Source organism: Molothrus ater, chromosome 5, assembly GCF_012460135.2.
Source record: "Molothrus ater isolate BHLD 08-10-18 breed brown headed cowbird chromosome 5, BPBGC_Mater_1.1, whole genome shotgun sequence".
Classification (NCBI taxonomy): domain Eukaryota; kingdom Metazoa; phylum Chordata; class Aves; order Passeriformes; family Icteridae; genus Molothrus; species Molothrus ater.
Genome location: NC_050482.2, coordinates 11,332,987 through 11,405,075, shown reverse-complemented (window position 1 = coordinate 11,405,075; position 72,089 = coordinate 11,332,987). Strand labels below are relative to the sequence as shown.

General features: G+C 38.2%; 1 protein-coding gene across 1 annotated transcript; it reads left to right on the top strand.

Annotated features, from left to right (window-relative positions):
- Window positions 1-27,739: 27,739 nt before the first annotated feature.
- On the top strand, window positions 27,740-59,815 carry GNAI1 (G protein subunit alpha i1). The gene is made up of 8 exons (XM_036400754.2): window positions 27,740-28,188; window positions 47,421-47,463; window positions 47,543-47,684; window positions 51,842-51,999; window positions 53,489-53,617; window positions 56,612-56,741; window positions 57,954-58,107; window positions 59,004-59,815. Exons 1-8 carry the CDS (start codon window positions 28,071-28,073, stop codon window positions 59,192-59,194), a joined length of 1,065 nt encoding a protein of 354 aa, XP_036256647.1. The 5' UTR covers window positions 27,740-28,070; the 3' UTR covers window positions 59,195-59,815.
- Window positions 59,816-72,089: the final 12,274 nt, after the last annotated feature.

Below are 72,089 nucleotides of genomic sequence, written 5' to 3'. Positions count from 1 at the left end.
TGGAAAAACAGTCCTTGGGAAACAGCACTGAACTGGGTGGAAGGCAAAGGGGGAGGGTGACAGGGACAAGAGATGCCTCAGAATTAATTGGAAAGGTAAAGAGACATCAACGTTAAGAGTAAATAAAGACCTGCAATCTGTGGAGGAAGCAGAGCTCTGCATGGAGTCACTAAAATATTGGAATAACTGAGACAGGGTGGAACAGCTTGCAGAGCTGGAGGGAGCAACAAGATGGAGCAAGCCCTTCAGAAAAGGTGGGCTGGGAAGACAAGGAGAAGGGGTTGCCCACTGTGTGAAGGTGCAGCTTGGATTTATGGAGGTCTTCTAAGGGGTGAATGCCCAGCTGGTGGAGAGGCTGCGGGTCAGGAGGAGCAGGGAAGAGGCTGGGAAGGCAGACACTGTGATGGGTTATGGTGAAGAAATGCACAGAGATTTCTTTAAACTTAGGGGTATTTCTGGTCACATCCCCTAGTGCTCATGGGGAACTCAGCCCAAGATCTGCTGGATGGGAGGCTGTGGAACACAACCAGTCAGTGGTTTCTGAGCATTCTCTGAGCATAACTTCTCAATACAGGTAGTGGATGAGACTGACCACATCTCCCAGGCATCTGCTCTTGGTCAAAGTGTTCAGGGAAGACCACTAAGCAGCAGCAGAGCTTTCACTGGGAGATGGAATCAATTATGAATTAATCGATGTCCATTCTGGGAGGGTTCCAAGACCTGACTGGACTAAACCCTGAGCAACCTGGTCTGACCCTACAGTTAACCCTGCTTGGAGTAGGAGGTTACACTAGGGACTTCCTGAGGTCTCTTCCCACCTGAATTGTCCTATGATCCTATAATTTGCCGAAAAACAACTTGCACAGATGGATCATTAAAGCCAGTTCACAAATACCCCAGTTCACTCAGCCAAACCAAATACTGTCTGTTTACCAAAGAGGTAAAGCTGGCAGAAATAAGGGTCATAGTTTCAGGTTTCTACACCATGACAACCTGGGTCAAATGCACAGTAAAACAGTGAGTTATATCAGTCAATTGGCACATGATGACATACGTACAAGGAAGAAACCATTGTTTAACAGTTTACAGATGTCATGAAATAATTCATTTGAAGAAATATAGAGTAAACACCCTTACTGGGTATGACTAAAAATCTGTATTAGTTTTATCAAGGTTAAAACATCAATGTAATAAGCATTTTTGTGTGAGGTCTGCTAGAAGTAAAGTCGGATGTGACTTTGACTTTATTTATAAATGTAATTCTTTTATTTTTGGGAGAGATTATATATAATAGAAGTTGAACAATAAATCCATTTAGGATTCATATTTGCCAGCATGATTTAAAATAATTTTCTGATAATCTTTTTTGATATTTGACTTTGAAATGCATTGAGAAATTGAAAAAAATTAGTTCTGCTTGAGCCAATTCACATCCAGTTCTGAGCATTTTCTTCTTGCCCTCTGAATTTTGTCTTAACTCTTTGAATAAAGCTTTTCCACTTTAGATGGATTTTTTATGGCAATTCATAAGCAGTCATTTGCTTTCTCTTGGAAACCCTCATCAGTCTGTCTGTAAAGGAATATTCATAAGGACTCCACAATGTGAATGAGCAACGAGGCAAACAGAAATGAGGACTGAATGTCTGTGTGTAGTAGATGTAGTAGATGGTGGTCACTCTCCTGATGGCTCTGACACACTGAGTCCCCCTTTGCTGAGCTGCCCTCAGTCCCTCCAGCCAATGCAGTGCACAGGCTGAGACTGTCACAGTGCTACAACCTCTACACAATTCTGATTTCTCATCTGCTCATACAGAGGTGCCAATGACTGAGAAAATCTAGAAACAGGCCATTTTCTTGGGAACAAGTGTACGTGATTTCCTTAGCATTTTAGGTCTTGGATAGTTTTCCTCTCTATAAGGTGCTTTGTTTTAGCCAACACTACACTGTTCTCATGAAGGTGTAATTTCACCAGCAATAATGAGCTAGCCCTCTCCAGCAAGACAAGAGCCTTTATAGTAAAAAAAAAAAAAAAAAGTCATTGGAATTTTGGCCTATATTCAGAATTTTAAATGAAAAAATTTGGCAAAACACTCAGGAAGTGAGTTCCATGCAACCTCCCAAGAAGAAAACATCAAAATCAAACCACGTTAACTAATATAATGCACCATAATATACCTTCATTTTTGTTCTCTGGCTTATAGACAAACACAGCTGTTTCTGTGATGCTAAACAAAAGACAGCTTTGTTATAACTAAATACATCCCAGATGGGAGTGTCTCCTTGCAGTAAATCACACACTTAGTGCATGGTTTTGAAGAGACTTCTTTCAGAGATCCTGCTCATTCAGAATGGTTTCTCTCTGGGCTGTAGAGCGGCAATCTGCCTCCCTCAAAATACCAGTGCACCTACAGCCTTGTTCCTGCAGCTCAAGAGTTAAAACACTGTGTTTGGTAGAGAATGCTGCTCAGCTATATTACAGAGTGAAGTCCTCTATCTGCTCTGAAAATCATAGCAGACAGAAATTATGAAAAATTCCATTTAATGAAAACCTTGAGTAGAGCTAAAAGAATAATTATTTTAGTCTTTAACAAAGTAATGCAAATTTGGAACATAAATAAACTTTCCAAGCCAGGTAATACTTAAAATAAAGAAGTTGGCTAATTCATCCTGACAAACTTTCATTTTCTACTGAACATGTGGCTATTTTTTCTGGAAAATTACTATGTGCCTTCTTGGAAGAATCACCTGCCTGAACAATATACAGCTCACAGCACTGTAAGAAAATGCAAGTTGGAGAAGCAAAAACATATTTAAGACATAAAGAGATAAACCACCACTAGGTGGCAAAATGGTGTTTTTCAAAGCATCCAGGTTCATTGATGCGGTTTTTAGAAACTTGCGCCCAAACAGGGGTGGTTAGATATAAATAGTGCATTGTAATGACGCAGTGTGTTTCACTTTGCTGGAAAGCAACCGTGGGTTTGTATCCCGACTCCACACTGCTGCTAGTGGGATTTCTCCTAGCCAGTCTTTGGCAGAAGTCAGTAGTCAGTACCTGCTCCCATGCAAGCCCAGTTTCCAGTTTCATTTCCATCTGACATACCCAGTTTGATGAGACAACTAATCACTCACAGAATAGCATTACAGAATGAAGGATTTTCTTACATTTCATCTTGTCTGGCACACAATAGGATAGGAGCCACCCTGACCTCATTAGAATTGTGCAAGTATTAAACAGGTGAGATGGAGAGAAGAATCAGTTCCCATGTAAAGGCAAAGCCTAGGCAACATTTTAAAGATGCCGTGAAATTAAATATAAAAAAAGTTTTGGTGCTGCCAGATAGATAAAACAGATTTCCCCTGCCAGCTGGGATGGGATATGGTGCTGTGTGCTGCTGACCTGACCTCCTTGGGCTCTGAGCATCCATCAGCCCCCGGAAACAGGCCTGTAATGTGCAAACTGTGCAAACACTGCACTGCAGGAAAGGGATAAAACCGCTGCAGTTAATATCTAACCTCAAATGAAAATAGGCATTGTGAGACATCCTTGAGTAAGGCCACAGGACTCACCACTGCCTCTTACTCTTTTCTTTTGGCTTTTAGTTGCCATGGTGATGGAATAACTTTTCGTCTGCAGCCTGTTGTCCAGCCAACACTAAATCTGTTCCCACTTCCTCCTTTACAGCATCCACTGTCCACTTCACCCTTGTCTGTTCTCTTCTTCTCAGTCTGTATTAGTCTTGAACCACTCCTTTCTCTCTTCCACAAAATAAATTTGCCATTATAAACCTGCCTTGGCTGAAGAGCACCTAGCTCCCCAAAGAAATACAGGATTTAACAGACCCCAATCTGCAGAGTATCCACAAAGGGAAAAGTCTACTACAACTGCTGCAAATCAAACAGGGGCTAAGCACAGCTTGCTTTGCCTCTGAGCCTTTATTCATTCCCCAAGAAGTTAATATTTAAAGTAAACAGCCTGATTTGAGTGTGCTCCAGGACGGGACATTCCCTGGCTGTTGGTGAGCCAGCGATGCGCAGCAGCTGGGACCAACCCGGCCCAGTCTCAAAGGCAACTTCAGTCTCAGACAGCAAAACCTCAACATCTTGTCTAAATTATTTCCATCCTGCTGTGCCCTGACAAATCAACACAGTGTGCTCAAGTGAGGAAATAAAATGAAGAGTGTGGTCCCCAAGGGCATCTCACAATAACACCCTCAGCTCTGCGCTGCAGCCTTCACAGGGACTGCTGGTCAGCCTTGTGTACACTCACCCAGGGTCACATCCAACATGTAGTTCATGAAGTCATGAAATTAGGTTATTAATGGATGAACAGATGTAAATGCAAAAAAAAAAAAAAAAAACCCAGAAAAAAGAAAAAACAGGAATATGAAATCAACATGAACTGGAAGGAAAATGGAAAAAAAAAATCAAACCTCTAAATATTTCCTATACTTTTCACAAAGGTATCATAGTTACATGTTGGCTGACTTTTGTGCCTTTGGTTTATACTATAAGTCTCTTGCAATGAACTTTTTAATGAATATTTGATTCTATAATTATAGGCTTCACAGGAGAATTCACTTTCTATTTACAACAGAAAATAAATGCTGTTTGGGAGGAGGAAATGTCTGTTGGGCTGAGGCTCTATGTTCTCTTACTGACTAGCAGGTACAATATGTGATATGTGTCCGTCTTAATTTGAGCTAAAGCCTCATTCAGGGACCATTTTCCTAGAATCAGAATGGTTTCAGTTAAAATGGACCATAAAGACCATCTAATTCCAAACATCCTGTCACGGGCAGGGATGCCTTCCACTAGACCAGGCTGCTCACAGCTCCATCCAACCTGGCCTTGAACACTTCCAAGGATGGGGCAGCTGCAGCTTTTCTGGGCAAAACATTCTGAACAAAATATAAACAGATCTAAAAGTAACACACAACAAGTTTTTTCTGGGTTTTTTTTTTTTTTCTTTTCTTATAATTCCTATATTTTGTAACTCCAAAGCTTAAACATACATTTGCACAGAGAGAAACAAGAACCATGTTTGGTCCTTTGAAAAAACATCAGAAGACAGGACCCAGATCAGTAACAATCAGTTTCTGGCTTGATAAATGCACATTATTTCTGCAGAAATACAATCATTATTGTAGGGCTCAGAGTTCAATATACACCCAAAAGCCTTTCCAAGTAGATGAAGAGAGGTTCCATGATTGTGTAGGGTGGGTAAATAATTTTCATCAGATTTGCCACACTTGCCAGTATGTTCAGGCCAGTATGTTTCTGGAAAAACAACCCAAACATTGATAAACCCAACAAGCCCCAGGCAGGTCTGTTCCCTCCTAGGAACAAAGGGACTGCTGTTATTTGCAGAGTACTCACATTACAGAAAATCAAGGGAATGAGAGTGCAATAAAGACTTGCACTGGCAGATGCAGAGCTGAATCAGTCAATATTATTGTACATAATTCAGCTAAAAAGTCCCATTTGTAATCTACTGGAAAACCTTCTTAATTAGGACATGCTAATGGAAAGTCTGTTCTCTCTTGAGTGGGCACACTAAATAAAAATCTGTTTTCTAAAAATGCTTGGAACATAAAAATTTGAATGAAATAAAATACTGACCTCCCTAAAAAACATACTCACCACCTTACAGTTTGGTCTAATATTTTCTTGATTCCTGTAATCCAAATCAGGCCATATATTTACAGAGGCTGAAAATTCAGGTTTCATTCATCTGACCTGACATGGCCTGACCTCTTGTTGCCAGAAGAACATATGTGTGTTATTCTGAAATTATGTTAATAACAAAGAACAGTGTCTGTGGTGCATTCTGGGCCCTTTAGTGTCTCATGTAATGCATCATGATTATCACTAGGTGATTTTAGAAGTTGTCTGAGTTTTAGCCCTCTGTCTGAGCAGGTTTACAGGACCTAGGTCTGATTTAGCTGCCAGTGGTCACCACAGCCTCAGAGGTGAAAAGGTTCCAACTCTTGCTGCCAAAACTGGAGCTGTCAGGATGAGAGCAACCGTAGGCAGGTTTTGTGAAAAAACAGAGCTGGTCAAAGAGTAAGAAAGAATCCTGAAATCACAAATCCAGTATGTGGTGGAGCTGAAGCCAGAAGTAACTAGCTAACTGCAGCTTAAAAGCTTCCCCTTTAGGCTATGCTGCATTTTGTATGTGCCACAAAGCATCCTGCTTCAGCACAGTAATGGACAACTTGGTTGCCCTTCAAACAGCATATCAGTTAGTACAGACTTCCCATGTGTCTGAAAGTGACTCATAGTCTGAATTATCACAACAAATCATTTTAATAGATATACTTGTGTTAATAACTAAATGTATACAGCTAATGTAACATTGAACGTTACTTAAAATATTGCTCCTTAGTGTTTTATTAAACAGTTGAATGCTTTCAAAAATTGGAATGTCAGACTGTCTCATATTGCACCATTTCACAGTTATTTTTAATTAAGCGCTCTGACAGGAGTGAGTATTTACTTATTTAAAATAAGTCAAATTTATACTTAGACATATCCCAGGCTCAGCATTTCTTACAAAACTGATGGGAAACACAAGCTCTGGCAGCTGTTGGTCTGTCCAAGGTCAGGAGCAGAGCCTGCTGTTGATCCTGTCAGTTTACTGTAAACCCAACACACCTTCCAGGCCACACCTTGCTCATGTGGTTTCTGTGAAGATGACTGATCTGCAGCCTTTTTCAATGCAATGTTTGGATTCCTTGTCCCTGTGACTGAAGGGGAACATTACCAAGAGAATTAATGTTAAATCTGATGAATTTGGGATGAAAACTGTCAGAAGAATTTGGTCTGTTCACACGCTTCTGTACTAATTAGAATTGCTTTGAGCAAATGTTGTTTTAATAGAGCTTGACAAATGTGATTTGTTTGACAAAATTATTTAACATTTCACAGAATCACAGAATCACAGAAATTACTAGGTTGTAAAAGACCTTTGAGATCATCAAGTCCAACCTAACACCACCTTATCAACTAAACCATGGCACTGAGTGCCACATCCAGTCTTTTTTTAAATACCTCCAGAGACAACAACTCCACCACCTCTCTGGACAGCAGAGGAAGTCAGTGAGCTGTAAGTATAAGAAAGGGAAGTCCAGCAGTCCTTAATATTTCACTCTACTGTCAGTAACATTCCCAAACTAGGTGTCTGTCACACATTTGGTACAAACACATAAATACGATAGAAACTTTAAAATATCCAGCCTGATACAATCAGGCTTCTTGAATGTATTTTATTGCCATAGTTTTCTTTTGGAGTTGATACACCCTGAACTCACAGACACATGTGCTCACATGCGTTCATGCCAAACCCCAGAGCCTGGTTTGCGGTCACCCGCAGCTGCAGTCTGCACATTGCCACCGTGCTGGTGCACACCCAGAGGGCTCACACAGCCTCACGTGGGGACGCTGGGGGCTGGGTCATGCCTCCTGCTCTCAGCCCTGGCAGCTGATGCTGTTCTTGGAGATGAAAACACGGCCCTGAGTCAGCCACTCCAGCTGTATGAACAGTTTTCATGCTATTTCAGATGAGCAGTGAGGTTCAACCAGCACTCCACTCATTTCTCTGAGATCTCCTTGTCCTTCCTGTAGGACCACGAGCTTGAAAAATGCACCCACAATGAAATAAACACTGTGTTCCTAATTTAAAAGATGTATCTATATGAGCACCTAGTTCACAGAAAAAACACATTTTTTAGGCTCTAAAGCTGAAAAATTTCTTTGGGCATGCTGTCAAGATCATCTCTTTGAAGTAGTGTCAGCCACTATTCAAAGCTACACAATATGCTGTTTGTTTACTGTGTGCTATAAATAAGAATGCACAAAAGAAGAAAAGATGCAATTGTGTTTCATCTTGGACAGTTAAATGGAGCAATTATTTCTGTTTTCAGATTTCTCTTTACACGTTCTTAATAATGGAATTATTTTTTTCAAAGCTATCCATCAAAACACATAGTTTCAAAATCACAGTCGGCATAAATCAGTTTTGCTGTGCTTAGTAGAATTCTGTTTATTTGTAAAATTGATAATTTGCTCACAGAACTGTTTTGCCTAGACATATCCATAGCTCAACTCCATTAAAATATTGCCAAACATTGCCAGTGCATATAAAAAATACAAAATATATTTACACATTAATTAATTAAAATTGTAATGATAAACAATATTTAAAGTTGTTGATAAATACTAATTAACAATAAAATTAACTTTGAGGATCTTTTTTTTCAGTGGAAACATGAAAGTTTTAACATACCACATGATGTGGATCTATTCTTTTAGTACTTCTACTGTTTTTCTTCTTACCATCTATGCTGCCCTTTATTTCAGCTTCCTTCACTGAAATACTTCTTCAACCAATTTCCCTGCCATTCAGGTTAGGTGGAATTCCTGTGTTCAAGCTTTAACATCTGAAAAGTGTCACAATCTAGGTTAGTCATACAGGTTTCCTTTGTAATCACTGTAAAGGGTCTGTTAAATCCAAGGAGTGATTCATCTAATACCCAAATGACTGAACACAATAGGAGACAAAATGTCTTTCAGAAGTGTCTCTTTCACATTGCTTATATCCAGGTAACACTGCCCTAGACAAATAGCTTGGATTAGATACCTCATTTCTGGACAGTTAAAATGAGAAGAAAAAAAAAAATGCCTTGACCCATTAGTCATGGGAAGGAAGTTTGGAGACACCTTTAACCACTATGGCAGCACAGATGTCAGCTTGCACTGTGAACCCACCTGAGCCAAAAACAAAGTAAACCTGTGGCCAGCCCCAGGGTGCTCTCTCTGTGCTCCTACAGGTACCAAGCACAGGGCAAATAACAGGCCATGTGCTGCTGCAGTGTCTGTAGTGTCAGCCAAGTGCAGAGGTGAGAGAGATGGAAAGTGTAGGCTGAGATAGGTCAGAGAACAGTAGGAGTACTACTGCACATCAGTGTTCACTGAACTGAGCACATCTAGCTTTCATTGTCCTGGAAGAATTTGAGGATTCTTTTTATTTCTCTGTGTAGAAAATACTACAATGCATGTTCACATCCACTACATACCAACACATTGTAAAAGACATTTTGAGTAATATAGCTCCTCCTGATACCTTTTGCATTAAAATGAAGATGAGTTAGCACTATGAGTCCAGACTCCCTCCTATTTCCTCCTTCAACCCCACACACCCACTGCCTCACTTCCACCAATTATGACAGCAAATGAAGCAAAGGGCTCACGACTTTCCCTGGTTAGTAGCACTCATTGGATCCAGTCATCTCAGCCTGTTTCTGCCCTCAGCAGTCAGTACACTTCCTTTGCAGCAGGTTATTGCATCTGCAATAGGAGGAGCAAAAGTCAATGTAGTTCAGCTTCTCAACTGCTACAGGTCACTGCCAGCCACATTTGATTAGAAGGATACTGGGTGATGACAGGGAGAAAAATGAGCTGAACACAATCTTCTAACCATAGTTATATCAGATGTATTTGCAAATTATTAAGATTTGTATTATTTTACATAGGAATAATGAGAAACTCAAATGAACTCTGAGAACTCCGTCTTTGTGCTAATAAAAAGCGCAAAGTTAATTTCTTACAAATAACACCAAAATTAACCAAGTTGTCATCCTGATTAGTTACAGTTTGGATGAATAACTGGGACAGAAGAGCTGTGGGGAATTGGAAGCTATAGGAAAAAAACTTCAACAACTCTTCAACCTTTCCATCCTTCTCTTCCTGCCTACCAAAATGACCTTTCTCCTGTCCCGAGGCATGAGATGTGGCCAGTGAAAGACCCAGAACCAGGCTGTGAATCTGAGGAAAGGCAACATAAAACTGCACAAGATAATGATTAAAAAACATCTGATTGAGAGAAGGAAAAGTCATTGAAGGAAAAATATTTATGATCTGGCTGTGCAATGAAAGATGTGAAGCCAGACCAGGTACCCAGAAAGTCAACTGGAAGATTGAGTCTGCAGTCAGAGCTTTCCTTTCCCACCATTAAAATATTTCTGTTGATCAACAGTAAATAATATACTGTGGGCAGGAGCGCTATACAGGGCAGAAATACAGACACAAAAAACAGATTAAGCTTTTGTCATATTTAATTCTAATTGACGGAAGAACAATGACAGGCATTTCTCCAGTATTTCATAATTAATTGAGAAGCAGAACTAATGAGGTTTTCTGGAATCAATAGTGGCAGTCAACAGCACCAGCCCCTTTTGGGCATGTTTTTCACACTAACCATGGTAACAGTGTAAAGTGTTTCCATTAATGTGACTCTATGTCACCTGCCATACTATGCATTATTTAATGACCTTTCTCTGACATATAATTGCTTTTTAAGATTAGCAGGTGATTTGTAAGATTGTATCCCTGGGCTGTCATACCAGCCCAGCTTTATGCTGGTTTTAAGAGCACAGGAAGAAATGAACTGGCTAAATAGAGAGAGCAAGTGTTCACACAATGCCCCGACTGAAAACCCAAAGGGATTTCATAGTAATCTGATGTTCAGAGAATGTAATAATATAAATGACCCATTCAAAGGCATAGAAACAGCTGTAGAGTTTAGCAAAAGGTCCTATGATTCTCTGCTAGTTTCTCATTTTGAACACTGGATCAATCCCTGATGTTTTTCCCAGGTTGATTCAATGGCTTTATCAGCTTTTAGTGACAACATTTGATTTCTACATCCTTTTCAAATTTTCAATACAAAATCAGAAGCTTTTTGTCAGACTTGGTTGTCATCCCTCGTTCCTTCTTTTCAGCTGTGACTGTTTATTTATTGAATTTATTCCACCTACCCTCCAGCTATTAGCTATATATTGTCTCCATAGCAATCCCTCTCTTCTCCTCAGCACAAAAGCAAAAGAAGAGGCCTGGTAATTGTGATTTGAGATGCAAGGTGTTAATTTAATGCTTTCAGCAGTGCAAACAGCAGGGAATACAGCGCTTCTGACACTTTTGGACATCATCACTGTGTGCATTATTTTTTTCCATATTCATGTTTCATCAACCATTTGCAAATTCTCATTTATCTTGACTGACTTTAACATTGACTTTGCTCACATTTTATAATCAATATAAATTTCATGATACTGTGTTCTCATCAGGCTGCTTTCCTCATGCAATTTTACATTTACACTATATGTCTTAAGAGGCCTTTACAGATTTTCCTTCCCATGGTATGGGGGGGTATCACTTTGTTAAATTTTCTAGATAACAGGTGAATAAGGACACTTTCTCCCACAAGCCTTTACTATATATTTTCTAATTTTTGTGTGTTTTTTTTTACAACAAACCCCTATTGTGAATATCAAGAAAGTTTACTTTCTCTCCACAGCTGAAAACAGTTAGTATATATCTCTTTCCTTCCAGTTACTATATATCTACTTCCTTCTACATCCTATACGTGTGAGAAAAAAAACTACATTTTTGTATGGGTATGTGAAGAACATCATCCAAGGAATTGGATGTTCTGTTTCTGCTTCATCCAAGGTTCTGCTTCCATGTTGAAACAATCTTTGTGTATTAAGAGAAATGGCAACCTATGTTTAGAGAGTACTACAAAGAACTGAGCATTGTACAAAACTACCATTGATTGCAATGTTGCTAGACAGGAGCTGGAACAGAAAAATGACATCTCTGTCACCAGGTGTTTTGTATTTTGTATTATTACTTATAGATTGAATTAAGTGTGGATGGTTCTTTGGAACACAGTGGGCTTTAGGCTCTGCCTTGGTTAGTTTCCTGTCTAGCATGAGCCTTGACTAAACTTTATGTAACAACACTACACTAGGGGTGGACAGTTTCACATGTAATAATATGGAGTGGAGCAGCAAAGTCAAAAAGGGCTGGCAGAAAACTGATTAAAAAGTTAGCTACATTTAATATGGAAAAATCAAGCTGAGCCCCCAAAGAGGTTAGTGAAGTATAACATTTTCAACTGTGAAGGACCACAGGGAAAATTTAAATGGAGTTTAATGACCCAAAGTGAGTTCAGGCAGCATTTTAATATCTGCTTTTGAGAAATACAGCAAAGGGTACTGTGTTATTAAACACTTTACTTATACAGATTAATTCATACAAGTGAAATGAAAAGGATTAAATATTTATAAGTCTGTACTTTTTCTTTGACTTGAAGTAGATGACGGCCACTATTAAATACTCTGTGCAGCAAGAGCATTATCAGAAGTTATCTGCAATTCTCTTACTTATAAGTTCATTGGGATCAAGATAAAAGTCTAAATAAGATTTTCATATCCTTTCTGTTGTAAAAGCACTATAGACCCCTTAATCTTGTTCCCATGCCCTTTGTAAATACCTCTTTTAGGCTTTTTTGTAGCTCCCTTTAGCAACTGAAAGACTGCAAAAAGTTCTCCCCAGAGACCCCTCTTCTCCAGTCTGAATGACCCCAACTCTCTCATCCCGCCTCCACAGGAAAGGTGCTCCAGCCCTCTGAACACCTTTGTGTTCACTCCAGGCTTGCTCCAGCAGGTCCATGTCCTTTATATATGGAGAGCCCAGACCAGGACACAGAACTCCAGTGGGGTCTCACAAGAACAGAGCAGAGGGGCAGAATCCCTCCCCCTCTCCCTGCTGCCCACACTGCTTTGGATGCAGCCCAGGGCACAACTGGAATTCTGGGCTCCAAAAGCACATTGCTGGGTCATGTCAGGCATGTCATGACCTAATCAACACCTCCTCCTCAGGACTGCTCTCAATCCATTTTTCGCTCAGCCTGAATTTGTGCTTGATATTGCCCTGACTCCAGTGAAATGCAGGGATGATGCACTGCTTCAAAACAAAAACAGCCTCAAGACATTAATTTGTACCAAATTCAGGACAATCCTATTGGTAAGAAGCACTGATTGACAACTCAAGCTACAAAGACATTTCGTTCTAAACAAAACTTCTTCAGTGTTCAGTGTTGTTTTGAACCAAATTTAATTTTCACTTTCCTTACATTCAGCCTTTTTATACTTGTTCCAGATTGACAGCACACATCTTTCCAAAAAGCAGTAGCAATCCAAACTAGCTAGCCTTGAAGCAGAAGACTGCATGACAAGGAGTAAAGGCCTTTTTTATGATTTACCATAAAAAGCCCACTTCTTGATAAAATTCATCACCCTAATTCAGTTAATACATATTAAAATCAGAAACCTAAAGGCAGATATGGAAATCTTGTTTTCACTGCAACTTTTAATTCACGTCTTCACTACTATAAAGTAGTTTTGTGACTAAAAGGTTTAAAGAGGGGGAAAATAGGCAAGAGTAAATAATAAAATATTTTCTTAAGTCACACAAAATCAAGATTCTAATACTTGCAGCACCAGTTTGTATAAAAAAAAACATTTAGTAGTCTCAGCTACAAAAAGGTTGGCATGTTGATATGTTCTTACCTGATTGTCCATTACAGTATTTTGGAATACTTAATGGGATACATTAATAGCCAGCTATTCTCAAGGAAGGAATGCCACAAAAGTATAATTAATTTGAGATAATACAATTGCTGCATGTAAGTAACTAACAGTTTCATCCTGGAAGAGAAAGAGAGAATGCAAAGGAAGACCATAAATTATCCTTCAGCATCAATAGATTTCTCTTCAGGCTACAGGGAAAAAATATTAGCAGAAATATCAAAGAAGCTTGTGCTATAATATCCCTGCAGAAAATGCATAAATATACCTATAAAACTTTTTACTGCAGTAATTTTATTTATATATTCATATCTAAATATCTATATATCTATATCTCTATGTAAAGCCTTTGGCTTATACAGTACAAATTGCATACACAGAAACACCACAATTCTATGTAGTCTAAGACCTTTTTTTCTCCACTGGGAGAAAACTGACACTGCTGCTATGTGGTGTTTACTGATGCAAGTGCAGTTTTTCAGATATTTTGTTGATTTTTTTTGTAAAATAACTGTTTTGGCATAAGAAAGAGCAAACAAGCATTAACTCAAAGTCCTAAGCATAATTTTTTTCAGTGGAGAAAGCAGGAAGAAAAGCAGGGGTGGCAAGAAGATTTAGCAGTGAACTAAATTATTTGGATATGTGAATTCTGGAATTCAGTTCTGTAACTAAATCAGTCTATGGCTATTTTAGAGCCAGAGTACAATCTCTCTAAATCAAGAAATATGTGATTCATAGAGATCAGTAGCAGATATGATCGCTCATCTGTAGCTTCACGAGCCATTTACAAAATTTTGCAGATGTTTTTGCAAACAGGAGTGTTGAAGGTTGAAGACCTCCCAGATTTTATATTTTGAGCCTTTCTACCAGTATTTAGATGTCAAACAACAAACAAATAAAATTTCAAAAGTTGGTCTCAATGATCTTGGGAGTCTTTTCTGTCTTAATGACTCTATGATTCTAAATATTTCTAAATTTGGATATTATAAATTAGAAAATTGATCAGCATACTGAAAATGAAAGGTTTTTTGTCCTTTTTTTTTGCTTCAACTTCGTCAAATGTGATTCTCATTTTGCACAATGCTGAACATTTCTGAGTTGGCTGATCATGACCCATCTGCATTATGTAACTGTCAAAAGGCTGTCTTGGCTTTGGATAATGTTGAAAGCAAGTATTGTACACAGGGTCACTAGCCATTTTTATGTAATTTTCCAGAGAATGTCCTAGTTCACATTTAAATGACTCTACGATACAAAATTTCTCCCAGCATTCAATCAGCCTTTTGTCTTGCTCTGAATAGATCCTATTAAAAAGCAGAAATGTATGAATAGAGATACCACACTGCCTGCTTCAACCCACTGGAAGCTGTGACATGCTTGTGAATAAACAATATATACACATACATAAAGAGGAAGTTAAAATTAAAAACTTTGGTGTGAAAAATAGCATTTGTGTTTGGGCTAGGCTGCTGTGGCAAAGGCAGTACTGAAGAACACCTATTCCTAAGAAAAAGGCCATGGTTCTATGACGCCTTTGTAGTTCCTCGTCCCTGAAATCTGCCTTGTTTGCTGTCTTATGGCCTTAAATAGGGCACACCATGAGCATTCATTACTGTTTGTACTGTGCACAGTAGCAGAGGGTGGCCAGGTCACACAGACACCTTCAAACTGTGCTGAGAGGCCAGAGGGGCCAGGGACCCAGTTCTGCAGTGCAGCCAGGTATGGCAGCACTGCCTGGCCCTGAGAGCCCTCCTTGGACAACAATACTCCAGTGTTATCCTTTCACAGCCCCATTAGCTCAGAACCTGCCCTGCTCCTGCACTGCCCAGTGTGGGGACTCCTGGGCAAAGCCAGCTCCCTGGCAGGGCTGGTGCCATCTGTGCCTGCAACCACCACAGGCAAGTCACACACTCACATCACAGGTTCTCCCATGATGGCATAACAGGAAAGCACTATCTCTGCTTTCCCCATTGTCACATGTATTCAGTTACATACACTATCCTGTTTAGATATCAGATGAGAGGCTGAGGAGTTGGACCACTCTGCACAATAACATCACTACCAAAGTGGGTTTTTCGTGCCAATACCAATTTCTTTTTCCTGCCACTTACCAAGATCTGAAACTAGTAAGTAAGAATCAAAACTCAGCAGCCAGATCCAGAAAACAGCTCAGTAAAGCTGGTGAATAGCCCTGTACTGCATTATTATGTGCCCAGACTTCCTTTATTCCAGAGGCTTTTACATTATTTTTAATCAGTAACATAAATCAGGCTTTGAACTATATCTGCAAGGCCCAGCAGCCATTTGGCTAGTAATGAGCTAAAAGGGAGTTCAAAGGAACATCAAAGTTGCCAGGTATCTCCACCATGTTTCAGAATGAACTAAAAGGTTCCTTTTATTCAAATTACAGAATTCTGTATCACAGCTCTCTGTGGCAAGTCACACAACTTTATTTTAACTAGGGGACAATCATGCTGCTTTGAGAATCTGCTTCACTTGGAGGATTCTTCTTTTGCAAGATCATATTCAAGCAATTTCTAATCAGAGATTTGTTACAGTTTATTCCTAAATTATTTCACTTATTATTTATAGGCATGCTGGCATTAAGGAAGTATAAAAAGTGTATTAGCTATTTTAATATTCCATCTCTCACTGACCATTAAACTGTGTACTTGTCATTGAGAAAGAAAGTTTCAGTGGTCTCCTCTGTGCCCTGCCTGGCATGAGGCAGCCACTTCTCATCCATCCCTGCCTGTTCCCTGGTACCACTTGGATGTGTGGCACCTTCTGAGAGCCTGTCCAAGCTGCTGCCAGATACAGGGCAACCAGTTTCTTCTGCTGCTGCTGCTCACATTGCTCACCCTTTTTATTAGAGAATTCTCCTTGGACATTTGAATGATGATTTATACTGCAGACTTTCAATTTCCTTTTTTTTTTTTTTTGTGCATCCACATTAGTTCTCCATGTAGTACTTCAATATTGGTCTCATTAAAACCTCAAGGAGAGATAAAACTGCCTCTTCATACACTTACTCTTTGTTAGCTATATAAACAACTTTTACCCCCCCTTCCCTGCAGAACAAGAATTTTAGGATCCTGCAAAAAACTTCTTTACCCTCATCATTACTTAATGTTTTGTTGGCTTGTGTGTCATGTGCACATTTTATCAGATATGGTATGAGAACTAATTTGAAGTTATTGTACACTACATTGAACAGAACAGAAATGAGTCCTGCTTTCTGCAGAACCCTTCTACAAATTCCAACCATCTATGAAAATCTGGACAAACTATTTACATATATGTCACAAACAACAAAAATACATACCTATATAAAGACACAAAATTTCATATGCATTTTAAAAATCTGCCAGCTCACTTCTCTGCAATCCCTCTAAGGTCTGAATCATGGGAAAAGCATTTTGCTGCATTTGAAGTCTGAATGTCATGGAATATTTAGTCAAAACCTTAGACATCACAAAAGCAAAAAGATTCATTTTTGGAAAACAAAATTCAGTAAAATATTGGTTGGAATTGATTTTGTTCCTACCTTTTACTTCATAAAGAAGTTAATTGTGCATCTGTTTTCTGTTATTTTTGGTCAGACTGACCAGCCTACTGTAGCAGGGGATATCTTAGCAGCACTATTGCAATGTTATTACCATATTTTTTTAAAAAAATAATTTTTCTATATGTATAATCTCATTGCTGCTTTTATAATTGATAATACAATAACATCAGATCTGGTTTTGTAGGAACAGATGCTTGTAGAGATCTATTCTTTATACATTAATTGAAAATACTTCAGAAATGGAAAAGAAATGGAATAGCACAGACTCATGCCAACTTTGCCTAGCAAAACTAAGAGTTGAGCTGGGACTTACTCTTATTTTGCTCCAATATACAAAGGATGCATAGATCAGTGAGTGAGAAGGCATATTTAATATGAAGGAAACCTACCAAATAAGTCAGCTTAGAACTTCTGAGAATGATTTGAGGGCTGGGGGGGAGATTGCAAGGTGGAGGATGAGAGTTGTTTGTGGTTTGATTTTTTGTTTGGTTGTTTGGGATTTTTTTGTAAAAATGCAGTTTTATGGATTCCAAATTCTTTTGCTCGCTTCCTACAGCACTGATTTGCTTTCACTCTAAGACTGTTCTGGGGGAAAGCTACCCATGGCTTTCAGGTCTGTTGGGAAACCAGAGCTCTGCCCCAGCCCTTTGCTCCCGGAAGGCTGCTGTGAGCTGTGGGAACTGAAACCTGAGAATTGCAGCTATTCCTTGACAGAACCATCCTCATCCATCATTAGAGGAACCACTGAGACCTGCACAGCTGTCTCAGCCAGCCAGTTTCAGAGCCCACAAGGGATGAGTGGGCTTGTGAGCCCTTGGTCCAGGTGGGCCTGTCCGTAGCCCACCCGTGACAGCCTCGGGCAGCTCTGCACTCCCACCACCGAGCACCTGCCATGGTGGCACTGAGCTCTCCTCCTTCTCTCCAAGGCTCTCTGTCCTGCAGAGGACAAACCATTCTGAGTGCTAGCACTGTACCTGCTTGTATCTGCATTTGTGACCAGCTCTGGATTGCTCTCTCCTACTCAAACACTCAGCTCCAGCTGGAGCACACTGCTTGTCTGGTTCCCTCAGTTTGCCTCTGACTCCTCTGACCTCCTCTGACTGCAATACTGTGCTTTTTTTAACATGCCCAAGATCTTTCTTCTGGTCATAATTCTTGTTTGCAGCTTGAACCTGCTAATTTAGGGGATAGTTGGATGCCTGACTCCCTTGACTCTAATTCCATTTTAAGCTATGTAACCAGTGAAGCACCTTATGAGCAACTTTGCACTGCTGATCTGGACTGCCTATCCTTGGACAGAGTGTCTGTCAAAGCTCTCATAGTCAGGGCAATGGTCATTATGCACACAGCATCAGCATTCTCCAGTAACAAACAGTACTCAGCCTTTCCTGTTTAAATTCCTGATAGTTCTTTCTCATCTAAAAACATTTCCTGTTTTTGTTCCCTTTGACAGTTTTATCAATACATAATTTTCTTAATCTGGGTTCTCCAAATTCTTGCAGCAGAGGCTCACGACTCAGTTTTATAGTTCTGCTCAGCCAGGGAAATATCTGGATCTTCCAAATATCCCTCGTGAGAGAAGCCTGCAAACAGCATCTATTTTTTTGGGAACAAATCCTAAATGTACTAGTAGCCAGAACTCAACATGATGGAGTAAACTGTGTAGAGTAGTTTGCCAGATTATTCAATCAGGTGATCTTGTGACAGACAAGGAAGAATTATTTTTGCACACTGGAGAGAAGAATCTATTTTGTTACACAGGGTTTTTATTTCTAGCTTCTTTTACCACTGTCTCCAACATAGTGTAATGCAAAGCTACAAGCAAGTCTTACAGATATTGTTGATAGTGGTCATCTTTCCTTACAGTAGACGTGGGATTTGGTATTAATAATGTTGACAGTGCTTAGCTAATGCTTTTTATTTTTATTTGTAATAATAATATTTTTAAGACAAAAAAATTCTGAACATATTTTCATGGTTTTTTACAAATAGATGGCATGACTGTTTCACCTTTGCATTTTTATAAAAAAAAACCTCTGCTTGTGTTCTTGATTTTATTTTGTTCACACAATTGATTCTACAAACTTTACTCAAGAAAAGAAAACCTTCTTTCAGGATCCTCCTCTGGCACATGTAGATTTTTTGGGGGGGTGGAAGGGTGAGATTTAAACAGATAAACAGAGTACTCCAAGGCAAAACTGCTTAGCTTTCAAAGTAAATATTATGCTCAAAATGTAATTTATAATACCAGGCACCATTAGACATAATGTATTATTCAGCTGAACACCATAATAGTATCCAATTCACAATAAAAATTAAAAATTAATAACTTTGCAACCATTGATTTTCTGTATTGTGCATAGATATGAGAAAAGTGAACTACAGTCTACATGAGAAATAAAAGTCTTTAACAAGCTTTAAGAACACTGCACATGTAAACAAACAATAGAATGAAAAACACTACCCAGGCAACTTCTACTAATTTATATAAAAGTGAAGCAAATGGCAAAACAAACAAAGGGGCACTGGAATATAACCAAATATGTGCTGGGTTTATGTGTTCCCGTTTGCAAGACAAAGGAAATAACATTCAAAACCTCTATTTCCTGCAATGAGGCTCATACCTGCTTTGCTCTGAGAAATTATTACCTTCAGATAAATAAACAAGATATAACCAGTCTTGTCACTGCATTAGAAAATACCCTGAATATTTATCTGGGTTTTTCTGATGACATGAAGTGCTCTGCCTTTTTTAGGCCATTTAAGGAGAATTAAATGAGAAAATTACTCAGTCAACAAAACCACAACATTTTGAATGGAAATAAACTTAGATGCTCCTATTTCAAGTTCTAAACTTGAATTGTATCTTTCCTACCAAAAAACTTAGGATCAGATTTTAGATGAAAAGTATAGTAACCTTTCTCATTCACCCAGTAAAAACAATGTTTTTGCAACACAGTGTCAGCATAATTTTTTTAACTACAAAACAATTTCAAAAGATGCTGAGGAGTCTGGCTGTGGATCAGGAATGCACTTAAACACATGTGTCACTTGAAGCACTTGAGCAGCTCCAAAAGAGAAATTCTGGCTCTATTTACATACAGTAATTTACATAAAGTAATAGTAATAGTCACATTTTCATCGACTCCAGTGTACCCAGAACTTCATTACTTCTAACAAAGTGCCTAAAACTAAGGCTTGTTGGCTTATTTAGATTAATTGGTGTAGCTAAGGAAAAAAAGAAAATATTTGGGGTACACAAGCCCTTCTTCAAAAGCTGCAGAATTCAGAGCTAATTACAAGCTGAGAGTAGAAGAATGTATAGGTGTAAGTATAACTCTGGATTGAATCTGGGACCTGAGAATGAAGAGGAACATTTTGAAGATTCAGCAAATAAGCAAGCACAAAACCACAGCAAAGGCCTTCCTTCAGACCTGCTTCGTGCCTCTGCTTCACAACAATCACGGAAGAAGGCAAGCGGTTTTAGCACTTTGTTTCTTCTTCATCTTTTGTAATCTGGAGAATCTTTTAGAGTTATAAAACAAAAATCCCAAGGTCTAGTATTAGGGTCTCTGTCATTGTACCTAGGGAGAAGGACAAACCCACTTTGATAAATATTTCAAAGTTGTTTTACTTGGTGTTTATAATCAGCACTCACAGTTGTTCAGCATTCTAAAATGGAAAGACTACTGCCATAGCCCACACATAAAGAGTTGCAAAAATAAAAAGGACTATGTATTAAGAAAGTACTTCTCATTTCCATGTAAATATTGTTCAACTTTCATTTGAAACAAAACAAATAACATTTATTTGATAACATGGTCCAAATCTACTCCTTTTATAGAATACACTTTACCTACAAATTATTTTAAATTGAAATTATTGAAAAACTCTCTGAATTTCTGTAAGTAATCAGTCCTATTCTTTGATTTGTTGATATGTTTTGTCAGCAAAATCATCACTGGATTTATACTATATTTATAACTGGAATTAAATGCTTGTATTAATACATTAGAGAATTAATTTATCATAAGTAATATCTTCATATGCAGTAAAAGAAAACTGACTATTTAAGGTATCTACTAATATGAATTACCTTTCAGAGCATGTGTGAAGACACTTAGATATGACAGTCAAAAAGTTGCTGTATTGTCTTATAGTTATATTGTGCTTATGTGAGATAAAAATTGACCATTCCTGCAGCAATTTTCCTGAATTTCTCATTTAGTGTAACATCTTATGCAGTTGTTTCATTTACTGTACTTTTATGAATTTGAATAAATATACATTATTGTAAAGTAATTTAAAAAGACACCAATTTGTGAAGACCTAGCATCGTAACAGGAAATATTATACTGGTTGGTAGCTTTGCTTATATATGCTAATGTTTACTTCCTACAATTCAAAACTGATACAGGCACTATAAAAGAGATTTTACAGGAGTTAAATGATTTCCACTTTATAATTTTAGTTTTTGCTGGTGTGACAATTGCACATGAATGCACCTATTTATGTATCTAATTTTTATTAACATGCAATAACATTTACAAATACAACATTTAGTGTTTCAGTGCTGTTTCACACTAACTGGAAAATAATTTCAATTTACTGATACATACAAAGGAACAAAACACAATGTAACTACCCGGATCACATCCCAAAAAGCCCTATATTTCATAATATTACAGGTTTACATGATTTTTTGTGGTTTAATTTATGTATAATCCATTTCTGCTACAGATATACTAAAGATATTATGTCCTGAAATTTTAATTCTGGATTTTTTGCTGGACTTTTAACACTATGGAAACAAATGTCTATCAGTGTGTGGTGTGTGTGTGTGTGTGTGTGTCTTTCTCTTATAGATTAATACAATCTTCATTAATAAAGTGCTCATTTTTTCAATGAGTTTTTCCTTTGTTTATTTATACTATGAAGTCTGTACCATGATTAGTTAATTCGCAGGTCAGGGTAGAACAGACAGTAGATTATGTAGTTTCTTCTGCTATAACTACTCAGAATTAAATCTAACATGGCAATATTTCAAAAACATGGCAACTGTAAAAAAAGAAATATCCTTTGCTGAGCATTTACCCTTGGTTCTATCATATTCTGGAGAGGACCTATCTGCAGTGTTTTGAACACTGAAATCATCAACAGATATTTGCACAATTCATTAGGAACCTGGTCTCTTGGAAAGATTAACATAAAATGAATGAAGAGTCAAATTCCCCTCTTCCCCATTCTCAGCCTTCTCCTAGCAAAATACATGCAGTTCACCTCCAAGGACCTCTGGATTACACAGTGTGCATACACAAAGCCGATTTTCTTCCCACATCATTGTAATTACACTGCCTTCATTAAAATTAACAGAATTCTCACTGTGTATTTCAAGGCAACAGTGAGCACTAGGATGTGCACAGCACTCACTGGCATACACAGCACACGTCTCCTCTCTCTGCCAGCAGCACCTCCTGCACTCAATATACACCTTGGAATCTTCCAAGGTGCTGACAATAATTATTTGCATCCATATTAACAAGCACTTTAGGTGTTAGCATGCTACTGAGCTACAGCTTAATCAATTCAGTATTGCTCATCTGCAGCGTCGGGAAATTTTAAAGCCAAACTTGTTTTGTGGTTCCAAGAAAAATTTCATTTTGAATTAAGCGTATAAAATCTCTTAGTCAGAAAGGCCCTTCACAGAGGTGTTGCATGAGCTCTGGCCCTGTCATTAGTGACATTGCTGAACAGGGACATTATCCTAGCTAATTAATATCTAAAGTATCCACTATCCATTAATTAATCACAGTAACGTGAGAGAAGAATCAGCGTTGTGTATGCATACAGTGTAATCCAGAGGTTCTAGAAGGTGGACTGCAAGCACTTTGCCAGAAGACTCAGCAATGGGGCAGAGGGGCCTTTGACATTTAATTCACGTGGAGGATTTGTATTTGCTCTGTTTAATTATTTTTTCATCTGTTCAAGTTTCAAATGGTGTACTAGAGCTGCTGTTTCAGATTCAGAAAGCCAGCCATGTCCTGGCAGCATCTGGAGCACTGTGGGCAGCAGGTCAGGAGGGGATTCTGACCTGAGAATCTGCATCCAGGTCTGGGGTCCCCAGCACAGGAAAACCAATGGACCTGTTGGAGCAATTTCAAAGGGATACCAAGTTGATTGGATAGATGGAGCCCTGCTCCTACGAGGAAAGGTTGAGAACTGGGTGTGTTCAGCCTGGAAAAGACAAGGCTTTGGGGTGAGCTCATTGTGCCCTTGCAGTACCTGAAGGGAGCCTACGAGGAAGACAGAGAGGGACTTTCCTCAAGAGCATGCAGTGACAGGACAAGGGTGAATGGATTCCAACTGACAGACAGTAGGTTTAGATTAGATGTTAGGAAGAAATTCTTTACTCTGAGGGTGGTGAAGCACTGGAACAACCTGCCCAGGGAAGTTGTGGATGCCCCATCCCTGGAAGTGTTCAAGGTCAGGCTGAATGGGGCTTTGAGCAGCCTGGCCTAGTGGGAGGTGTCCCTGCCCATGGCAGAAGGGTTGGAATGAGCAGTATGGAAGAAGATACCTTGAATTATACTTTGGGAACATTTTAGTTTCTCAGCACAAAAGGAAATAAAATAACTTCAGTAAAAAATATTGTAGTTCAGGTATTGAGATATAATTATGCATATAGTTACATGCTTTATTCAGAAAGTATTTTACCTTGCTCTATTTACTTTTTCAAAGGCAGAAATTCAAATTCTTACCCACTTTCCTCTATTTCCTTTGTAACAATTGTCTTCAATTTCTCATATATGTGTTTGTGTACTGTGTCTGGTTAAAGACAAGAGCAAAGGACTATTAAATCAGATAATTTAAATTAAAATCTGAAAAACAGCAAAATAGAAGGCTGAAGGCTGATCATTATCCCCATAAAACACTGTGCATTCCATAGCAAACACAAGAAATTTATCTATTAAGCCCATGCAGCAAGCAGCTAAAGATAATCTTACAGAAAAATGAGCCCAGGAGCTGGTGATGCAGTCTCAAAAGGAGGTCATATCAAACAACAGCTATTTGTTGTTAAACCAAGCAAAACAACAAAATCTCTTGAAATAATCGCCTCTCAGGAATGAGGCCATGAAACACACAGCTCCTGAGCAATCTCCCAACTCGTCAGAAGAAGGTAAAAGCTGTACAGTTCTAACTGCAGGGATGAAATACATTGTCTCACATAACCATACTGCTGTGAGGCAATGCTAATCCCTGAGTTAGAGCTTACACATTCCCTATGTTCTGGATAACACATAGGGATCATTGGTGTACTGATCAAATACAGACTACATTTATCTACTTAACTATAGTTTCTTTCACTATCTAGTAAATTATTTTATCTTAGAAGAAAATACTTTCAGACATCAGGTACAGCTCTGTGGTAGCTCCAGGTGGTGATTCAGAGCTACACTGCTCCACAGCACCATGTAAGACATTATTTGTTACAAAGCACTGCACTGACAACATTTGTTCTGAATATTGGGAGTTTCCTGGCCACAACAGAGTTAGCACAATCATTCCTCAGCCCTCTTGGGCACTGTGAAAAGAGTTTCTGCTATTCCATGCTCCTGAGAGCTGCCATGTGTGTGAAGTAACACTAGAATACAATAATTTATCCCCTGCACCATTATTGCATAAGTGGGACTAAACAACTGACATTGCTGAACACTGTTGAAAAGATCTCTTATTGTTTCAAAGAAGACTGCATAAGGAAATAATATTGGTGAACCTGTGCCATGTAGTACTTCCACTTCTGAAAAATTAAAAATTGATACCAATTGGCTTCAAATTTTAAAGGAATGCACATTAGAATGCTCAGGAGTTGCCCTGTTTTTTGTAATATTGTCCATGTACAACCAGGTACAATTTAGGAAAATTTCCTAAATTACAATTTAGGAAAAGGTAGTAGAAAAGTCCTAATTTTGAAATAAAGTAGGCTTGGGTTAAATAGAACTAAGAAGTCAATCTTTAAGACTAAGCTATATGTTTAAAAGAGAAGATACTATCCAGTTCTGTTTTCCAAATACAGGGTCATAAAAAGAAAAGGAACTTGGGTCTGTTTCATGTGTTTTGCCAATGAATGTAGTGACAGTGCTAAAGGGGAAAAAGGACAGAGAACACCCTAATAAATACTCCTGGTCAAAAGCATAGAAATGTGTGCTTTGTGCACATGATTAAATGAAACAAAATCCATGCAAAGTTGAGGTGTCCTTCTTGTAGTATCTCCATTTCTGTCACATCTGCCACTCTTATTATCACATTATTTCCACCTACCATAATCTCTGTTTACTACTTTCTTATCTCTTAATCTGTACTTTCACTTACAAATACCCTAACCACGTGTTGTTTATCTCAGAAATCATTCTTTATCCTTGATTTCCAAATCAGAAAAGTATCCCTAAGCTTATTAATTTTCATCTCCACTAACTGTTCTTTCATGAGCAGCAGTTGATATTGCACCCTCTACCACAGGGGAGGCCAGGAACCCTAAAACAAGACTAGGTTTCCATATGTGAGATGAGATGTTTTGTAAAAGCTTTTATCCCACACAGTACCAGGGTGGAAGTCTGCCCAAGAGAACACAGAATAGACTAAGCACCTGAACAACCTAGGAGAGCAGAGAAGCAACAAACACCTTTCAGGTGCCCTGGCATTCTCCATAGCAGTAGGACAATGAAGATGGCCAAATAAAATGTCAGAGGTCTTATAAAGTCTTGAGAACTGATGAACTTTGGGGTTTCTTTAAGAAAGAATTCTGTACCATCCTTTGCTAGGGCTGAGAGCATGCCTACCAATCAGAAGATGTGAAAAATATTTAACTTATAGTTTGAGTGTTATCTACTTCATTGTTTATACCATTACTTATGGTTTATTCATTGTCAGCATCCAAGGACCCCTGCAAAGAAGAAAGACCAAGACATCCAATAAAAATAGAACATTTGATACACTTTTCCATTGAGTATTACAGGAAAAAAATCTTTTTAATTTGCTAATTATAGTAATAGCTGAGTCTGACTTAAAGTCTTTGCATTCTAATACTAAAACACCTTCTGTGCTGTAAAATGCTGCTCTTTTTGAGCTCGTTCTGGGGGCAGAAGTTCTTGAAATTCTATAGAAACAAAAAAATCCTAAGGACTCACGGGAATGATGAATCTTAATTTAACAGATTTGCCTTGTAGGCTTTTGCGCCTTATGTTTTGACTGAAGTTTTTCCTGAGATTCACAAAGTTTTATCAGTTGTGCACAGTTCTATCTACAAATTTCAGTGAAATCAGTGTTTCACCCTATCAGTGCTGACCAGATGGGGTTGTGGGTCCCAGTGACACCGCAGCTCAGCTGGATTATCCCGAGGTCCCTTCAACCCCATTTGTTCTGTGATACTATTATCGGGTAACGGGATCTTTCTTTTGCAATCCAAGTGCAACATGTGCGTGCTGGGGAAAGACTTTGTAAACATTGCATAGTTTCCTTAGGGCTTTTATAATAAACAGCAAAACAAGTCATAAAACAACCTCTGACAGGTCACAGATGTGCGGATGCCAGGGCTCTGAGATAGGGCAGAGAATCACAGAGTGGGTCAGGTTAGAGGGGACCACAGCGGGGCATCTGTGCCAACCTCCCTGCTCCAGCAGGGTCGTCCCAGAGCACATTGCCAGGGACTGCATCCAATTTACTGGAGTATTTCCAGTGGGAAAGGCTCCACAGCCTCCCTGGGCAACCTGTACCAGTGCTCGGCCACCGCACAGTGAAGCTCTCTCATGTTCAGGTAGAACTATGTGTGCACCAATTTCCCTGCAACCTCTCGTCCTAGTGCTTGGTACCACCGGGAACAGCCCTGCTCTATTCTCCTGGCACCCCCTCCCCTATCTAAATTCTTATATACACGGATGAAGGAAGGTCCATCAGAAAAGAGAGCGGGATGAGAAGTTCTGAGCCGCGAGGGGGGGCGGTTCGTTTGGCTTTGGGCTCGTGAGGTAAAGTACGGCTGACCGATCAGCCCACGTAAGAGCCAGCCCTGCTACTGCCCCTCCTGAGGGCCGACTGCCAGCACCCAGCGCCGGCGGGGCTGCACCCCGAGGTGCTTCCCTGGATCCCAGCAGCGGAAACAGCAGGACAGGGGGACAGGGCGGGACAGGGGGACGAGGAGCTCGGCTCCAGCATCCCCCCGGGGTACCCCATTGGCACAGCCCAGCCCGGTGCTCCCCCGCCCCGCCGAGCAATGGAACCTCCCGCGCGCGAGCAGTTTAAATTCGAGCCCCTCCCCGGCAAGTGTGCGGGGGCATCACGGGCTGCGCTGCTTCCAGCCCCGTTCGCGGTCCTGCTCCCGCTGTGCCCCCGCTTCCAGCCCCGTTCGCGGTCCGCTCCCGCTGTGTCCCCGCTTCCAGCCCCGTTCGCGGTCCGCTCCCGCTGTGCCCCCACTTCCAGCCCCGTTCGCGTTCCGCTCCCGCTGTGCCCCCGCTTCCAGCCCCGTTCCGCTCCCGCTGTGCCCCCGCTTCCAGCCCCGTTCCGCTCCCGCTGCGCTCCCCCCATCCCGCCCCCCGCCCCAAAACGCCTGGCCGCCGCCGTGCGCACGCGCGGCCGCGCCCGCCGCTCTTCCCGCCGTGCACGCGCTCCCCTCCTCTCTCTCTCCCCTCCCGGCGTGGGCGGTGCGCGCGCGGTCGCGCGCCTCCGTCGGGGCGGGGGCGGTGCCGCGCGCGCAGCAGCCTCAGGGCCGGCGGCGGGAGCGGCGGCCCCGGTGCGAGGCCTCGGTCCGCCCGTCCGCAGCCCCGCTGTCCCCGCTCCGCGCTCCCCCGGCCGAGCCTCCCCACGCCCTTCCCGGTCGCTGCCTCCCCTCTTGGCCGTGAGCCGAGCCCGGCGCGCGGTACTCGCGACGCCGCTGCGCCCCAGGTGAGGGAGCGGGGGAAGGAAGGAGAGAGCGAGCGGGGAGCACTCGCTCCCCCTCCCTCCTCAGCGCCTCCCCGCCGCCGAACCCCGCCGCTCCCTGCTTCACTTCTCGCGGCGGAGCCAAACAGCCCCTTCCCAAGATGGGCTGCACGCTGAGCGCCGAGGACAAGGCGGCGGTGGAGAGGAGCAAGATGATCGACAGGAACCTGCGGGAGGACGGCGAGAAGGCGGCCAGGGAAGTGAAGCTGCTCCTCTTAGGTAAGGGATGCCGTCAGGGGAGGCTCCTCTTGAGGCAGCCGCTCCCCGAAGCTCCCTCGCCTACCGAGGGGGTAGAGTTTTATAGGAACCCTCCGGGCTGGGCGGGGGGCGGTGCTGCCCTCGGAGACCGGGGTACGTGCTCGGGGCCCCTCAGAAGTTCTGGGGTCGCGGGAGGCACTGCAGCCTCTTGGAGCAGGTGGGCGCCTCGGCTGCCTGAAGGATTAGAGGCAGCGCCCCGGGGAAGCGGCGCGGCGTGGGCTGTCCGGGCCCTGACTTCCATAGCAAAGGGATAACGCCTGAAACTTTTGACCTGGACTCTCTGTTCCTCTGTTGAAAGGAAGGAAACGTTACGTAGGGGGAATATTTACTCTTAATGTTTCTTGTAGACCTGAGCAACATCTAAACTGTTGCTGCAAGAGTAAAGTATAGAAAAGTGTCAGAAGAAAAAAAAAGGCAAAGCACCATTTAACTTCTGAGGTTTTTTGTTTGTTTTGTTTTTTTTTTTTTTGTTTTGTTTTTTTAATTTTGTGGACCTTGCTTGTGTTTCTGGGATCTTACAACGGGAAGTACCGCCTTGATGGAGCTACTACATGTGTAATATAATGACTTATAGCGTGCCATCGTGTGTTCTTCAGTTTTGCTCACAAGTACTTGAAGCTTGCCTTTTTGTGTGTTTTACGATATGCTTTGTGTGTAAAGGTAAGGTTATTTTTAAAATTGCAAGAAAAAAGGAAGTGAAAATTTAAGTAGAGTACATTTGTTCAGGACTAAAACTACTGTAGGCTGGGGACAGTTGAATGCTGCAAGATTTGCATTGAATTAATGTTGTGGGAAGTTTCACAGTATATTCTGTGTAGCTAAACCAGACTGGGTCTAATAGCGACTTAAAATAGCTGTTGAGTTGCAGCTTCCCTCTCAGAGGTGACGTTTCAGGCAAACTTTTTAAATGATGCACAATATCTCACTCCCCTCGACATTGATTTTGCTCTCCTGTAGTGCTCTATTCACTACAAACGTAGTAGACTGCTTAAATAACTTTCTGTTGCTAAATTCTAAGGTGGCTCCAGGAAGGGACAAAAGACTGAGCAAATTTTTTTCTAGATGAAGAAATGAAACAAACCTAGAATGGGAAAAACAAAGATCCTAAAATGATTTTCTAGGTTTAAAATTTAACTTGTGAAATAAGCCAGAAACAAAAGCTGAAATTGTTCTCCAGGAAATGGAAGTGGAAGCCTCTCGGGTCGGCTGAGAGGTGGAAACCTAAATCTGTTAAGTTTTGGGCTGGTTCTGTGCCTAGTCCTGAACACCTTTGGAATCCTCAGCTTGTTGTATGGAAATGTTTTCCTGTATGTGATAATAGCAATACTGCAGATGTTACTGCCTTTTTAAAAAGTGGGAAGATAACACTTTGTGTCATCTGGCATTTGAAATTAATTTTCAGTTTTTTGGTGCTCTGTATGGAACTTGTAGTGCCTGTAGTTTGGTACTTGTTTTCCTATTTTTCATCTTAATTCTTGGGTACAGATGACGTCTGTTTAAAGATGCTTTAAAATTAAGAATGGATTTTGTCACTATTTTAATGCTCTTATGTACTAAGTCCTATGTTATTAGCTTAAATTTGATAAATTCTCTGTTTCTAAGGCTGGGAAGGCTTTCTGCTGGGCTCTCATGAGATCTGAGGACATGAACAAATGGTCAAATACATGTGGGTTCTCAGGGTGTTCTGAGCAGCAGCTCAGCTTGGGTTAGCATTTCCCTCTCCCCTGCTAAAAAGAGGTGTGAAGGCTGACAGCCTGGCTTCTCCTGGGACCAGTGCTGGCATGATTGTTTAAACAATGATTACCTAAATGTTTAGTGGACTCTGGATGAGGTTTTGTGCTTACACCCATGGATGCACGTATGTATTTCACGTGTTTTGGAAATAAAGCTTTTTCCCTTCTCTTCCTTGTAAGTCTGTCAGGTGTCTTGAATGTGATGTGGATGCTTTATCTGGTGGCAAAAGTATTTAAAGTTATTTCCACTAGAGTCACTTTCTTCTCACCACTCACTTTCCCAGTTGCTTGTTCAGCCTACATGTCAGAGTTTATCATCTACTCGGTTGTACTCCTGCATCTATTTGTGGGTTTGTTCTGCTAAGAAGATACTGAAGTGAAAGGAAAAGTAGAAATTGTGGTCTGCTGCCAGGAAAATGCAGTGTGCGAGTGGCATCTGAAACACCTTGTTTATGTAGAAAAAGGCCATGTAGCTGTACACCTATTATTATTATAATTGACCCATTAAATTGGATTTATTCCAGCATATATGAAAATTCTGGTTTTGCATGGTGATTAGAGAATCCTCCTGAAGTTTAAGCTAGAATGCTCAGTTGAGGGAAGATGTTTTCCTAAAATCAATCGATTTCTAGATTGGAAATTTAATTTATTCCATCATATGCTTTTCTAATTTTTTTTTCTAAAACAGGAAATTGCAGGGATTTAATTGGGAGAGATGTGACATTGCTGTACCTGAACCATCACTGTGAACAATGTCACTGATGCATGTTAGATATATATTTTGTTTTCCTGTCTCTAGGAATAAGCAGATATATTTAATGTGCACAAAATACTATTGAACTGGATTGTCTAAGTTCTTTTGTCCTATCTGTAAATTGGTTCATCACTTCATAAAATTTTCAATGCCGCTATTAGGAATAAAAATGCTGGATTCTAAGCATTATCCATTTATAGCTATTTTAACTTTAATTCTCTGCACTTCCATGTGCTATCCCAACAGCAGGAGAGCCTTTCCTGGAAAATTTCTGAGAACCATCGTTCTTAGAAGCTGAACTTGATCTTGTAGTTGGTAAGCCAGATGGAAAATGCTTGTTTATACATGGGATTTGATGATTTTATCTTTTAAAACTATTACATAAACAAGCTTATTTACTTTAATATTATTTTCAATCAGTGTGTAACTTAAGTTTCATGAGAACTGAACAAAAAATATAAGTGCAATATATTATATGACCAACACTAAAAGTTCAACATACAAAAGTATATACTTTTTGTTAAGCAGTTTATTTGTGACAAGTTGACAGTTCCTAAACTTCTGTGTCGTATTTGAAGTAATATTTTCTCTTTTTCTATTTTTTTTAACAGATAAACTCCTATACTTAGTGTAAGATTTCTGAAAAGCAGTTTATATTTTGGCTAGCTTCCAGACAGAGAAAGTAGTAGATCCAAGTTGGTTTTTTCTTCCGTGGTTCCTCATCTTAACTTTTAATTTTTAACAAATAAAAATTCTAGTGATGCTTGCAGAATGAATGTAATTCTTTTGTTGGGAGGTGGTGATTCTGAGTGACCAGTCTGTGGGCTGCATTAGTAGGCATGTGATCCTGGTCAGGTGTGCATCCCCAAGCACATTTCTGTTGAATTAGCAAGAGCACATAAGGCTGAATTTATGCCAACTGCAGGAGAACAGGCAGTACCTCATTTAGTAGGATGCCTTCTGGTATGAGGTTAAACTCATCAGGTTTTATGAATACATTCAAATTGGCACCATGACTTTATAGGATTAGCACTTTGTCTTTTGAATTATCACATCCTTCACCAAGCTTAGCAAATTGGTGTTAAGGCTCTTTGTATCTTGGATGAAAAAGGCAATAAATGTGTCCTAAACATTCTTTAGGAGCAGGTCCTGGGATCCAGGAAGTCACAGGCCATGTGTTTGACAGCTGTCATTGTGTGTCTCCTTTCTGGATAATCACAGTTGTAGATGTGAGTTCAGTGGATACCTTTGTGCTCATGGTTAGCAGAGCCACTTTTCTGTTCCTGAATAGATCCTTGTGATTCATACTGGAATGTGTGCATGTCGTTCTTAAAGATAAGTGACATTTAGCAGGCAGTGCTGCATTTAATCTTTTCCATTGCAGCTTCCTGTTCCTTAAGATGGTAGCTAGAACAATTCTATTTCATTGTTTTTCTAGTTCTTCACATCTCAGGCATCTTTTTCTGTCTGCTTTTCTTTTGTTCCAGACCTTTGTCTTTCTGTCTGCTCAGCCAAACTGTGTATCCTGCTGCATACTCATCTTTTCAGCAGCATCATCTTCACAGTGCTTGGCAGTACCTGGCTTCTTCCAGACCCTGTTGCAACTGGTCTAAAAAAATACATTTATGCTGCTTGTATCATTACTTCTCTTGCCTTTCCTCTAGAATATTCTTTTTCTCCGCACTTGCAGACAAGAAAGACTTTAGGAGTCTGAACTTAAGAGACCTCTCAGAAAAGCTTTTTTTCTCACAAGTATGGCAAATTTCAGAGATGTTGACCTTATCTTCATAAATTATGCCAGCCTAGTCCAAAACATTTGTACGAAACTATTTCCTGTCTTGCCTTCAGAGACAACCATCTACAGATGCTTACCAAGTTCACCTCTTATTTAAAAGCTGCTTTCTGATACCTAAAAGAAGTGTTTAATGTTTGGGTTTGGTTTTTCCTTGTTGGTCTTGTCTGTGTTAGTGTAAACACCCCTGCCCCCCATTCCTGCCTGTCTCCTTAGATTTAGCAGGAGTTCTGAACTAGGAGCTCTCTTGCGTTTTATTGTGGTGCAGTTGGACTCTGCCAATCAGGATGTTACTGATGTGGAGTGACTTGATTGTCATAGTGTAATAATCCCCTTGCTTTTGTGAGAGGAGACTCAGGGATGTGCAGTAAGCAGACCCATTTAGTTATGGTTGTGCTTGTACTACTGCAGTGTGAGTTCTTTTATGCTTGTCTCCATCTGTTTGAATGTTGGTGTAAAACTTCACAACATCATAATATTGGTCTTTAATGTGTGTATAGACTTCAGTATAAATTATCTTTAGTGGTTTCAGGTCTTCTGTTGCATTACTATATTTCCTCTTTTTGGAAGTTACTTTATAAAGTCACTATTTATGATTATATCATGATGTTAGTTCTTTAGCATTCTTAAGACAAAATTTACCTTAGTGCCTATTGTTTTAGGAAGGGTTTAAGAGAAACTGTGCATTATGTGCTTTGCTGTGTTACCAGTAACAGTGACTTTGCTTTTATAAAATTTTGATTAAAAAGTCTAGTCATGTATACATAAAATTAGTTGTCTTATACCAGGTATTAAGGGTTTTTTTTTTAGTATTTTAAGAGTTAGAAAACATTTTAAGCTTGAGAAGTGGTTTTTTTTTTTTTTAACTTTTCATTCAAAAACAGTGTAAAGCTGCTGCTGTGTTCCTTCTGAATTAGAGGCTCTAGTAAGGTACTTTTTGATAAGCTGTCCACTCCCAGCAGCAGCGGTACCTCAAGACCCCTCATAACTTTTGTAAGAAACTATGATGTAATTAGTGTCTTCCTACTTTTATCTGCAGCACAGTTTATTGTATCATCATTTGATATATTTATATCCTTGTTATATATGACAGTTTATTTTGTCCTATGGATTGTAGAACCAAAGTTGTTGTGGATTTCAGCTAGCCTCCTCTTGTGAAGTTGTTTTTAACTCACATCAGAGCTAGACTTTACAGTGCAGCTCCCTGCATAGTTGTGTTGGCACGACTTGAACTTGGGGCTCTGTGCTCTAGTTAGGCTGTAGTGATTTAAATACTCATATTGCCAGAGTGGGTTGTTCTTGTGCTGCCACATTTTACCTTTTAGTTGTTTTGGTCCTCTGAGAAGGAATAATTGAGTAGCCAGCATATAAGTCTGGCTAAATGATTTGAAACCGAACCATGGGTCTGGCTCAGAGGGCATAGAATTCTGAAGTCAGTTTTGCTGTCTAGCTAATGGATGTCTGCAGTGTTTCCTGTAACATGCTACCTGGCAAATGTTGTGGTACAGCAAAACTGGATGTAGAAAGTAGGTATTTAAGATGTTCTTGTTAAGTGTGAGGGTGTGTTTTTTGGTTGGTTTTTTTTTTTTTTTCCTTGGAAACACTGAAATAAAGATCTTAACTGACTTGATAATTAGCTATTAAAAGTTTGTGTTTTTTTCCCCAAGACATGTATAGGAGAACCTGTATGAATAAGAACTTCCAATTGTGAATCTTAGTCATTGTCCAGCTTTTACCTAGGTTTGCTGTTCTATTCATTCCCCTTGTTTGCTCGGTGCCCTACTGTTACCTCAGGCTTTGTGTAAGTTACACAATTATTCTGTGAATGGAACTCAGTTGATATTACCTGAGAGATTCTGTATCCACAAAGTATTGAAGTTGGTAAGGTGTATATAGAGTAGTTGGAAAAATCTGAACTGGATTTTTCTCACTCAAAACTTTTCACTCTTAGAAGTCCAATTTTTTTTAGTGGCTTAACTTAGTGACATTTGAGTGGAAGGATAACTGAGATTTTAACTGAAATTAGACTATTAGGATGAATATAAACTGGTTTTGCTGGCACGCTTGTGTACCAGGACGACTGTATGCTTCTGCAAGAAGAGATTTGACCTCATCTTTTCTTAATGCTATATATTTTGTTCTCCTTGAGCATTAAGTAGGAACAGGCAAGACAAAATAAGATTTCTTAGCAAGGATGGGAAGTAAAGGAGTGATTTTGTAGACTAATTACCCAAATTTGTGAGTGCTTATAGTCCTTATACAGTACAGGTGTATGAAGTATTAGAGTTGGGGATTTGGAAGATGCTTCCCATCATCATCATGGTTTTGCCTTTAGAATTTGCCAAGTTGTGGAGCCAGCTTCAAGGTCTCTAGAGTTATCTATAGCTTAAAACTCACAGGTAGCTGCTATCTGCACCAGTCCTTGATTTGAAAGTGTGTTACCTGTTGAGGTTAGATTTTGACTTTGTTTCATTTTTGTTCAATTGCTGACTACCCCTTCCTTTGAAACGTATTTCTGTTATTTTTTAAAGTTACTTTTGGTATAATTCACTCAGGATCTCCGCTGATGGGGCTAATTGACGTAAAGCAGTTAAGAACCAATTCTTTTAATTAGAGACTTGTTAAAGAAGTTATAATGCAGTAAATTCTTAAATATGTGATAAGTTAGTTAAATGTGCGATAAGTAAGTGAATTGGTTTTCTGGCTTGGAAATTTAAGAGTCATTGATGCTTTAAATAAGACCACCCCTGATATGCTTTGTTAACTTGATCATCAAGTTGCTGTGTTGATTCACAGGTGTATGCTTACATGGGTACTTGGTGTTTATATTTACCAATACATGTAAACTTCAATATTGTATGTCCCTATAAAGTTGGTACTGAAATTAGAAAATACTTTTTGTGAAGCAACTTATTTAAAGGAATCAACACATTCATATATACTGTGCTTCAACTTCTGAAATAGACCAGACCTCATTACTTTTTCAAATATTCTGGTTAGAAATGTAGTGTTGCCTTTGTAGTGAGTAATATACTTAGCAAAGGTACCTGATTAAATCTTAAGTGAAATATAACAATATCTGGGCAACCAGAATGGACAGGAAGGCTTTACAATCGTTGCTCTAAGCAGATTGTTTTTATCGAAGTAATCAATGTATTGTAATAAAAATTCCTGTTGAAACTGTGAAGTGGGTTTATAATTAATAGTCTAGAATTTATTATGACCTGTTTCTTGACTTGAAAGTACTGGTGCTATCAAATGGCTACCTGTAATCCTATCTTCCTTTTGCAAAGTTGATGAAATATTTTTTTGCATACGACTTTGGGGTTTTTACATGGACAGAGCTGTTGTAGTTGTTTGAATCATGCTGCAAGTTTTTTATTGGTCACTGTGTAAGGACATTCTGAATCTCTGGGGGTTTTTAATAGTTTCCAATAAAACTAAAGAGGTTCTTGCCTACTTTCTAAATCTGTATTGGAATGCTGGAAATAAGCAGTGGATGTTGTCTTACAAGCAGCAGAGCTATTCTAGAAGCTCTCTGTTGCTAAAAAGGGAAGTGCTCTTGCAGCATCTGGCTGAATAGCTTTGCCCTGTCCCTGTCACTTTTAAATGTTTAATTCAGGGTTTTTTTGCTGGTTGAGTAGTCAAACTGGCTGTCCTGATTAGACTTAGTTTGCTGCTGGAGTAGTCAATTCAACTGGTATTTGATAATGGTCTGATGAGGACCTGACTAAAAGCATAATGAGGAACAGAGATATGTGCTGGAAATGCAGAGTAGCAGGTGGAGGGGAAAATGGATGCAGAATAGGATACTTTCAATTTCTGTATTTCTGTGTCACAGTTCACTGTAGAATTGGATTAGGAATAATGTGAAATTTGCAGGACCTGCAAGGTCCACTTGGTAGACATGTTAAACTCTATTCAAAACCCTCTTTTTTAAGATTTCTTTGCTATAATAGGAGACAGAGATAGCCCACGTTAAGGAATGTGCTGATTGCCAGTTAGAGGTAGGAGCTTCTTTTTGTTCCAAATACAGGGAGCATCAGATTTGTGCTTCTTCATGCTCTTGTGTTTTGTAGGTTGTAGGCTTGACTAGGAAGAATCCTCTTCTACCTAGCACTTCTTGGTGAAGAATGCAAGATGCTAGTGGGCAAGAAGTGCAACTGCCAGCCCAGTGTCCAAACAGTAGAGAAGAGAATGGAGGCAACAGTAAAGTTATAGTAATATTAAAATAGAACACAGTGTGAATGCAGTATTGAAACTTGCTATTACTGGAGATATTGGCCTTGCAATAAACAAATTGGGAGTAAACCAGACAATTGTTCTGCGTATTTATAGGTTTTATTTAAAGAAATGTTATTTTGAATCCTGTTGATTTCATGTCTGCTAATAATGTTTTATACAGTGATGAACTGAAAATAAGTAGTGAAGTCTCATTGAAGTGCTGACTGTATTCTTGATGCATTAAATATCTCTTGAAGCATTTTGAAAGTGGATTTCTCAGCTGTGTGCAGATCCTTAATAAATCTGGTAAACTCTTGGCAAAAGTGTTATATTCTTTCTAAAGCATATAAATGCTTAAGCATAAAGCTCTTGAATCATTGACATGGATCCCTTCTAATATGCTTTAGGGCTGCAGTGTTAGCTAGCAAAAGCTGTCATCTAATTCCTAGATGAGAGTCTATTTATATTATTTTCTCTACCTGCTGTTCTGGAAGATAGCAGCATTTGGGGTTAGGTTAGATCAGCCTTTGATGACATACTTGCTTGAAGCCCAACACCTGCTTCTGTAGGTGTCTGTTTTACTCCTTGCTTCTGGGATTATTGGGTGTCTTGGAGGGGGTTGACATTTTCATAAACTTCAAAGCTGTCTCAGTTTAATATGAGACTGGTTAAATACAAATGCTGTTTAAACAACAACAAAACCCAAAAAAAGCTGTATTTTTTAAGTACTGTTCACCCTACTTCAGGGCAGTTTTGTGTGTAAAATGCATGTGCATGGTACAAAAAAATAAGGTGGACTATGCTCATGAATTTTCTTTCTTGCTTCAAGTACAAATAGGAGTTATGAAAATGTTTGTATTTGAAAGAAATTGTTCACTGCTATCTAGGAACTTTTTACATTTTAATCTCTGTCACTTTAAATCCATCTGAGTTCTGGTGGAGTTGGTGACATTGAAGTGAATTTAGGTCAACTATCAATATGGTTATTTTCCTTATTTTTGTAGATCTTAGTCCTTGAGCTACAGGATGAAAAACTCTTAAGTTAGATGTGGATGAATATTGAAAATTAACATGAACTGAAGTTTATTGCTTTGTTTCTACAATAATGGGACAGCTTTTAGTGTAATTTCATTTTCCCTGAAATGAACTTTGACAGTACCCATTTATCACATTTGCAACAAATACCTTGTTGTTATGTACCAAGTAGAGCTTTGAATAAAATCAGTTGAGATTTACGTGAGAGATCTTTTTCCTGTTTTGCTAGAAATGCACACTCAGTTTTCTGATTGTCCAACTCTGCAGTTACATAGTTATATGAGATAGCTGGGACAGTAGGTTCTGTCAAAATCGTAGATAGAGCAACAGTAGTGTTGTTCTGAATTGGAAGTGGGGCTTGCAATGAAAATACATTGTTATTCCAAGTTGTTTTGTTGTATCTCTCTGCCAGAACAACCTCCCTAAAGTATGCCTTTGTTGCAGAGGAGGATTTTTTATAAAGCATTTTTGTTGTGATTAATGATAGGCTGCTTAGTAAGTTTGCCCTGGTGTCTCTGAACCTGCCATCTTTGCACACCGTATTTATAGCATGGTGCATTGTTAAAGGCCATGAAGGCCAACCACACTGTGGAGAGCAATGTCAAGGCACTGTGGTTTTTTGGAAGGTTTATTAGATACACATTTGAAAGACTGGATGAGGCTTGCTGTACTCCGTTGACAGAAATTGATGGTAACTCTCTTGATAGAGATTGTAAGAGTAAAGGACTTGGTTCTTTCTGTTGGAGCAGTCAGCATTTATCTCCTAGATTGGGCTCACATACAACAACCGCTGGAACTCATGTTCAAGAAGATCTTTAATCATATTCTTTCATACCATGATTTTAAATTATGTAGTAATTGTTTCTGAGCATACTACTTTGATTTTTTTAAGTAGCAAATTTAAATCTTACTTCAGTCTTGTAGAGCAGATAGTTATTTGCTGTATTGAAGTTCCATTCAAAATCCTAACAAGTTTTTGGGCTTTGAATTTTGGAGAGATTTCCAAGTATTTTAGATTACATTAGTGTGGATGCTGGCCTCTGATACATTTAAGTAGCCAACTGCTAATCTTATCAAGCTGGGTCAGTATTGGCATCTTAGATAAACCTGAAGCCATGCAAGTTTAGTTGCTGGTGATGTGCCATGTAGTTGTCAGGCAGCAAGCATGATTACCAAGTGGTTTGCATCTCCAAAGGTGCATTAGCACCTGTGTTTAATTTCTGGCATAAGTGAGAGGTTTATTTCCAAGCCTTTGATTCTCAGCTTGTCGTGGTCCTGCGGGGCTTGGCACTTCACATGAAGGAAGCTATGCTTCTGTCTTAATTGAACCAAAAAGTACAATGGCACTGTCCCTGTCTAAGGCAGTGATATTGGTGTTTAAGTGATCTCCTGTACATTCTGGACAGATACACCTTTCTAAAGTAGCTTCAATTCCAAGGTACCACATTTCCTTTTGAATGTTTCACAAAATTTCTGAAATATGACACTTGGCATTGTACTGGTGCTCTCCTTTTGAGTGAGATGACTCCCCTGTACAGTTATAAGTGATGCACATAATGATAAAAGAGTTCCTACTATGTAGCAGTAGCAGGAGCTAGTAATTTAAAACACCTGAGGAATATAGAAATGTGTTTGAAGAGCAAGGTAGAATTTGTATTCAAAAGCTGCATGCATTTAATTTTGTATGGTACATAAAATTGCACATAATTTCTGCTAGATGTCTGCTTATCACATGATTGAATTCTAAGCAAAAAGAACACTTCATAACACTTTGTCATAAAAAGATATGAAGCACTAATTGAAGATTGCAAGTAGCTCAAAACTCAGTTTATACTTCTAAAGATGTGAATAGAAGTTACCTGAAGGTTTGCAAAATGGAGTCTCTGCCCTCCTTGTTTCACCATAAAATTTATTTTTAGAATTCATTGGGTTCCAGAGGTTATATTAAATGTAAACAAATATTTTCTCCTTCTTGTTAAACTAATTAACACTGCCTTTATCACTTGCCTATGTGTTTGCTCTAGTAACAGACTAAATACCAATTTAAGAAACTCAGAGCAGTCTATTAGATATCTAGACCTGAATAAACATACAGGATGCTACTACGAGTTTATATGTGATTGCTTCTTGAGATGACATTTTATCTTAACAGTTTTCTTAAATTATGTTTTATGTACAATAGATTGACTATTTTATTGTATACAGTTGATTTCAAACATCTAATAAGAGCAGTACTGAAGACCTAGGAAAGACAAAATTAGTTGTAATTAATTTTTGATTTCTTAGGGAATTTACAAAAGTGACAGTGGTGTATGGGTATAAATGGTATTGCTTCTGTAGAACTAAGCCTGCATTTGCTGAAGCCTTGAGAATTATCTCAGTTCTTTTATCTCGAAAAAGAGACTGGTGCCATAATTTTAGAATCTGTCACTTCTCTGGTTTAAATCAGTGACGTAATCTGTGATTCACACTATTACTACATGGCTAATTTACTGAAGTATTTTCTGCCAGATACTAATCATATGGATTCTTAATTCATTGAAAGATTCCTGGCACGTTCACATTCCAGTAGCTGTGGAAATTCCAAGACTAATGCCACCTTAGAAGTAATGAAATATATCTCCCTTTGGTTGTATGAAAACAGTTGGGAAGGGGAAAAGGGACATAAACTGCAAGGGCTAGCAGCTGCTCCAGAATAAGAAGAATGCCAGATGGTGGTAGATAACTGTTACTGTTGGGAGACTTCAAAAAGGGGGAGTGGACAAAATAAGAAAATTCAGGCAGAGCAATGTGGGTTTTGGAGAATGTTTCATTTGGTGTTCAACCTGTCCAGAGTGTGTTGTAGCAAAGTTTCCACCGTGGGTTTCTTGTACTAGCCTTGATGTATTTTGAGTATAGTAACACTGATTGGCAGCTTGACTTCTAATTTTAATCTCATGTTTGATGATGTGTCATGAAGTGATAAATTTAAGAGATTATACTTCCAAGGTACAAAACCATGTGATTTTGTAAGAGATTCCTGACCCCATAGCAGAAAGGGTAGAAAGCACTGGGTGTTTAGTTTGTGCTGTGACCAGTGGCAGCTGAGAAACAGGCACAATTCAGCTTGTGCTTTCTACTGTGAAGGTCAAGTGTCTGACAGAATTGGATAGGAAAGGTGTGGAGAAGAGAAATTTACAGTACCTAAAACCAAAAATTTACACGCCCATGTATTTTATTTTAAATTTCACTTGTGTCTTTATGCTTAAGTCAGTCTGGTCTAAGTGTCCTATTCCACAGGCTGAAAAGCTGGCAAACATCTGTTGAAAGTTTTAAATGAATTGCTCTTGTCCATACTTGAACTCTCTTCTGGTAACATACAAGACTGTTCTACATTTTGTGGATTCTGTTCCTTAGTCTGACTTATTTGGTGTTATTTCAAAGCCAGCCCAATTTTTCTCTCTAGTTTTTATCTAATGCTTAAGTTATTTTAATTTAGTCTGCATTTTTTTTCTATGTTAGTATTACGAGGAGTATATTTATTCAATTAGAAATACTTGTACTTGAGAGTTGATTTTGTCCAAAGAGGGATACTGTGAACTTGAAGTTTGCCTTGCTTTTTACTTTGGTATTTGATTGGTTTCTTCAGGAACCAATTAGCAAATGTGTCACAAGTTAGAAGTGTTACTGTTAAGATCTCAGCCCTTCCTTTTGGTACACGGGTGCATAAAACATTTGTTCCAGAAATTAGTAGTTCTGGAATGCTTCCTATGTAGGCAGTGTGTGGGATAATGAGTCATGAGACATTCTAAGTAGTTTAAAGTAACATTTTTGCTTACCTGTTAATTTTAATCAAATTATTAAATGTTTCAATTCATTTTAAACACAGATTTGCTCCATTTGGAAAGAATATTGAATTTAAGATGGTGTTTGCTACAATTTCATAGTAATGAGTCATAGGGTGATAAAATCATTTAGGTTGGAAAAGAACCTTAAGATCGAGTCCAACCCAGTCTTTTTAATTGTTTTTAAATTTCTTTTTAGAATTGACCAATTTACAGCTTGGAGGATCAAATATTGCTTTAGCTGTTTCTTAAATTTATTTGAGCTCTGCTTGTCTTACTTGGCTCCTTCAAGGGAAAGATTCATTGAGACTGATCTGTTAAATGTTTTTTTGATGGGTTGGGGGCTTTTTTTGAACATGAAAATGCTTTGATTTTTTTTCTATTTCCAAAGTAGAGAGCTGGCCTTGGAAGAAAAATCATAATATGAGCTCAGTCCCTCTTTAGCTGAGCGTCAGCTTCACCAGGCTGCGGGTGGGGCTGGTCACAGGCCTGGGTTTATGTTCTGGCTCTCAATTCATGGAGTGCTGTCAGAATTCGTGCTGCATCCAGGCAAATACTGCTCTGGATAGCACAATACTAGCTGGGAAATAATGGCATGTGAAGGTAGAGCCTGAGTATTAAACTTTGATGCAGAAGACCCTTCAGATTATAGTAGAATCTATGGGGATAATGTGAAATTTTGCTATTTAAGTTGGATATGCTTTGCTCCCATACTTTGGCAGTCTGCATAAGGAAGCATAAGGATCTACCTGCTTTCTGGCAAGAGGGTATAAGAAGATTATTAGATTTAATCCAATTTATGTTCTTACTCAACTACATGAACAAAAGTTTTAAAATTCTTTAAATTAGAGTTTTGTAGATTGTGTAGCCCTCTTTTTGAGGAGCACATGAAAGACATAAAGTGTGCAAGAGAAAGAAAGGACTAATCAGTTATTGAAACTTCCATTAATGTAATGACCTAACAGTTAACTTAAATTTCCATTTAAAAGTAAACAAACAAAAAATGCCCACTACTCTTTAAATTCAGAAATTACATGCTGCTGTTCTTCTAGTCTAAGCAGAACTGTCATGTCTTTTAAAAAATATTTTTGTTATAAATAAATAGTAACAGAGCCAGTAAGACTGTTCAAATTCTTGACAGTAGTGATCTAAAATCAAGTATCGCACTTAAATAGCAAGCAATAAATAGCATCATTTACTAGATGTTTGAGGAATAGTCAATCAAGTCTGTCTAAATTTAGATAGTGTTTGGTTGTGACAGTATAGCTAGCTCTGACATTTTATACACAGCTGTCACATGTAATATTTAATACTGCTTGCTTCTGTCCAAAACTTTCTAAACCAGAGTTAGTTGTTCTCATTTTGCTGTATGAGCAACTTCTTTATGCTGAGATAAAAGAGGGAATTTTACAAAGTATACTGTCAGAAAACCTGGCAGAGTTCTGCAGAGGAGTGCAAAAATAATGCATTTCCTTTCAGTATGGTTCAATGTGTAAGGTGAAATTTTCCTGTCTACTTTGCAAAGATTATTAGGAATGCTGCAGTCATTTCAGTGTGCAGTTAAAGGAAAAACCCAAACCAATCATTTCTGTTTTCCATTAAATAACATAGGGGAATGCACCTTCCAGGAACTCACTGCTGATGTTAGGTACTCTGTAATAAATGACTTAATTATTCTTTGTGTATTATGGGTGTATGTGGTTATAAACTGAGAATGTTTTTATGATAATTGTAGGTATTTGATACATGTGAATTCTACCACCACGGAGAAACATGCATATCTGACTCAAAAAATGGAGTACAAGGTGTATGACAAAAATAATTAAATTTTTAAACTATAACTAGCCCTGACACTGACATTCTTGGTTAGTCAAATATGATAAATTTTTAACAGAACATTTCATGAGGTTATGCAAATTAAATGCTGTAGTATATTTCTTAATATCTCCAAAATTGCTGTTGAATGAAGGGAATATAACATCTTCAAATTATTTGAATAAAAATATTAGTCCAAAGCATATTATAGTAATTTCATTAATAAAACTAATCTTTAAACTTTTGTCACCTATTTGCACTTAAGTGCATAATTAGCTATTTTGAGATCATTTGGTTTATAAATGCTTCAGGTGTCTAAATAACAACTGACTTTTGAACTGGTGTCTGATTTCTGTTTATATTAATGTACTCCCATGGCCAGATTCTCAGATTTTGAGAACTATTGCTGCTCTATAAAGAAACTTGCATATTTATAAAGAACTAAGTCTTTTGCTTTGACATGAGCTAAAGATGGCATTAAGCAATCTAGATTGATGCTGACAGGCCTGCTCTCTTCCTTAGCTCTATTCCTCTGAGCTCAGTGTCTCCTCTGGGTTCCAGCACTCATTCTCTGGTGTTGGAGGAAGAAAGGTGTAACCACGTCAGTAGCAGTGCTGGGAAGACAACCCAGCACCATGTGGTGGGACAGCCTCTGACAGCCAGTCTTAAATTGGGCTGAGCCTGTCCTGAAGCTATGTATTTGGTTTAATAAGAGGAATATCCTAAAAGCATCACCTTATAGTATTTAAGTATAGGAATACTTTGTTCTGCAGAAGTTAAATACTTGAGTTGGAAGAAACCTCGTAGAGGTCATCTAGGCCTTGGCACAAAGCCAAGCTAACATCAAAACAGATAAGGTTGCTTGGAGCCTTGTCCAGTTGAACCTTGAAGATCTCCAAGGCTCAGTTTTTACTTCCTCTGTGGGCAGTGCAGCCTCTTCATGGAGCAGGTTCCCTGCACCTCCTTCCCCTATCTCTCTGAAATTAGATGTGCTAGGGGTTCTTAATTGCCTCACATCTCATTGTTGTGTAGGTCTGACAAGTTTACTTCTGCTTTAAGCTGTCAGAAGTGGGTGTTATGGCAAGGACAGAAATTTACAGATATCCAACCTTCTTTACCCCACACCAATCTTTCTAGGATTAAAATGCCCAGTTCCTTGTAGCTTTTCTTTGAATGTCACGTGCCCTCTAAACATCTAAGTGACCTTCAACTGTTTTTTGTCTATCTCATTTCCTGGGTGCTGAGGGGGAGAATTGTATACAGTACTTGGATACAGCATAATGAATGCTGACTGCTGGGGATGAGCAGTGTCCTTTGACTTGTTTGCACTGTTGCCACTGCAGCAGTGGAAGCTGTTGGCCAGGGTCAACCCCAACACCCACACAGCTGTGTGGTCACTCTCCCTTGGGATAAGGAAAAAATAGAAGGAAGGCAAGAAGATACATGGGTCAAGATAATGATGTTTTAATAGGGAAAACCATGGCTTGCACGCACTAGCAGAGCAAAGAGCAGAGTTAATTCCTTCCTTCTCACTGGGAGGCAGGTGTTTGGCCACTTCCTGGAAAGCAGGGCCTTGGCTTGCAGAATGGTTGTGTGGAAAGAATCATAGAATCCTTTCGTTTGGAAAAAGCTTATAATGTCATTGTGTCCAACCATTAACCCAGCACTGCCAAGCCCACCACTAAACCATGTCCCCAGCTTCCAGAGCTGGAGTTTTTAAATACCTCCAGGTATGGGTGACTCCACCACTTCCCTGGGCAGCCTGTTTCCATGCTTGACAATGCCTTTGATGAAAACATTTTTTTACTAATAGCCAGCCTTAAACTCTCCTGGTGCAACCTGAGGCCATTTTCTATTGTCCTATCACTTATTACCTGTGAGAAGAGACTTACCCCACCTGGCTAAAACCTCCTTTAAGGTAGCTGTAGAGAGTGTTGAGGTCTCCCCTGAGCCTCCTGTTCTCCAGGATAAAAAACTCCAGTACCCTCAGCTTCTCCTTGTATGAATTATGTCCCAGACCCTTCACTAGAACCAACCTCCAAAGGTTTTAGCAAAGAAATGTTCAGACAAACACTGTAACAACAAATGACTACCCCTCTTCCCCCCTGAGTTTTTACTGCTGAGAATGGTATCATATTGTATGGAATGTCCCTTTGGTTGACTTAGGTCAGCTGTCCTGGCTGTGTCCCTTCTCAAGGTCTTGTCCAAGCCCAGCCTACTCACTAGGGCTGGGGACCTGGTGGAAAAGACAAAATGCCTTGATGCTGTGCATGCATTTTTCAGCTATAAGAGAACCATCACTTTATCTTACTAATGAGTGTTACCAGCCCTGGTTTAGCTACAAACCTGAAGTGCAGCACCATAAGGGCTGCTGTGAAGAGAGTTAACTTTGTCCCAGATAGACCCAGTGCAGCATCCTGTAATGTGGTTGATCTTTATCACCACAAGGCCCCACTGCTGACTCTTCAGTTTCTTGAGCCCCACAGTTTTCCTAACCTATTAGTCTCAAATCTAATGTGTTGGATGTGTTACTCAGTGCCCCTTGCAGGACTTCATAATTGTCTGTGTTCTGAGATACCTCAGCTCAGTCCTCTAGCATGTGAGGACCTTCTGAATAACACCTCTGTTATCTAACACTGGCAACCACTTCCTGGCCTCCCAGGCTCATGTCAGCTGCAACCTTGATGTCAGTGCATTCTACTTTTGCTTTCGGGTCATTGGTTGAAGATGCTAAACTGTGCTAGCCCAGTGTTGTCTCCTGGAGACAGCCTAAACACCTTCCAGTTAGATTTTTGAACCATTGACACAAGCCTTTAAATGTGACTGTCTAGGCAGTTTTTCAGACACCCTGAAGTTGGTACTTATCCAGCTGGGTACAAGGGCTGCCATGGACGGTGGCATTGGAAGCCTTATTAGAGTCAAAGTAAATTACATCTGTTAAATGTTCTTCACCCCCAAACCCACCTGTTTTCCTCATGAAAACTTAGTAAGTACAGTTTGTACTTTGTAGACCTGTGTTGACACTTCTCAATAACCTTTTATTTTATTATCCAAGATGAAGTTGACTGTCATGAGTCAGGTTCTTGCCCTTTTTTTGGAGACAAATAAGTACAGCCTTTGTCAGTGCCTTTCTGTGGTCAGAGTGTTCTTTTGGTTATATTGGAGTTGGACAATGGGTGATCTCTTTGCATTAGAAATACCTGTAGATTGTATGAAGATTGTACTCACTTCTGTAAAGCTATATTGAGAAAAGGGAACTGTGAGAGGGAGAATTCAGCACAAGTCACAGAAAAACTGGGAGGGTGCTATCTAAAGGGATTAGACTGCAGCTGTAAGAGTTCCACATGTTTTTAGGGTAAGAAGCAGACTAAAGATAGATTGTTGAGACAGCAAAAACTGCATCTTTTTCCCTGTCTGTTAACAGATACTGTTTTTCTAGGCTTTGTATTTTAACATAGCTTCTTGTTTTGTTTTGTTGTTAAGCACTTAAAATGATATCAGGTTGACTGGCAAACCTCATGCCATCTGTTCTAACAAAAAGTAGGCTGACTGTTGGTTTATTCATGCTAGGGTCAAAAGACGGTTACAAGGACTGAAGCCTTGAAGAATTTTAAGGTGTTCATTTGCAGTTTTGAAAGATCATTAATACAGTGTGAAGAGTGGATTTTGGTTACGTTTTGGTTAAAAAGACAGAGGAATTAAGCTTTAGATCTCATTGAAGTTGAGCAGCTTATCACCTGTTCACATTAGAAACACCAGCAGACTGTGTAAAGATTATGCTCTCTTCTGTAAGAGAAAAGACTCTTAGAACTGAGATTTGTTCTTAAAATGGCTTGATTTTGCAAATACCAGATGAAGGTGCATTTTTATATTAAAAATCAGTTTGTAGCATGTTCAACATGTTGTAACCTGTTGAAGGTTTTTATACGGGTTAAATACATGAAGTATAGAATCAAAATGTATTTTCAAAGATTAGTAAAAGCCTAATAGTGAATTTTCACATGTTTATTTTTCAGGAGCTGGTGAATCGGGGAAAAGCACAATTGTCAAGCAAATGAAGTAAGTGTGGTGGAATACGGTGATAGATAAATATTTTTTTAATTTGAATAGAGAATTTATTTATTTTTTTCTTCCATAGGATTATCCATGAAGCTGGTTATTCAGAAGAAGAATGTAAACAGTACAAAGCTGTTGTCTACAGTAACACCATTCAGTCCATTATTGCTATCATTAGAGCAATGGGGAGGTTGAAGATAGACTTTGGTGATCCAGTCAGGGCTGTGAGTATTGAAATACACGCACAGATATACAGCTGAAATATCCATACTATTTCCTTCAGAAATCTTTGTGAGTTACAGTGTTTGATAACTAAATGCCTTTGGTCTTTACACACAAGGTTACCTGTGGAGCAGTCAGCACTGGGTTGATTCACAACAACTTTTTGGTTTAGATACTATTTTCTGAATTCTGTCTAAATTTGGAGATCTAAACATCTGAATCTTAAGGACTCCACAGTCATGTCTCTATTTGTATGGACTTGGGGGCTACTAAGTAGGTAATTTAGGTTAGGCACCTTGAAAAATACAGCTTAAATAGGGAGGCATCTAGCTACTTCTGCACTGTACTGCCTGCACCTCTCTATTAGGTCATAGACACAGTAATGCCTGAACTTTGCCAGCCTCTGAGCTGGATCCTGTTTCATACTGATTTCCAGTGTTGAGGTCTTTATTTTGCTCAAAGAGACATGGGCATGGACCTGCTGCTGGGATGCCATTTTTTCATTATACTAATCCTGGGATTTTTCCCAAGAAATTAGACCTTTTCCTAAGCTTTTCTGTACGTTTTCCATCTTATTTCATCTAATGTCCCATGTGCAAATCTCTGATGAGTTTATTTGCTGTCCCACCTACTGGTATCTCCAGTCCTAACCCTGTGCTCTTACTTATGGTGACCCTGATTACATCCACATCTGGTCAGGCAGGGAGATGTTTGGAATATCTCTGTAAAATGCTCAGTTTATCTTTTTTTTTGCTTGTCTTCTCATTACAAAACTCTATACAGTCTGTGCTGCAGTGCTGAAACTGATCCCCAGAGTTGTTGGTCTGAGCAGCAGTTAAACTTGGTTCAGGATGTATGCTTTTGTCTCCTCCCCACAGAAATCAGAAATCACAGTGCAGAATGCTTGCCAGTACTGGTTTGGAAGCCAGAACTTGCCACAGTGTGACTGCCTCACAGGAAAGATGGAGGAAGGATCTTGTTGTTCATGAACATGTTCATAAGTGTATGTAAGGTAGTCAGGAATATGTTGTCATAAGTTCTTTCCATCACTTTAAGGTAGAATTACAGTTTGGGAGGCAAGGAGGGTTTTTAAAAGAAACAGTATGTAGATTCTTCATTCTTGACAGTCTTCAAGATTTTATTGATTGTTTGAAAAGCAGTTTATAAATGTTAGACAGTATTCATTCAGTAACCTTGTGAAATGCAGTATGTATGGTTGTCATAAGGAAGATGCTTGTAAAATGATGTATAGTGAGTCATAAAGTTGTATCTGAAATCTAAATCTGATTGAAAGCTAATTACAACCATTATTTTATGTACATATGTTAATTCTACCTGATGTTTCTTCAGTTATAAGCATAACTAGTAAAAGCTTCAATTTCACTGGTTATTCCTCTCTACATTTGCTCTCATGTTTGCTGTAGTCTGCCCTTGAGACCAAAGTTTTCCAGAGCACTGACAGTATTTCACTACTTGTTAGTTCAGTGTTTGTGCAGCCCTCTCTGGAGTCTGGCAGTTGATGCTGGAAAGAGGCAGATGGTAGACTTATGTTACTGAATGCGTAGTAAGAGAAACCGGAGGAGGAGTAAATTTAGGTGTTAGCTGATAAAATGACTAACAAGATTTTGAGGGCCTTGTTATATATGATGTCAGTTTTAAGTCATCTGAGTTTTTTGACTTCAGAGAGCTGTATAAATGATGAGGCAAACTTGTGTCAGGAACAATCTTAAAATAGCTGTCCATCCCTGTGTAATTAGTCAGGTCTTGGTGGTCCAAATTATTTTTTTTTCAGGGGAACATTGCTATGGAATGTTAGCATTAGATGTTAGTAGTAGCATGTTCATACCTTAATTATTTTCAATTTTGTTTTAATTTTGTTGTCTTTAGCAGAAAAAATAGCTCAAAATTGTAACTCCTGGTGTAAAGTGTTACATTCAGATTATTTTTCTTAAAATTATGAGGTGAATTTCTGATGGTTTTGTTCTAAAATGGGGTAAGGTGTCTTTGAAAATCACATACTCTTACTTCTGTCATAAGACTAATGGTAGACCAGTGAGTTGGATGTTCTCTTTTTTGAAGTTATTGAATCAAGGGAGCATAGGTAACACCAGCAGGTCAGTTGTAAATCTGGTGTATCTTCCTTTGTGCTACAGGATAGTTTAAGTAGAAGCATTTAGTGAAGGTGCTTCAATGGCCTGTGAACCACTTTCTAAATGTGAGATTTGCACCAGTTGGAGAGATTGTTAAATTGGTTATTTTACATTACCTTATGTATGGAATCTCTTTAAAAAAATGACACTGTAGAGGAAGTTTCCCTATTTCAGTGTAACTAAAGGAAATTCTCTAGCATTGATTAATAATTAAAATAGAACTTGATCATTGCATACTGCCTCACATGTGGTGTCTGTAGTAGTTGTCATTTTAGCAAAAGGAAGATGGGGTAACAGAGACCATTTTGCATTTTAATGTTTGGCCTTTAAAAAAGCTGAAATTAATTATCTTATGCAGGCATAGTGTTCAAATTAAAGCTCCTGAAATCTGACTATCCAACCCTTTGATCTTTAGAGCTCTGGATTTTATATGTAATTATTATTGCAATCTGTTAAGTTTTTATTATTTGTTCACAGTTTTTTCTGTGTATGTATAGTAATCAGTATTTTTGTTTGATGAATGTTGTTTTAGATTTCTACCTACTCTAGCTTTCAAAAGACACTTTCAACTATACATCAACAACCCATTCTTCATATGCATACCTACAAATGTATATATATGTTTGAATCTCTTCAAGTTTGGCTTGAGTTCACTGAACTGCAAGCCTTTCATTTTCAGCCTCTGAAATTCAGTATTACCCAATCCATCTGTAAACAATTTCCCTGTCAGCTCACACAGTCTTTGATTATTTAAGTCGACAGTGGACAGTATCTTTAGAACAATCACTGCTTTCTGTGCTTATCCTGAAAATGGGCTTTATTTTCTCCACAGCTTTGTTTTGGAACAGCAAAGTGACAGATTTTTCTACAGATTTGCATATGTGTCTTCACGTACATTTTGTGAGAATAACGTTATATGTTGCCTTTTTAAATCCTCCTCTTTCTTGAAACACTTTCAGTTCCCAACTGACATGTCTGAGTCTCCCTTTTATCCTTCCTCCTTTCCAGCTTCATTGTTCTCTTTCTTTTAATTACTGGACAAACAGTGCATGCTGTGGATAGTTGTTACAAGCTGATTTTTCTGGCTGATGTACCTTGGCATTGGATCATGTTCCCCTAATAAGCAAGGTCAAGCAGCTACCTACAGGAGAGTACTAATGTGGATTTTCCCTATATCCATCTGCTGTCTTTCCTTCAGTGCCTTACAGGCCTAAATGTAATAGAAATACTTTAGAAAATAAAATATTAAGTTTTGTTGCTCAGTCATAGTTGGATGTTGCTGGTGAACTGGTCAAATGCTGATAAAAGGGGAATAGTGGATTTACATCCTGTACTCCATTAGCCTCACTCTCAAAGCCAGTTATTGTATATAGTTTTAAAATCCAGCATTTGCTCTTAAAAATCTTGATGTTTGCTTGATATTGCATTACCAAGAGAACCTGGTCTCAGTAGAATAATTAAGGCAATGGGTATTTGTAGCTGATTCATCTGAAAAGATTTTTAGAAGTGTTTTTCTAATTCCTGATGTATTATTGGGAAGAAGTGATTATTTGTCCCTTTCAAAGTTGTGTAGTTAATTAAAATTAAGCATTTAATTTGTTTTCTTCAGTTGTTCAGTATACAGCTACCCTTCTGAAGGGTCTAGTTTGTCTTGTAACCATTTTATCCAGGATGTGGTATTATATGAGCATGTATGGTTAGCTTTAGGTTTGAGCACAAAATATGTTACTACTCCTGTTTATAAAAACCTCACTCAAGTTATAAACAGACCAGAAGCTTTGTCAGCTAATGATAAATTCGATTACTAGTCTTTTTCTGTTGTTAAAAAATGTGGGAATTAATATCTAATGCAGAACACTAAAATAAATTTTCTTCCACTTTTTTTTTGTTTGATTACATTTGCATTTACCAGGTTAAGTAATGCATTTGCTGGATCTAGTTCTTAGGTGATAATACTTCAGTTGTATTTCTCAATATTTCTCTCTTCACCCTGTGTTTCCATCCTAAAGGATGATGCTCGTCAGCTCTTTGTGTTGGCTGGAGCAGCAGAAGAAGGATTTATGACTTCAGAGCTTGCAGGAGTTATCAAGAGACTCTGGAAAGACACCGGGGTTCAAGCCTGTTTCAACAGATCTCGAGAATACCAGCTCAACGACTCTGCTGCCTAGTAAGTACTGTGTGACAGACGAGATTCTCTTTGCCTTCTAGCTAGTAGCTAAAGCAGTATGAGGTGTCATGTTTTGACAAATTCTGCTCCCACGTAGATGCAAACCACAGAAGTATCTGGACAAAGATAGTGTCTGCTTGGGTCAAAATGCTGCAGCAAAGCTTTGAGGTTAGAAAGGAAAAGGCATAGTGTAATTATGAGCTTGTCGTGTTCTGACCACATGTTTCACTCCCTTAAAGATGGTAAAGATTGATTTAAGATGCTTTAATAGGTTTTCTATTACAAAAGCATGACTAAAGTACCTTTTTAGTATCTGAGTGTGTCCAAAAAACTGTGATTACGTGATCTGTATCTCTATTACCAAGGATACTACCTTTTTTCATAATAAAGTTTTTCCTATTTGAACACTGCTATGTTTTCATTGTTAATTAATGGTGTCTATTGGAAATATGTTGAGCCAAGTAGCAATTAAAATGTACCTTTTATGCCAGGGCACTTAAGTAAGAAAATAAAACATTAAGGAATTAGGAAGGCAAAAAATAAGGTGGCATGGGAGTAAGGAATGGTAAGTCAGTAAAGGAAAAGAGTCCACTGAAGGAAATGTAAGATGGTAGGGTGGCAATAGCAGTGATAGTGCCATTTTTAATGATTCTGAAGTATTTTGTAGTACTTGAAGCTGCTTCTCAGTTGTATAAGTTTTTTCCATATGAACACTTAATTTGGAGATTCACATACTCTCCTGTCCTGTCTGTGGTCTGTTTTGTTGTGTTAGACAACTGTGACTCAAGTTTCATAAGAAAACTATTCTTCTGGCCATATAAATGTATCTGTAAAATTGTTAACATCTTGTTACACAGAAAATAGAACACAATGCCTTCCCTGTTTACTATGGGAAAAGCACAAGTAAGAGCTGTATAGTTTTTTGGAAACACTGGACTTGGCCTGCATTGCAAGGAGTTTGGCAATGAAAACATACTAATTCTAAAAAATACATGCAATTAGGAATTCTCAATAGAAAGTTAATTGTCATGTATTAGGCACTTTCTCAGACACATTAATTCTGGCCAAAACACTGAGTTACTCTTTTCATATCTGTTATCAAGTAGAGTGATTTTGGGCTTTGTTTATGGTTCAAAGTAATCTGCAGTTCAGTAGGTTGCAAAGATGAAGATGTTCTCATTAATGCCAATAACATGGATGTTTATGGAACCATGTTTGCATTTAGGAATTTCTAAAGAAGAATTCTTTGTAATGGAATAAATTGCTTAAGTTTCCTTTCATCTAGGATGAAATCTCATTGTGTCTCAAAAGCTTATTTTGAAAAAAACTTGGAAATTTGAGTAGAATACTGCATCTTGTGTCTCAGAGAAAACTCTTTATAAAATTCAAGCACAGTGTAATGAATGGACTTAAAACTTATGTAATTCTTTGTAATTCTTTTGTTGCTGTTTTATGAATAACTGAAAGCAGTGTTTATTTTTACCTTTAGTTACTTGAATGACTTGGACAGGATAGCACAAACCAGCTACATTCCAACTCAACAGGATGTTCTCAGGACTAGAGTGAAAACTACAGGAATAGTGGAAACTCACTTTACTTTCAAGGATCTTCATTTTAAGTATGTAAATCGTGCTGCATGGTTATCTGTCCATCAGAGTTCCTGTAAAATTATGGAATATGGAATTCAATGGTGTAATTTAACAAAATTGTCTAACCACAAGCTTGATTATTACCCCCCCCCTTTTTATGGAAAAAAACCCAACAACTTATGCTTGACTCAATTTTCTGAAGAGAGTTGTTGGAGCTCCAATAAATGTTTTTGTTATATTGAAAATGCTTTTTAAGGATACTTTTGATATAAATTAAATCTCAAAACAAAATATTGCATTTTCTGCCATGTTAAATAGCTGTTCTATTGGATTCTTGTTTTAAATTCTGTTGGAGAACTGGAAGCTTATAAGAGTTTGCTGGTGTTGTATGAAAGAGTAATTCCATTTTCCCAAAGAGGTAAATTCAAATATGTCCTATACTCTAAGGTAGTATTTTAGACATAAAAGAATGTCACTTACATTTTCTGTGGTGTGAGATTTAGAAAATAATGATAATATTCTGAGCATTTTATGTCTAAAGACACAGAATCAAAGAATGGTTTGGGTTGGAAGGGACCTTAAAGATTGTCTAGTTCTAACCTTGCTGCAGTGGGCAGGGATACCTTGCACTAGACCAGGTTGCTCAAAGCTCATCCAGCCTGGCCTTGGACACTTCCAGGGATGGGGCATCCGTAGCTGCTCTGGACAGCTTGTTCCAGTGCCTCACCACCCTCACAATAAAGAATTTCCTCCTAATACCTTATCTAAACTTGCTCTCTTTCACTTTGAACTCATTCACCCTTGTCCTCTCACAAGATGCTCTTGAAAAAAGTTTGCCCTGACTCAGGTGCAGCATTCAAGGTGAAAACACAAGATAGTGTTAACCATCAGTGCACTCTACCTCCTAGTGATGAGGAAGAATGAGAAGAAAACTCAGTCAAACCCACTTTAAGTATGGATTTAGGTTCTGCAGAAATTGTTCAGCATGTCTGTATTATATATTTGTTTAGTATCTTTATAGAAAATATTTTTTTTTTCATGGAAATGCCTGGCAAATACCGAAATGTGGATACTTCAGGACTGTGAAAAATCTTTTGTTTCCTTGTTTTAGGGTTTAAGAATACAAAATTTGTATAAATCCACAAAAGAATAGCTGATAAATGGTAATGAATTTCTTGCAAACCTAAGAAGAGTAGTCCTTAGCCAAGCCTGAAGAGAGAACTTTAGTATTCTCAGGAGCTCTCCATCTTCTCACTTACTTTCAAATGTTTCTTGTTCCCTCCTGAAGATGGGTCTAGTCTTTACAGATTATTGGGACTGTTACAAGGACCATATGGTTACACTGCTGTAAAATGTGTCTTTGAGCTAGGCCTGTGGAATTGTTTAACTGTAATGTTGTACATTCAAACATCTGTACCTGTGCCTTAGGCAATAGGCTTAATGAGTTATTAGGAGAGCCTGCAGTACACTCTTACATAACCTTGAAATGAACTTTTAAGATCATCCAAACACATGAAAGGCTTGATTATACTAAGACAAGGGTACATAAGTATGACTAGCTGCACAGAATCAATTTCTTTCCCTTTCTTTCCTGTTCTGCTCTGTGTGTTTAGATTCCTTCAGGTTGGGCCTCAATTCAGCCTTCTCCATAAAGCAATTAACATAGCTTTGATTATTGATTCAATCTGAATTGCAAATAGCAAGTCATCTTCATCCTGTTCTATAGCCTAGTCCAAAAGTTGAGTCTGATTATTTACTAGTTTTGTGTTCAAAGAACACTTTTTTTGTAGAAGTGTTAATTCTTATGGAAAATCAGGTCTCAGTATAAAGTTACAAAACATAGCATTAGAATTGACAGAAGTAATTACTGAAATTTAAGGGATTAATTATTAAGATACAGTACAAAGTACAGCATTAAGTACAAAATATATTCTCTGGGTACAGCCATTTTTAATTACTTGAGAACTGAGTAGTAGGTGGCTGGCTCACATTTGTATAGAGTGATATCCAAAGACCTCCCTTCAAAGATTTTTCTGAAGGTAAGGAGCACCTCTAAGGAATCCTTTTTTTCAGCAGGAATTATCTTTCAATGTTTTTGACATGGCATTATTTCAATGTAGCAGCTTAAAATGGCAGTGAGAATTGTCGCTTCTGCAGTAGTTTTTCCAAGTATAAGACCTTGTTAGAGGTTACAGTGTTTCTGACAGTTTTCCATGAAAAAGCAAAGGGTCTTTTTTTTCTTCTAATTTGTTTCCTTCTCCACTTACTTTTACTGTGGGGTTTTTTTTCCTATTAAAACCTAGCAACTTGGAACAATTGAAGATATCTAAAAATAACAACTGTAATTGAATCCCTTCAAGTGCAATTTACAGTGTTTCTGTAGTGCACTAACATTAAATCAGTCAGGGTTCTTACCTGCCCTGTACTTGCAACCTTACAACTCATGGAAAACAGGAAAGGAGGCTAATAAAAAACACAAGTCAGCTTCAGTAAGTGTCATATGTGAGACTTAATTGCATTTCAAAAAATGCATTTATTGTTGGGAAAATGAGAGATTTTTTACTATATAATGCTTATTTTGTCGTCTAAGATAATCTCTTAAAAATATTTCATATCACATGGCCAATTGAAGAACAGATTTAAGTTGTAATTTGACTTAGAAGAGAGAGGAGCTGAAACTCACCAGGACATTGTTGATCAGTATCTTTTATTATGATAGACTTTTTAGTAAAGCTAACTGTATATTTTATTTTATACAGATTAAAATTAACTTTGTTAATGAAATATAATATTATAAATAGTTAATTTTGTTTGTCTTTCATCTCATACTTTCTCATGTTCTCTAAAATGTGTAGGAAGACTTTCAAAGCTTAAAATTGAGGTGTAAACTGAGAAAATACAGAGTTTTTTGCCTTCTTTTTAAGATGTTGTTCTCAGACTTACACAGCTGATAGTTTGAGATTTTTAGCTTCAGAAAGCTAAAAATTCCAAAGTTCATTCTCCTTTTTGCTTCTGTTTTGCAGAATGTTTGATGTTGGAGGCCAAAGATCAGAGCGGAAGAAGTGGATTCATTGTTTTGAGGGTGTTACAGCAATTATTTTTTGTGTGGCACTGAGTGATTATGACTTGGTCTTGGCTGAAGACGAGGAAATGGCAAGTACCATAATGCTGAAGAAGGGAATAGTTGTTGCACAGAAGCTAAGCTTTGAAGGAAGGCTATAAATGGGTCTTTTGCAGTATTACTGCTTTGTAAGATGTGTGGGGTTTGTGCAAAAGGTCTCAGTGAAATGGTGATGGAACCCAAAAGCATGAATTCTAAAGTATTTCCTCATATTCTCATAAGGAATACTAAAAGATAAGTATTCTTTCAGCCACACTTTTTCATGTTTTAAAGGAACCATAAATTTATGAGGATGTATTGTCAGTATTATACATTTTAGTCTCTTTCTTGATGCCAGAAGTGCATAGTAAGAAATTTTTTTACTTACCTGTATCTGCTTTACCACATTTTGTTTCGTTTCATTCCTCAGTCTTCAGTTTTTGTTTCTTTCTAACTGTGTTTCTCCAATCTCTTGTCTTAGTTGCAGAAATCTTTCTCTTCTTTTTCCTTTCCAACACCCTCGGCTCCTTTCTCCTCTTTCAAGAGTTTACTCCTTCCGTGTCACTGTGCACAGGGTGCATTTTACTCTCTTGAGTGGTCTGAAGTGATGCTTACCTCTGTATGTGAATCATTAACAGACTCTTGTGCTCTTCCTTGTGTTCTGCAACTTTCTATAACATATAATTTGGGGAGGAAAGAGAAATAAGAAAACCTTTCAAGTCAAATATAGTGTCAAAGAAGGTCGTAGCTAGCATCCTGCTACTTAAATGACTGGAACTTGGCCAAAGTACTTACATGTTGGATAATTTTTCTACAGAGTTAAATATTATGGTAAGAGTTAAAATACCTGCTTACTTGATTCTCTAGCTTTGTAGAACTTTCTTCCTTATTCTGGAATATCAGCTAGGTGCAGAATTTATTTTCAATTTCCAGAAGATCTAATCAGTGTTAAGACAAATACAGGTAACTCAGCAATTCTGTAAAATATCTGTACGGCAAAATGTCAAACACACAAAAAAATTATGAAATATTGAGAATTTAAACCTGGAAATGAGAAAAAAGTAGTTGCTTAAACCCTGCTTGTGGAAGTGATCTTTGTGGTAGTCTTGGCTTCTCTGTATTTCCCTGCAGTAAAATATGATTTAGTTTGCTAAAAACTTAGTTTTGTAACTGGATCATTTGTAAGCAGTCAAAAATATGTATCCTTATGTTACTACTGAAGTCTGATAAAATAGAAAGTGATGGCTTTTTTTTTTCACTTACAGAATCGGATGCATGAGAGCATGAAATTGTTTGACAGTATTTGCAACAATAAATGGTTCACAGACACTTCTATTATTCTGTTCCTGAACAAGAAAGATCTTTTTGAAGAAAAAATCAAAAGAAGTCCTCTCACTATTTGCTACCCTGAATATGCAGGTATTGGAGGGGTGTAGATGTCAAGGTTTTGGTTTTTGTTTTTTTTTTGTTGAATATACCTGATTTTCCATGCACAGATCATGAGGAGTTGCATAACTTCAGGTATCTAAAATATTTATATGACCTAAAATTTAGATGGGGGTTGTTTTGATGGGTTACAAATAAAACAGTGCTTAAGTCTTTTTAACCAGGTGAAATATGCTGGTCCACTGATAAACATTTACATGTTACTGCTGCAACTTTTCAGGCTCATTTATTTAGCCCGTTATTTCTAAGAAAATAACAAACTGCTTTTGTACTTTGATATAAGTAGGAATTCCTGAGAGACATGAGAGGTTTTTGAACAGGGAGTGTACATACATTTTGACATTGTGGCTTATTCAGGAAATATACAGCAAAAGAGCATTAATTCATTTAACAGGTCTTAGCATTTTTATGTATCATTTTCATTGTAACTTCAGACAGAAAATAACATGTTGGAAGTAAAAAGCTTGGGAGAAATTTGGATGCCAAGTGTCTGTAACTGAGTGTGGGAAAACCCCAAAGCTTTTAAACGCATAAAAATTTAAAGGGAGTAACTTAAATGAAGGAAATAAAATGTCCTAAACTAGGAAAGTGATGGTTCATTAATGACTTGTTCCTCTGGCACTGGAGTAAATAGAAAGACTATTCCTGCACCTGGAACTGAATTGAGTGCTAAGTTTTTACTATTACAAATGCATCCAAAAGGTCTCCTTCCAAGGTTTTATTAATGGTATCTTAAAGCAATGGCTGTGGAATTTCTCCTCTTCAGGTTTAGGTTAACTGTTTCCAAAGAACCCCCCTTCCTTCAAAGATAGTGCATCTTGTTCTTCCTCTGTTGGAAATCTGCTTACTGAGCAATTTTCTTCTTCTAGGGTCAAACACCTATGAAGAAGCAGCTGCTTACATTCAGTGTCAGTTTGAAGATCTGAACAAGAGGAAAGACACAAAAGAAATCTACACTCACTTCACGTGTGCCACAGACACAAAAAATGTGCAGTTTGTTTTTGATGCTGTAACTGATGTCATTATTAAAAATAACCTTAAGGACTGTGGCCTCTTCTGAGAACAGACAAAAGGTTGTTAAATGGTAAATTACATGCCTGAAAACAGGACTTAAACATTTGGAATATGCCCACGCTGTGTAAAACCTGCATAGATATACTTAATTCTCTTTTATTTTATTTTTAGGTTTGGAGATAGACTTCGCACAATTCTAATCTGATTCTTTTCAAGGTGAAAGAAGTACAAAATGCATTGTGCTCAATGATAGATCAGTACTGTACTTGCCTGTTTTAACAGCTTTATTTATGTTTGTCTTGTAAATTTAAGTAATTAGTTAACACTGAGATGTCAGTTGATTGTATGTAAACTTACAGTTGTAGTAATGTATTTGTATAAACGTTGAACGGAATATTTTAGTAACTTGTTGTCCTCTAAAACATTCCTCTAAAATTTCCATGTTTTATGAAGATACTCTTAGAGGAGACAGACACTTTTTGCCTTTGGATTATTTAAACATCTTGTAAAATTAAATTTTCTTTTCATCTTAAGGGTGCATGCTGCCTTATTCTTTACTTTTGTTGGTAATACTGTATATGGCGTTAGCTTTTTTGATATTTAAACAGCCTCATACACCTTCTCAGACTTAAAGAAACATAACCAATAAACTTATTTTTTGCCTTAAGTATTGAAAAAAAATCTTTTTATAAATTTAGGATAAACACAAAGATTATTTTAAAATTCAAATGAAATTCATAGTGTATGAAATCCAGGCTTGCAGTCTTTGCAGTGGAAATATGGCAACACTGGGAAATTGTTCTTTAAGGGTCAGCTACCCCTGAAGCTAATGGAAATGCAAAAAGGAAGTTGTTAAAACTATTCATATCAATAAAAAAAATGATACTGTGCTCTTTACTCAGCGGATTAAATGGAAAAATTACCTTTGGGGTGTTTTAAATAGCACAGGCTGGAGTTCAGAGTAATGTTTTTTCTGCTTACTTTAAGCATAAATTCATGTTCTCCTTAAATTTTTTGCTATTTTCTGGTAATAAAACTAGTTGGATAACTTTAAAACCATAGAAAGATTGTGTTCTCCCACAAGACATGGGGGCTTCACAGATTAAAGCAAATTCCTGTTGCATATAGCAAGAATCTTCAACGTTTTGGGTAGGGTGTTTTAGTGAGTTAGAAGTGCTGATTTTTAATTTCCTCTTTAATTATAGCCTCACAGTTTCTTATAAGTTAAAGATGATTTTCTTCTGGTTATGCTTTCATTATGTGATTTGCTGTCTTAGGTAGCTATCATCCATTGCCTTAGGGATAGTGCCAAAACTGATTTTTTTAATACAGTTTTTAAAAGGAATAAGCTTCTAAATGTAAATAAGTTGATGGTTGTCTTAAATGTATGTTGTCATCTAGAAAACACGAACATACCAAACCTGGAGATAAAATTTTCTATAATTGTTAAAATATTTCAGGCAGCTACAGTACACCGTAAGTTCTTTGAGAAGTAAATAAGTCTTGGAGCCTGTGGCTATTTTTCTATATTATCTTAGCATTTATGTTCTTAGAATGTTCAAAATATTGAAGTCATTGTTCTGTTGTTTAAATTTTGATTGTGTATGTGTTTAAGTTAGGCCTCTGCTTGAGTAAAACTTACCTGCCCTTCTCATTCTTTAATGCTTTCTTTGTTAGGTACAGAATTGCTAAATGCATTTTAAATGAAAGATTAGAAAGGAGATAAGTTATTGCTGGGGGTTGTTAAACATGTTGATACATTGAGCTCTTTCAGCAGTTATGGTAAGCAATCTGTATATCCTGGGCTGCTTTTAAGTGTGCTTTATGGTTTTGGATATGATTTTAAATCTCACTGAACTACTTTGTGGAATTGTATTTACACCTACGTTCCAGCTGGTTTTTGTACTTAATGTAAAACAAAAATTGGGATTAATCAAATTAAATAAATCTAAATTTTGTGCCTTGCTTGAAAGAAATGTTTTTCATTAAATGTGCTGATGGAAATCTTTTTGCATCCATTCTGTGGAGGTAACTAGGTAGTAAAAATGAGAGGATAGAAAGTCAAGAGTAAATGAAAAACTTTGTGCTAGAAGCATTAGGTTTTTTAATTGATTAATTAGTACTTTTCTTAGCACCTTCACTTGGAGAATTTTTGGAATTTTGTAACTAGTGGTTTACGAAGCATCTGTATATTAACACAGAACAAAATTGTGAGCTAATTTGCCTTGCTAGTCCACAGATAATCTTTTTTTTTCTGACCTGATGCATAGCCAGCAGGGATGTTTCCTTGTAGAGGTGCTGCACTGGTAGATCAATCTTTGTCTAGAGATGAAGTTGTCAGCCTAGGCCTCTTCTCTAGGAAAAGCTCCAAGAAGATTTCCATGCAGTTGTGGTGTGAGCCACACTCTTAATTTTCACTGCAGCTGTAATAAGGCTCCATATCTCTGTTCCATCAGGAGCCTGCTTCCCTGTCAGAGCACTGCAGAAAATGGAGGAAATGCTGCAGGTACTCCACTGTCTAAGAGACAATCTTGGCCCTCAGCAGCCTGAGCTCTGTTCTCTTCCAGTTCCCCATTCCTCTGATTTCTTCATGCAGAGTGTGCAGGCAAACTGCTTTCTGTAGCATGACACAAAGAAGCTCTCTCTATTACCTAAGAAATTCCTTCAGGATATTGTAAATGTACTATATGTAAAAAAAAAATATCTTTTTACATATAGTACATTTACAATATCCTTTGTGGAAACTTCTCCAGCCCCATGATCTTGTGCATGGCTGTGGTTGAAGTCTCTCAGTAAAATGCAGCTGTCATTAAGCATGTAGTTATTTTTAAGAGGCTTAACACTGTGGAAGAGTGGTTTGGAAAATTTGCTATTTGGCTTCATTATGCCACCTATGGAATCTGGAGGTTAATTTGATGTTAAATGTAGTAATCTCTCATTAACTAAAACAAGGTCGAGGATCACAGCATGGGAGCAATGTAGATTTTCTGGATTGCTGTTTCTGGTTCCATGTAGGCAATTAGCAGCTTCATGATTTAAAGTCTACATTAAACCTTAGGGAGCAAAAGAGATCCATCTCCAGCATGCTGAACAGCATGGTGGCTGGTGTGCATTCAGAACTGGGGAAAATTAAAGGATAATTGTCTGTTTCAAATCAAGCAAAAAGGAAACCCTGCCAAGATACTAGCTATCCTACTGTGTGAATGTGTCTTGAAGTTGTTATACTTCATATTAGTAGCTAAGATCCTGTGGGTCAAAGAGTAATTGCAGGGTTGTAAGCTTCAAAGCCTTGACTGTATTTCATTTTTAAAAAGGTATAGAAGGTGCAACAAGAGTCTTTAAGGACCTCATCCTTGAATAATTCATAGCCTGTGGAAGTGCACTCATGGTCCATGAATGTGGAACATGAGACTGGTAAAAGAGGAGCTTAATCAGGACTATAAGCAGTGCTTGTAGTTTTTGCAAAATTGTCAAGTTTTTAGACTCTGATGAACAGTAATATTGAAAATTCAGTTGCATAAGTGCAAGAAAACCATTCTGTGGTTTTGCCTCTGGAGCTCTTGCAAAGAAGCTGGCTTGACATAGAGGAAACTACGAACAGACTTTTACTTAGTTATATTTCCAAGTAATGAAAATATGCTGTACTTAAAAATGGCTGTTAAATTTCGTTTATCAAGCTTTTTGTCCTTGGTGTATTTAGAAGCGGTGCTTTTCAAAGTTGGTCATTCCAGACAAGATGCTTCTGGCTGGTTTGCTCTGCTTATGTCTTCTTTTTTGTGGTAGTGAGAAGACTTTGACTGTTACCTGACACAACAGAGATCAGGATTATTGAGCAGTTTATTGCAGGAGTAATTTATTTGATCTAAGGCATAGTTAGGCTTATTTTCAAAAGTCAATAAGGTGAGATCTATATAGGGCAGTGTAATACTATATCAGTTTTTTGGTATAGCATACCCCTTCTGGGTATTAGGACAGGAAAAATTGAGCCCACAGTGTAGAAGTACATGTCTGTAGAACTGTGTCAATTTTGAAAGGAATGTCAGAGCATCTGTTACAAAAGAAAGATTTATGCATGCAAGGATGTACTGATAAGAATGTGCCATCTGAAAATTGACTCTTTTTAATTGCAGTGGAACAAAAGGCATTTAAAACCAAATACATTGTCACTGGAAGCCACTGCAGCTTCACAGAACTAGCTGTTCCCAGCTACCTTAGTCTTCCTCCTTTTCTATCCTCCCACTAAGAGAAGTTTGGGGAGAGGTGGTGTCACTGTGCTTTCCCTCACGGGTTGTGCTATTTGTGTCGACATCTGAGGAATGGGTACCTTGAATCCTGCTACAGATATGCTGATCACTTTCTTTTGCAGATAAAGAATATGCAGATGCCTGATTTAGGATTATTATTAATATGGTAATGTAAGAATATGCAGATGGATTAGAAAATAAGTATATTTAAAACTACTTGTGTTTGTATGGAAAAGCATGAAGAAAAGTCTAGGAAACCAGGAACCTGAGCAGGTGAAGCTTTTTAGTTCTGTATTTTACAGTTCCACTGTGATCCACAGTCTGACCAGAAGTCTTCACGTCACACTAAGCACATCTCAAATACCTCTTGAGTGTCCTCCTGTCTACAGAATGCACTGTGAGACAGTACTGTACAAGTGACTGAGAAGGAAACACATTGCAAATAGAAGCATACTTCTAGGTTTTCTCCATTTGTCAAAAAAAGGAACAGTTTTCTAGACTAAATCAAATTAATAAACCATCTGTTTTGTACATAGTTTCATAATAATTTGTCTCAGGAGCTATAAAATCTTCCTGTGAAAAAAATATTGGGAGGTACAGTCACAAATTTTCACTCTTCCTCTGTTCCAGTGTCATGATTCTCTTGAATTATGATTAAAAAAACCCCAGCCCACAAAATCTATTCTAAAAATGCTATGAAACTGTCATCCTGAGAATGCTAAATAGTTTTGATTAAAAAATGTTAATACTTGTCCTGTAAGTCAGGATTTTTTTTTTGATAGATTAAAATAAAGATTCCTGTTTTGATTCTATAAATCACAAACTTATAATAATACCTTGTCTAACTTTCAAGAGCTTTATTAAAACACAGAATTTTTTGTGAGAGTACTATTAACTTTGACTTGATATGAATTGCCAAAATTTATATTTCTATTCCTATTAATGAGAATTAAAGGTGAATTTATTAAAAAAAAAGAACTGTAGCTATCAACTGCATAATTTAGAGTGTAAAACTGAACACAACAACCAGAAAAAAATGACATTGTGATTTTATTGTTGTAAACATTAGAACATATGTTGAAGATGTGAATTTGGCCTGTAGGTCTGTAAGTCAGCAAGGGTATTTTGTTACATCCAGTTTCTAATGATGGCCTTTCTACTATTTTTTTGTCATTTACCAAAAATGTGATTTTAATCCTTCATAATTCTGGGCAGATTATTGAAAAAAATTTGAATTTGTTAGGCACTGCACATGGACATGAGTATGTTTGATCAAATTCTGAAGTTGTTGCATATAGATTCTGCCCATATCTTTCATAGCCAAATTATGTTGGTTTAGCTTAAATGTCATTAGTTTGCCTTGTTTTTCTACCTATTAACTTAATTCTTTGTAAAGTTCTCAGTCTTTGGCCATCTGATTCAATTTAAGGAATGGAAGAAAGTAATAAATTTTATTATCTACTGAGACAAAAAAAAAAAACAAAACTGTTTTCAAAATGTTTTTGCTCAGTTGGGCATATATGAGATTAATGTTCTGGGAAAGCATTAAAGAAAATATTCAGTGATGATCTTCACAGCTCTGTCCAACATTTGAAGAAAGCAGCTTTGAGGGTGTGTTGTGGCATAAAGTTGTTTTTTTGGTATATTCTTGCCTGCTTTTGTTGTGTGGAGCTCTAGTGAGACAGTAACAGTGAGGTATGTGCAGTTGCTCAGCTGCTTATCCCTTTCCCAGGTGAGGCTGTTGATGTCTCTGTGTTAAAGGCACATAAGCCTGATCTTTCATATATTCAGGGAAAGGGTCTGAGCTACTCAGCAAAAAGAAATGGGCAGGAGGAGGCACCCTGATCCTCCTGGACAGGGGAGAGGGAGCATTCTTCAGCAGTGAAGAGAGGAGGAGGAGGAGGATCACAGGTACACTTCTGATGTCTATTAAGTTTGTATTTGGATGCTATCAGGACTTAGTACAATTTTACAAGTAGAGATGATGTATTTGGGTGCTGCTAGGAGACAGTTGTTGGTATGTTGTACACTTAAACTTGGAGCATCTTGTCCTATCCAGATTCTCAGTCCTTCAAGATCTTTCTTCCTCTACTTAAAAGCTGTGCCAGAAAAAATGGAAGTAGAGCAGCAGAGTAATAGTTTGCCAGTCTTGAATGAGTTTTGTCTTCACCACGAGAAATTTTAGTGTTGCAGCATTTCAAAGATGATCTGAAAGATAAATTGTGAGGTTAAGTGAGTTTTATAGTGTTTTAAATATTAAAGTGCAGAGACAGGAATAAGGTATTTTATATCACTTCATTTTTTCCCCCAGTAGCTCTGTGAAATGAAGATGAATAAAGAACTCCAAGTGCTCTGGGTGAGTCTTCTCAAGACCAGTGTTGAAATATGATGCTTCCTTCGGCTGTAAGAGAAGCAGAATGAGGCATTTGTGTCTCCTGTGGAATTACAACAAAGAACTGATAGCACGGGTGTTTTTAATCCAGTACACTGATAGTTGACATGCTTGGCCAAGAGGAGAGAACCACTGCACTTGTATCAATGATGTAGGACCCTAAATTACAGGAGTCCAAGCGTTCAGGTCGTTTGAGGCCAAACTGTGATGGCTGCTGCAGATGGGTTGTTTACACAAACTGACTTTCAGAAAAGGCTTTGAAAGGAGCTACCTGTTCCATCACCTTAAATGGACTGCAGAAAGCAATGAGCAGTCCTGCTAGAAATGCATAATTTGCTTCACTTTAATGTTCAGCTTTTCAAGTGAGTTAAAAGAGTTTCTCAAGTGATTGCTGTCAGCTGGTATGGGGTAATATGTTTTCTGAGCCTTTACCAAATGCAGTGTAGTTCACATTATTTAAAGCAACAAAACTTGTACTTCTGAGAAGGAAGGAAGGCATGATCACTAAGGAAAAACTTTGCAGAATTAAAATTAGGTACTAGGTAACTAGGACTTGCATTCCTCCAATAACACACACATTATCACATTATGCCAGCATTTCAGAAACTCAATTTTCAATTTTTGAAATAGATCTGTGCCAGGTAGCATTTCTCATTGCCATACTTTCTACAAAAGGGAGGGGATGATGGATGATGACACTCACAGTATTTTCTGTACTCCAGTTGCAAGGATGTTCAGCTGGCAGTTGGGATGCTAAGGCTCAAACTCAGTCTGATGTTTGAAATGTATTTGGCCTGCTGAAATCTGAGAAAATCTTTGTGACATAGTGAGTACGTAAATACTCTGATTTTATTTTTTTACCTTGTTAATTTGATTTCATTTATATGATACTGACCTCCTGCAAGGACTAGAATCTGAGTCACAGTTACCAATACTAGTCATTCATTCCTTTGCAATAAATATCTGTATCCTTTACTGAGTAAAATAAGTTCAATAGAAGGTCTCAGAGTGAGATCCTGTCTCGGCTCCTTGCTCTGAGCTGAAGTTGAACTCTGTCAGTATCCTGAGGGGGACCTGAGCTGGTGGTGCTCTGGTGTGTGAGAATATTGCTGTCCCTCCTCTTCAGCTTTGGATCATAACAAAACCATCCTTACAGACTTCACACACCCCCCCGCCCCACCACGCCCAGAGATAACATCTTATTTGTAATAGTTCACAATGTCTAGTTCAATTTGAGATGAATAATTTTTTGAGCCGCCAGCTCACTTAATAATTTTTTTAGCTACCAGCTGACTTGGTCATCCTTCAGCTGTTTCTCTTTTGAGCTGGATGGATTTGGCCTGAGGAGACTTTCTGTACAATGCAGTTTTTTAGTCCATTCATTCTTGCAGTTTTTTCTTGAATCAGTTTCCATTTCTCCTTGTGTATCTTGAATTGTGAAGTTATTTATAAATGGAAGGGGTTTAAAAGTGGAAAGCTGTTTTTTTTTAATTTCCTTTTGGTAGGGTGGATGAGGATGGAATATGAAATGAGTGTCTTACTAAAAAATACCAGTTTGAATCATCTCAACAAGCTTCAAAATTTTCCATTCCTCAAGATTAGACATTACTTGAGATGCTTGTAGATTACTAAACATTTTAATACACTTTAAAAAAAATCTGATCGAAAAGAAAACTGATAACTTACCAAACCCCCTTTTTGCCTCTGTCCAATTTCTGGTGAGACAAGGATAGTTAATTGATGGCTTCATTAACTCATGATGCCATTAGACCAGGGAGAGACAGACAAAATCAGAGTATTGTGTTCATTCCAGAAGAATTCAGGTAGCACACTGAGGAAAGGCAGAATGATGAAATAGAACTGCAGGAGTTTAACTGGATAATGGAACACTTTTAAATTGCTGAATGAAGGCATGCAGCTTCCTTGCAAGGTGTTTGTCCCTTGCCTGAATTGGCTCTAACTAAAGACTGCTATAAAAGCATTTCTTCGCCTCATTGCCAACCCCTATTCTGCTTTAGAGCCATTAATCTTTGCTGTGTTCAAAAAGAGACTCTTAGGAAGTCAATTTTCCAATGGCCCAGGAGGTATAAGCTGGACTTCTAAGGCGGATCTTTCTTATGAGCTTTGTTCTGGAAGGCAAAATTGTTCAGTTAATGTGTCTACTCAGGTTTCTGTGCTTTAAGCACAGCAAAGTGATGTTTATAGCATTTCATTATACCAAAATAAAATACTCTATTAGCAGTTCTATCAGCACACCTCTTCTCTTGTATTCTTTGTTGGGTACCCAGTGGGGCTGAATTCTTTGAAAGAGAAATGCCATGAGAAGTATGGTGAGAAGGTACAATCAATTATCCTCCCATTGATTAATATCTGATTTGTTTTTTTTTTTATTGCTGGAAATTCAAACAACCTGGAGGTCATACCACAGAAAATCATGGTAATGATAATCATGAAACAGCATCATCAGAATGTATTTTGTCACCAGGATGAGTTTGCTTCTGAGGCCAAAGACTGTAGATTACAGAAGAGCTAAAGCTAAGTGCAGAAATCAGTAGTTCTGTGGGATACTTGAATAGCTTTGTTCAATGGATCTTTTCTTTAGATCTGAGCTGCCTGCTGCTCCCTGGAGGCTCCTCAGCTCAAGAGGCAGGTGGGTAGTTTTGTGACCCCGTAGTTTGTAACGCTTTAAAAAAATTTCATACTGTCTTTGTTGGAAAGTTTTCCCTCATCACTATCTCTCTTCTAGAGCTATGATCTTACACAATATATGGAAAATGCCTCAAATGACTATACTAAGGTTTCTCATTGCCTTGCTATGGGTTTAAATATTTCGTGGCTCTAATTTAGAGGTCTTTTTTTCTTCCATGGTTTCCCTTTATTTTTTTTTCTGTTATTGCACTCTTTTCTATGTTCTATAGTACTGCAGCTGTGCTGAATATACTGTCAAAAAAAACCCCACAAGTACTTATAGTCTTGCTGATACATCAATTATTATGGACCACAATAATTGTTTCCTCTTCAGTTTAGAAATGTCATGCATGTTTTCTTTTTCTGTTTTAGTACTGCACTTGAAGCCTTGTATGCTTTTGAAAATTACTTTTTAGTTCAGGCTGCCTGAAATCTCTCTGTAGTTTAATTTGGGCCATTAACTCACAAAACACACTTTGATAAAAGCTTAGTGCCATGAAGCTTTGACCAGTGTACCTTTCTATTTACAGGGCTTTTATGCCCCCTCTCTTGTTATTTATCTACAACTACAATAAATGCACTTCCTAAGTGATGAATTGATTTAGGGGGATTTTTATTAGGAGAGGGAGGTAACAGGAAATGCAGTGAGTGGATCTTGGGGAAGAGGAAGCAGCTGAGGATGCTGGTGGCTGTGGGATGTGTTATAGCTGAAAAATAAGATTTTAACATCTGTCTTGTGAATGCCATATTTAGTGTTTTGTAGAGGGAGCAGAGGGAAAGTGGCTGTCAGATCTGCACACTGTGGAAAGATAAAGAATAAGCCCATTTAAAGCAATATGGAATCCTTACGTGTTTCCTCTTCTGTAACAGCTTCCAAATTATGATTACATGGTCATATACACAGCCTCTGACTGTCCTCCAGGCAACTCCTGGGCTAGCTATCTTGTGTATGATCAAAGAAGGTTTTGGCACCTGTTTCTGAGCACTTGCTGTGTTGTGTTCTTAAATGCTTTATGCCCCAGTACAAACTGTAATAATTTGGCTTTATTTGGATTGGTACTTTTTAAAGTGTTGTTTTCAATCACTCTTACACTGCTGATGGAACAAAAACTCCTGTCTGGCTGCTGTTTTATAGTGGGAGACACAGCTGGTCAGTCTGGCCCAAGGCAGTGGAGTGCCAAGTGTGAAACCATGCTAAATCAAGGATGAAGCAGTGATGGTCCAAGACAAGTTAGAGGACTACCAAAACCAGACTTTCTAGATCTTTCCCATTTAAAGTGAACAAACCCATCCTGAATTGGAAGTTGCCTCATTTCCTACACAAATACCTGCTCTGACCACAAAAGCAAACATCTTTTTGTTTTATTCCCATAAATGATCATTTGAGGTGAATTGTCTGGAATAGCATTTAATGAGAATAAGACATGGGTACTATTCAATTCCTCACAGTTATTCAGGAGATGTAAGAAGTGATTCCACAAAGTGAATCCCAGCCAAAGGAGTCTGCAGCATGTGCAGGGGACACCATGATTTACCAGTCAGAGGGTTTCACTGTAGTAAATAAGCTTGAGATGTTAGCCTGCTCTGGAGAGGGATACAAATCCTCTTCTGGAAAAAAACCATGCAAACATCAAAACACATCACATTTCATTCCTCAAAATCAGCATCAGGTGTTGGGAATTTCTCTCAAGACCCAAGCAAAAGGTACTGTAACTAGAATACAATGCTAAAATGTACCTGACAGTGCTGCCCATTGCTTTGCTGGCAACATAGATGGGAGTTTTGTGTTCAGCGTTGTCTGTCCCACTCGGCTGAATTCTGCTTCCACTAAGGGTAGAGGGTGACCAGCTAATCTAGTACTGGCTTGCCTGTGATGACCCAAAGCCCCATGCTGGCCAGTAAGTGTGAGCATCCAGCTTTTAACATGGCAGGATTTATAATGGATGTTGTCTGATGTGTAATGGTTTAGTAGCAAAACTTCTTAGCACAGTATTTAGTATCGAGTAAGCATTTAAGTTGGTCTCTGTTTAGTCTGATGCAATAAAATCCAAATGCTGTTATAAACAATAACATTGTGTAATGCTAGCAACAGGATGCTTCTTCTGTATATTTTAAAATCCCCATTTTATTCGGAATCCGGTTGTTTTTATTTATTATGAATCATTATATAAACAATATCATGTCCAGTGTAGGTGAGATGTAAAACAATCCCTTTTCATGATGTAATGTGCTATGATGTGTTAAAGATATTTTCTGTAAAAACAAACTGGAACTTCTTTTCCACAGTTGGAAATGGCATGAAGTATTACTGTGTTACTGAAAACAGAAGGCAAAAATGACTTCTGTAGAATCTCTGAAAGACCATTTCCTGGCATACCTCACTTATTATAATACATTTCTTACTTGAAGTTGCATGTGAAGTCTGTGGCAGAGTGAGTACAAGACAATCATATTCAGCCTTACTCTTTAGATATCTCTAAAACTGCACTATTATCCCTCAGCCATTTCTGAGATCTGGTTCTCTGAGCTGCTGTGATGTAGTTCAGATCATTTATTTAGTATTTAATTACCCTCATGTCCTGGAAAGGTACTCAGCCTTTCTTTAAAGGCATAAGTTAGAAAAGCAATCTAAACTTTCCAAAGAGACAGGGTGAAATATTACTTTAGAAACAAAATCTATAACCTTTTTCTTGGAAAATGTGTGCTTATCTCTTTTTAGAAAACATGTTTATATGACCCTTATCTTAAATTCGTTGGTTTTATCATATTTTCTCTCTGATTAAAAATAGCTGACTTCAGAGTGTATTAACTTCTCCATAGAAAATAGATTTCATAGCTTCTCTTCAGATATAGTGTTCTCAAACCCAGATACAAGGTAGTAAATGTTATGTACTAACACTTTACAATATGATCTATCAGCAATCCTGTTAAAGCAAAATTGAACATATTTTCAAGGATTCATAAAAGCTGGTACTAAAACCAGCTGGTAGCTGAAACTGAAATTGCCAGACTTGTTCCAGCATGACATGCTTTTTAAATCCATTAGAGGAAAACAGAACACTTGTATCAGGCCTTGCAAATAGAAAGAATCTGTGGTGAATTGTGTCTCTGCTAACTTTTGTAGGGATCATCAGAGAGGGCATTTAAGTCCTCCTTCCAAGTGCATGCAGACTGTCTTGTTACCATGCTGCTCTTGCTTGTGCTCTACAGTGGCTTGGCTGAGCAGTGCAGTGGTTCAGCTGCAGCTCCAACTCTGGCATTTTTTGGAGTGTGTCTCTTGTCCACCTCTGCTTGTGGATCACTTGTCTCACACTCACCTTGGCTATACCTGATAGCAAGCAGCACAGACTGCAAGAGGTAGATTTATTCAAGTAAAATGCCTGTTGCTAAGGGTGCAATGCCCAAGGTCTCTGTTTCACAAGATGTTACTCTGAATCAGCTCCTCTTTTGGACCAAATGCCCCTCAGGAGCTCTAGGTGCACTCCTGGTACAGAACCAGATTTGCAGAACTTATTAACTCTAGGAAGCAATGAGGATGCATTTCCTTTGGAAATACATTCCTGGTGAATGTAGTAAACATAACTTAGTGTAGACACACACACCTGGTTACTCACTTG

What these genes read in the sequence shown, in the direction of transcription:
- GNAI1 (XM_036400754.2), top strand. Translation starts at nt 28,071, where the DNA reads ATGGGCTGCACGCTGAGCGCCGAGGACAAGGCGGCGGTGGAGAGGAGC. An exon ending in AGTGAAGCTGCTCCTCTTAG is followed by an intron (nt 28,189 to 47,420) that starts GTAAGGGATGCC and finishes TTTATTTTTCAG; the next exon opens with GAGCTGGTGAATCGGGGAAA. An exon ending in CTCAACGACTCTGCTGCCTA is followed by an intron (nt 52,000 to 53,488) that starts GTAAGTACTGTG and finishes TTTTACCTTTAG; the next exon opens with TTACTTGAATGACTTGGACA.